The following is a 72,089-nucleotide window of genomic DNA, read 5'->3' as shown; positions in this document are numbered from 1 at the left end:
GGCATATTTCATATCCCATTGAAAGTACATCCATGTGTAGTTTGGCAAGCATTTCCATCCACAAATTCTGAGCAGTGAAGCCTTCAGAGAGAATATTGTGGCATACCAGGCCAAGAATATTCATCCTATTTAAATCTTGCCCTACAAGGTCCTCTGTGCCACTGAGGTCTCCATGGCAACGCCCAGCATTGTGACTCAGGTCTCCTACTGCACACTTGTATCCTAGAGCCTAAAGTCCAGCTCACAATGGTGCTCAGCCAATCACAGCCCAGTGTGGTTGCCTGGCAACCACAAGCTTGTGGATTTCTGTGAACTGTTTCAGCCCAACTCTGCAGCTTTCCACCTCATACAACCACAGCCATTCCAATCGTGCAATATTTGATTAGCCTCGCTATGTTGCCTCAGAATTTTTTTTACAGTTGTAGTGATCAAGAAAATTTGACATATTTTGAGAAGTGGAGGGAAGTAATTGGAAATCATTTTGGTATGTCTGAGGTCTATGGGTTCCAAATTGGACTACCCCAGTCTTTTAAATTTTCAAACCTAGAGCCTAAAATACACCACACAGTGATGTTCAGCCAATCTCAGCCCAGTGTGGTTGCCTGGCAACCACAAGCCTGTGGATTTCTGTGAACAGTTTCAGCCCAACTCTGCAGCTTTCCACCTCATACAACCAAAGCCATTCCAATCATGCAGTATTTGATTCACCTCTCTAAGTTGCCTCAGAATTTTCTTTGAAGTTGTGGTGATCAAGCAAATTTGACATATTTTGACAAGTGGAGGGAAGTAATGGGCTCTGTCTTTAGCTCTGTTGGTGGTATATGGGGTCCAAACTTGACTAGCCCAGTCTATTCAATTTTCAAACTTAGAAAGCCAAATGTTTCAGGGGAGGAAAGAAAATGCCACAATGATTTGGGTTCTGCTGAGTTTCTGGTGGCTTGGGAAGCAAACCTGCAAACCATACATGCAGTCTCTGCTGGATTACTGCCACCATGGTAGTTATCAGGTAGCACTAAATGCCAGCAACCAGAAGATGAGTCCCAAAATGAAAGTGAATCCTTGCAGTGCATGAATATTTGGAGTGCCTGCTTCAACTATCCAGCTTCCTCGGGGTTCACTTGTCTGCAATCGCTATTTCAAGGAGGTCTTCAGCCATTCCAGCACAACCCTGGACACTAAACATGAGGTACTGGCTCAATACCTAAACCAACATAATGCTAGATAGCTTATCACCAGCAGGTTTTCCCAGAATTCAAATGTAACATGGTGAAAGGGAACCCTTAGAAAAGGGATGCAAATGCCCCTTTCCCTAAAAATCCCAGGTATTTTCTCATGGCATGGAATATTTAGACTCCACAACTCATGTAGTGAACCCAGGGACCTAGACCAAGTGTGTCTAGGTTTGTGTTGTCCTCTTTTTGGAAACAGCATCTTATGTAGTTGTTGAAAGAGGCCTTGAGATAAATTCGTAGCCCAAGATGGACTGGAACTCCCAAGGATCCATCCAACTCAGCCCCCAGATTGCTGGGATTATAGGCATGAGCCACCATGCCAAGCATGTGCACAGAGATTGTTACATAATTTATGAAATCCCACTACTGGTCTATAGGTAACTTCTGTGCTTCAGGCTTTAGGAATATGACTCTCTTTGTTTTGGCTCCCCTTGTTCAGGTGTCCATTTCTATTGTGATAAGCTCGAAGGCCCCAGGCAAGGGGGTGGCTGCCCTTCCTCTGGTGTGTCCTTGGATGATTACAGCCCAGGTGAACAGGGTTCAAATATATTGGATCCTGTTCATTTGAAGAGGAAATGAGTAAAGATTCATCAGTTAATGTGCACATGCCAGGGAATTGAGGGCCCATGATAGAGACAAAACTTCAGGCCATGGGCTGAAGGCTGAGGCTTCTGTACCTCTAGCTTCTTGAATAGTGGGCCTGCTGAGCAATTGTGTGCTCTCAAATGTAATTTGATGGGTTTGGTTTAATTTATTTTGTTATTTTGCTTTGGTTTTTTACATGGAAGGAACAGTACCATGGTTTGAAGAAGTTGGAGTGTCTTACCTAAGGGAAATTTGAAAAAAGGGACAATTCAGCAGCCAAGAATTTCTCAAATGCCCTTGGCGTTTTAAAAAAAGTGACATAAAGTTGAGCGCGTCATGTCCATGTCTCTTTACAAAAGATTTTACCTCCTATTTCATAGGAATTACTGTTTCTTTGAAAGGTCAACCTGCACTGAAATAAAGATAATCCCTCCTTTCCTCATTCTGCTTGAAACCACATCCTTTGTTAGTTATATTTTCTTACCCAGAAACACTTGGAGATGACTACAGCAAGAGTTTCCCATTGGTGGAATTTCCACGGAGACACATGAAGTAATACTGCACAACTTCAAGTGAAGTGCACTGTCCCTTGACAATGGCAAGTCTGGGCAAACCTCTAGTAACTGAAAACCTTAGAAAGTCTGAAAGTGAGTGAATGAAAATGGGCCTCTCCACATTTGGACAGGGCCTCTCCTGAAGCACACATTTGTGGAAAAAGTAATTATGAGAGAGGAATGAACTCCCAAAACGGAATGGAAATTTTCTTGTTTAGGCCTGGAACGCTATGGCCTGGAGCCCTGTGGTTCTAACTGGATGAGCAAAGTGTGAGCAGAGATCAAAGTAAAACGCACACCATTTAGGGAACTCGATATTTAACCAGGCGTGCAGAGTAGTGGCAAACTGTACTTGTGTCAATTTTCTCAAATCCTGTCTTCACAAGAAGGTAAATTCCAGCACGACCAGTGACTAGAGGAGGACACATTTCAAAGGACTTGTAAAAAGTCCAACACTGAATTTAGCCCAACACTGAATTTAGATGTAAAGTAGCAGAGTCTGTTTGTATTTCAAGTTTTAATAGCAGAAACTTATAACATGTAATAGCTGTTACATGAATAACTTCAGAGCTTTTGGAGAGGTCTAAATCACTATGAGTGAGGGCTTCCCTGAGTCACAAGTTAAAAATAGTAAAAGAAACAATTTGAAAAACCAATCAACCAATAAAATACAAACACTAAGTCCAAAGGGTTTCACTGGTTTTAAAACCACTTATGGAATGCACAACTATTGAAGAGGCTTACTCTGCATTCTGCTTTACTCAGGCCCGGTACATGAGCAACTGTGAAAGCAAAATTCAAAATGTTATGTGAAGTGACCATTTCATTGTTGAAACCATGACCCAATAGACATTTTCTCTTTTGAAACTTCGTACATTATCCATATATGTTCTCAAATGGAAGGAATACACAGGATTTAGGCTGAATTTTTTTTTCACTATTTTGTGTTCCACCAGATTTATCTGAAGATCTCCTGTCATGCATCCACTGGTGAATGCAGAAGGCCACACATAGGAGAACCAACATGAGAAGTTCACTTCTACAGCCTGATTATATCATCATGAGAATATAATTTTCCTTTCATCATTAAAGATTTTTACATCAGATTAAGCAGCTCTCTTGCTTTCCCATGTTTTTCCCTGGTTTTTGTACCTTGAAATGGGTGTGCACTCTTCTCAGCCTTGATCTCCATCTTCCCCCGTATTTCCAAACATATTCATCTGGGAAACATGTAAAGATCTTATTCGGGGCTTGTTTCATTGTTTTCAATTATCTGCCCTTGAAATTCAACTTCCACCACTGTCTCTCATATCCAAAGCTATGTGCTTGCAGAGGATTTCTGCTGAGAAATTTCACAGAAAGCTCTTATACTGCAGGTGAATGATGCCAGCAAGTCTTGCCTGAATAGCTTAGGGAACAGGACTCAGCCAAATGACAGACATGACAAGGGAAAAGCGTATGCTCAAGGATAAGACATGGCAGAGATCATCTGCCAGGCCCTGGCATATTTCATATCCCATTGAAAGTACATCCATGTGTAGTTTGGCAAGCATTTCCATCCACAAATTCTGAGCAGTGAAGCCTTCAGAGAGAATATTGTGGCATACCAGGCCAAGAATATTCATCCTATTTAAATCTTGCCCTACAAGGTCCTCTGTGCCACTGAGGTCTCCATGGCAACGCCCAGCATTGTGACTCAGGTCTCCTACTGCACACTTGTATCCTAGAGCCTAAAGTCCAGCTCACAATGGTGCTCATCCAATCACAGCCCAGTGTGGTTGCCTGGCAACCACAAGCTTGTGGATTTCTGTGAACTGTTTCAGCCCAACTCTGCAGCTTTCCACCTCATACAACCACAGCCATTCCAATCGTGCAATATTTGATTAGCCTCGCTATGTTGCCTCAGAATTTTTTTTTACAGTTGTAGTGATCAAGAAAATTTGACATATTTTGAGAAGTGGAGGGAAGTAATTGGAAAACATTTTGGTATGTGTGAGGTCTATGGGTTCCAAATTTGACTACCCCAGTCTTTTAAATTTTCAAACCTAGAGCCTAAAATACACCACACAGTGATGTTCAGCCAATCTCAGCCCAGTGTGGTTGCCTGGCAACCACAAGCCTGTGGATTTCTGTGAACAGTTTCAGCCCAACTCTGCAGCTTTCCACCTCATACAACCAAAGCCATTCCAATCATGCAGTATTTGATTCACCTCTCTAAGTTGCCTCAGAATTTTCTTTGAAGTTGTGGTGATCAAGCAAATTTGACATATTTTGACAAGTGGAGGGAAGTAATGGGCTCTGTCTTTAGCTCTGTTGGTGGTATATGGGGTCCAAACTTGACTAGCCCAGTCTATTCAATTTTCAAACTTAGAAAGCCAAATGTTTCAGGGGAGGAAAGAAAATGCCACAATGATTTGGGTTCTGCCGAGTTTCTGGTGGCTTGGGAAGCAAACCTGCAAACCATACATGCAGTCTCTGCTGGATTACTGCCACCATGGTAGTTATCAGTTAGCACTAAATGCCAGCAACCAGAAGATGAGTCCCAAAATGAAAGTGAATCCTTGCAGTGCATGAATATTTGGAGTGCCTGCTTCAACTATCCAGCTTCCTCGGGGTTCACTTGTCTGCAATCGCTATTTCAAGGAGGTCTTCAGCCATTCCAGCACAACCCTGGACACTAAACATGAGGTACTGGCTCAATACCTAAACCAACATAATGCTAGATAGCTTATCACCAGCAGGTTTTCCCAGAATTCAAATGTAACATGGTGAAAGGGAACCCTTAGAAAAGGGATGCAAATGCCCCTTTCCCTAAAAATCCCAGGTATTTTCTCATGGCATGGAATATTTAGACTCCACAACTCATGTAGTGAACCCAGGGACCTAGACCAAGTGTGTCTAGGTTTGTGTTGTCCTCTTTTTGGAAACAGCATCTTATGTAGTTGTTGAAAGAGGCCTTGAGATAAATTCGTAGCCCAAGATGGACTGGAACTCCCAAGGATCCATCCAACTCAGCCCCCAGATTGCTGGGATTATAGGCATGAGCCACCATGCCAAGCATGTGCACAGAGATTGTTACATAATTTGTGAAATCCCACTACTGGTCTATAGGTAGCTTCTGTGCTTCAGGCTTTAGGAATATGACTCTCTTTGTTTTGGCTCCCCTTGTTCAGGTGTCCATTTCTATTGTGATAAGCTCCAAGGCCCCAGGCAAGGGGGTGGCTGCCCTTCCTCTGGTGTGTCCTTGGATGATTACAGCCCAGGTGAACAGGGTTCAAATATATTGGATCCTGTGCATTTGAAGAGGAAATGAGTAAAGATTCATCAGTTAATGTGCACATGCCAGGGAATTGAGGGCCCATGATAGAGACAAAACTTCAGGCCATGGGCTGAAGGCTGAGGCTTCTGTACCTCTAGCTTCTTGAATAGTGGGCCTGCTGAGCAATTGTGTGCTCTCAAATGTAATTTGATGGGTTTGGTTTAATTTATTTTGTTATTTTGCTTTGGTTTTTTACATGGAAGGAACAGTACCATGGTTTGAAGAAGTTGGAGTGTCTTACCTAAGGGAAATTTGAAAAAAGGGACAATTCAGCAGCCAAGAATTTCTCAAATGCCCTTGGCGTTTTAAAAAAAGTGACATAAAGTTGAGCGCGTCATGTCCATGTCTCTTTACAAAAGATTTTACCTCCTATTTCATAGGAATTACTGTTTCTTTGAAAGGTCAACCTGAGCTGAAATAAAGATAATCCCTCCTTTCCTCATTCTGCTTGAAACCACATCCTTTGTTAGTTATATTTTCTTACCCAGAAACACTTGGAGATGACTACAGCAAGAGTTTCCCATTGGTGGAATTTCCACGGAGACACATGAAGTAATACTGCACAACTTCAAGTGAAGTGCACTGTCCCTTGACAATGGCAAGTCTGGGCAAACCTCTAGTAACTGAAAACCTTAGAAAGTCTGAAAGTGAGTGAATGAAAATGGGCCTCTCCACATTTGGACAGGGCCTCTCCTGAAGCACACATTTGTGGAAAAAGTAATTATGAGAGAGGAATGAACTCCCAAAACGGAATGGAAATTTTCTTGTTTAGGCCTGGAACGCTATGGCCTGGAGCCCTGTGGTTCTAACTGGATGAGCAAAGTGTGAGCAGAGATCAAAGTAAAACGCACACCATTTAGGGAACTCGATATTTAACCAGGCGTGCAGAGTAGTGGCAAACTGTACTTGTGTCAATTTTCTCAAATCCTGTCTTCACAAGAAGGTAAATTCCAGCACGACCAGTGACTAGAGGAGGACACATTTCAAAGGACTTGTAAAAAGTCCAACACTGAATTTAGCCCAACACTGAATTTAGATGTAAAGTAGCAGAGTCTGTTTGTATTTCAAGTTTTAATAGCAGAAACTTATAACATGTAATAGCTGTTACATGAATAACTTCAGAGCTTTTGGAGAGGTCTAAATCACTATGAGTGAGGGCTTCCCTGAGTCACAAGTTAAAAATAGTAAAAGAAACAATTTGAAAAACCAATCAACCAATAAAATACAAACACTAAGTCCAAAGGGTTTCACTGGTTTTAAAACCACTTATGGAATGCACAACTATTGAAGAGGCTTACTCTGCATTCTGCTTTACTCAGGCCCGGTACATGAGCAACTGTGAAAGCAAAATTCAAAATGTTATGTGAAGTGACCATTTCATTGTTGAAACCATGACCCAATAGACATTTTCTCTTTTGAAACTTCGTACATTATCCATATATGTTCTCAAATGGAAGGAATACACAGGATTTAGGCTGAATTTTTTTTTCACTATTTTGTGTTCCACCAGATTTATCTGAAGATCTCCTGTCATGCATCCACTGGCGAATGCAGAAGGCCACACATAGGAGAACCAACATGAGAAGTTCACTTCTACAGCCTGATTATATCATCATGAGAATATAATTTTCCTTTCATCATTAAAGATTTTTACATCAGATTAAGCAGCTCTCTTGCTTTCCCATGTTTTTCCCTGGTTTTTGTACCTTGAAATGGGTGTGCACTCTTCTCAGCCTTGATCTCCATCTTCCCCCGTATTTCCAAACATATTCATCTGGGAAACATGTAAAGATCTTATTCGGGGCTTGTTTCATTGTTTTCAATTATCTGCCCTTGAAATTCAACTTCCACCACTGTCTCTCATATCCAAAGCTATGTGCTTGCAGAGGATTTCTGCTGAGAAATTTCACAGAAAGCTCTTATACTGCAGGTGAATGATGCCAGCAAGTCTTGCCTGAATAGCTTAGGGAACAGGACTCAGCCAAATGACAGACATGACAAGGGAAAAGCGTATGCTCAAGGATAAGACATGGCAGAGATCATCTGCCAGGCCCTGGCATATTTCATATCCCATTGAAAGTACATCCATGTGTAGTTTGGCAAGCATTTCCATCCACAAATTCTGAGCAGTGAAGCCTTCAGAGAGAATATTGTGGCATACCAGGCCAAGAATATTCATCCTATTTAAATCTTGCCCTACAAGGTCCTCTGTGCCACTGAGGTCTCCATGGCAACGCCCAGCATTGTGACTCAGGTCTCCTACTGCACACTTGTATCCTAGAGCCTAAAGTCCAGCTCACAATGGTGCTCAGCCAATCACAGCCCAGTGTGGTTGCCTGGCAACCACAAGCTTGTGGATTTCTGTGAACTGTTTCAGCCCAACTCTGCAGCTTTCCACCTCATACAACCACAGCCATTCCAATCGTGCAATATTTGATTAGCCTCGCTATGTTGCCTCAGAATTTTTTTTTACAGTTGTAGTGATCAAGAAAATTTGACATATTTTGAGAAGTGGAGGGAAGTAATTGGAAAACATTTTGGTATGTCTGAGGTCTATGGGTTCCAAATTTGACTACCCCAGTCTTTTAAATTTTCAAACCTAGAGCCTAAAATACACCACACAGTGATGTTCAGCCAATCTCAGCCCAGTGTGGTTGCCTGGCAACCACAAGCCTGTGGATTTCTGTGAACAGTTTCAGCCCAACTCTGCAGCTTTCCACCTCATACAACCAAAGCCATTCCAATCATGCAGTATTTGATTCACCTCTCTAAGTTGCCTCAGAATTTTCTTTGAAGTTGTGGTGATCAAGCAAATTTGACATATTTTGACAAGTGGAGGGAAGTAATGGGCTCTGTCTTTAGCTCTGTTGGTGGTATATGGGGTCCAAACTTGACTAGCCCAGTCTATTCAATTTTCAAACTTAGAAAGCCAAATGTTTCAGGGGAGGAAAGAAAATGCCACAATGATTTGGGTTCTGCCGAGTTTCTGGTGGCTTGGGAAGCAAACCTGCAAACCATACATGCAGTCTCTGCTGGATTACTGCCACCATGGTAGTTATCAGTTAGCACTAAATGCCAGCAACCAGAAGATGAGTCCCAAAATGAAAGTGAATCCTTGCAGTGCATGAATATTTGGAGTGCCTGCTTCAACTATCCAGCTTCCTCGGGGTTCACTTGTCTGCAATCGCTATTTCAAGGAGGTCTTCAGCCATTCCAGCACAACCCTGGACACTAAACATGAGGTACTGGCTCAATACCTAAACCAACATAATGCTAGATAGCTTATCACCAGCAGGTTTTCCCAGAATTCAAATGTAACATGGTGAAAGGGAACCCTTAGAAAAGGGATGCAAATGCCCCTTTCCCTAAAAATCCCAGGTATTTTCTCATGGCATGGAATATTTAGACTCCACAACTCATGTAGTGAACCCAGGGACCTAGACCAAGTGTGTCTAGGTTTCTGTTGTCCTCTTTTTGGAAACAGCATCTTATGTAGTTGTTGAAAGAGGCCTTGAGATAAATTCGTAGCCCAAGATGGACTGGAACTCCCAAGGATCCATCCAACTCAGCCCCCAGATTGCTGGGATTATAGGCATGAGCCACCATGCCAAGCATGTGCACAGAGATTCTTACATAATTTGTGAAATCCCACTACTGGTCTATAGGTAGCTTCTGTGCTTCAGGCTTTAGGAATATGACTCTCTTTGTTTTGGCTCCCCTTGTTCAGGTGTCCATTTCTATTGTGATAAGCTCCAAGGCCCCAGGCAAGGGGGTGGCTGCCCTTCCTCTGGTGTGTCCTTGGATGATTACAGCCCAGGTGAACAGGGTTCAAATATATTGGATCCTGTGCATTTGAAGAGGAAATGAGTAAAGATTCATCAGTTAATGTGCACATGCCAGGGAATTGAGGGCCCATGATAGAGACAAAACTTCAGGCCATGGGCTGAAGGCTGAGGCTTCTGTACCTCTAGCTTCTTGAATAGTGGGCCTGCTGAGCAATTGTGTGCTCTCAAATGTAATTTGATGGGTTTGGTTTAATTTATTTTGTTATTTTGCTTTGGTTTTTTACATGGAAGGAACAGTACCATGGTTTGAAGAAGTTGGAGTGTCTTACCTAAGGGAAATTTGAAAAAAGGGACAATTCAGCAGCCAAGAATTTCTCAAATGCCCTTGGCGTTTTAAAAAAAGTGACATAAAGTTGAGCGCGTCATGTCCATGTCTCTTTACAAAAGATTTTACCTCCTATTTCATAGGAATTACTGTTTCTTTGAAAGGTCAACCTGCACTGAAATAAAGATAATCCCTCCTTTCCTCATTCTGCTTGAAACCACATCCTTTGTTAGTTATATTTTCTTACCCAGAAACACTTGGAGATGACTACAGCAAGAGTTTCCCATTGGTGGAATTTCCACGGAGACACATGAAGTAATACTGCACAACTTCAAGTGAAGTGCACTGTCCCTTGACAATGGCAAGTCTGGGCAAACCTCTAGTAACTGAAAACCTTAGAAAGTCTGAAAGTGAGTGAATGAAAATGGGCCTCTCCACATTTGGACAGGGCCTCTCCTGAAGCACACATTTGTGGAAAAAGTAATTATGAGAGAGGAATGAACTCCCAAAACGGAATGGAAATTTTCTTGTTTAGGCCTGGAACGCTATGGCCTGGAGCCCTGTGGTTCTAACTGGATGAGCAAAGTGTGAGCAGAGATCAAAGTAAAACGCACACCATTTAGGGAACTCGATATTTAACCAGGCGTGCAGAGTAGTGGCAAACTGTACTTGTGTCAATTTTCTCAAATCCTGTCTTCACAAGAAGGTAAATTCCAGCACGACCAGTGACTAGAGGAGGACACATTTCAAAGGACTTGTAAAAAGTCCAACACTGAATTTAGCCCAACACTGAATTTAGATGTAAAGTAGCAGAGTCTGTTTGTATTTCAAGTTTTAATAGCAGAAACTTATAACATGTAATAGCTGTTACATGAATAACTTCAGAGCTTTTGGAGAGGTCTAAATCACTATGAGTGAGGGCTTCCCTGAGTCACAAGTTAAAAATAGTAAAAGAAACAATTTGAAAAACCAATCAACCAATAAAATACAAACACTAAGTCCAAAGGGTTTCACTGGTTTTAAAACCACTTATGGAATGCACAACTATTGAAGAGGCTTACTCTGCATTCTGCTTTACTCAGGCCCGGTACATGAGCAACTGTGAAAGCAAAATTCAAAATGTTATGTGAAGTGACCATTTCATTGTTGAAACCATGACCCAATAGACATTTTCTCTTTTGAAACTTCGTACATTATCCATATATGTTCTCAAATGGAAGGAATACACAGGATTTAGGCTGAATTTTTTTTTCACTATTTTGTGTTCCACCAGATTTATCTGAAGATCTCCTGTCATGCATCCACTGGCGAATGCAGAAGGCCACACATAGGAGAACCAACATGAGAAGTTCACTTCTACAGCCTGATTATATCATCATGAGAATATAATTTTCCTTTCATCATCAAAGATTTTTACATCAGATTAAGCAGCTCTCTTGCTTTCCCATGTTTTTCCCTGGTTTTTGTACCTTGAAATGGGTGTGTACTCTTCTCAGCCTTGATCTCCATCTTCCCCCGTATTTCCAAACATATTCATCTGGGAAACATGTAAAGATCTTATTCGGGGCTTGTTTCATTGTTTTCAATTATCTGCCCTTGAAATTCAACTTCCACCACTGTCTCTCATATCCAAAGCTATGTGCTTGCAGAGGATTTCTGCTGAGAAATTTCACAGAAAGCTCTTATACTGCAGGTGAATGATGCCAGCAAGTCTTGCCTGAATAGCTTAGGGAACAGGACTCAGCCAAATGACAGACATGACAAGGGAAAAGCGTATGCTCAAGGATAAGACATGGCAGAGATCATCTGCCAGGCCCTGGCATATTTCATATCCCATTGAAAGTACATCCATGTGTAGTTTGGCAAGCATTTCCATCCACAAATTCTGAGCAGTGAAGCCTTCAGAGAGAATATTGTGGCATACCAGGCCAAGAATATTCATCCTATTTAAATCTTGCCCTACAAGGTCCTCTGTGCCACTGACGTCTCCATGGCAACGCCCAGCATTGTGACTCAGGTCTCCTACTGCACACTTGTATCCTAGAGCCTAAAGTCCAGCTCACAATGGTGCTCAGCCAATCACAGCCCAGTGTGGTTGCCTGGCAACCACAAGCTTGTGGATTTCTGTGAACTGTTTCAGCCCAACTCTGCAGCTTTCCACCTCATACAACCACAGCCATTCCAATCGTGCAATATTTGATTAGCCTCGCTATGTTGCCTCAGAATTTTTTTTTACAGTTGTAGTGATCAAGAAAATTTGACATATTTTGAGAAGTGGAGGGAAGTAATTGGAAAACATTTTGGTATGTCTGAGGTCTATGGGTTCCAAATTTGACTACCCCAGTCTTTTAAATTTTCAAACCTAGAGCCTAAAATACACCACACAGTGATGTTCAGCCAATCTCAGCCCAGTGTGGTTGCCTGGCAACCACAAGCCTGTGGATTTCTGTGAACAGTTTCAGCCCAACTCTGCAGCTTTCCACCTCATACAACCAAAGCCATTCCAATCATGCAGTATTTGATTCACCTCTCTAAGTTTCCTCAGAATTTTCTTTGAAGTTGTGGTGATCAAGCAAATTTGACATATTTTGACAAGTGGAGGGAAGTAATGGGCTCTGTCTTTAGCTCTGTTGGTGGTATATGGGGTCCAAACTTGACTAGCCCAGTCTATTCAATTTTCAAACTTAGAAAGCCAAATGTTTCAGGGGAGGAAAGAAAATGCCACAATGATTTGGGTTCTGCCGAGTTTCTGGTGGCTTGGGAAGCAAACCTGCAAACCATACATGCAGTCTCTGCTGGATTACTGCCACCATGGTAGTTATCAGTTAGCACTAAATGCCAGCAACCAGAAGATGAGTCCCAAAATGAAAGTGAATCCTTGCAGTGCATGAATATTTGGAGTGCCTGCTTCAACTATCCAGCTTCCTCGGGGTTCACTTGTCTGCAATCGCTATTTCAAGGAGGTCTTCAGCCATTCCAGCACAACCCTGGACACTAAACATGAGGTACTGGCTCAATACCTAAACCAACATAATGCTAGATAGCTTATCACCAGCAGGTTTTCCCAGAATTCAAATGTAACATGGTGAAAGGGAACCCTTAGAAAAGGGATGCAAATGCCCCTTTCCCTAAAAATCCCAGGTATTTTCTCATGGCATGGAATATTTAGACTCCACAACTCATGTAGTGAACCCAGGGACCTAGACCAAGTGTGTCTAGGTTTCTGTTGTCCTCTTTTAGGAAACAGCATCTTATGTAGTTGTTGAAAGAGGCCTTGAGATAAATTCGTAGCCCAAGATGGACTGGAACTCCCAAGGATCCATCCAACTCAGCCCCCAGATTGCTGGGATTATAGGCATGAGCCACCATGCCAAGCATGTGCACAGAGATTGTTACATAATTTGTGAAATCCCACTACTGGTCTATAGGTAGCTTCTGTGCTTCAGGCTTTAGGAATATGACTCTCTTTGTTTTGGCTCCCCTTGTTCAGGTGTCCATTTCTATTGTGATAAGCTCCAAGGCCCCAGGCAAGGGGGTGGCTGCCCTTCCTCTGGTGTGTCCTTGGATGATTACAGCCCAGGTGAACAGGGTTCAAATATATTGGATCCTGTGCATTTGAAGAGGAAATGAGTAAAGATTCATCAGTTAATGTGCACATGCCAGGGAATTGAGGGCCCATGATAGAGACAAAACTTCAGGCCATGGGCTGAAGGCTGAGGCTTCTGTACCTCTAGCTTCTTGAATAGTGGGCCTGCTGAGCAATTGTGTGCTCTCAAATGTAATTTGATGGGTTTGGTTTTAATTATTTTGTTTTTTTGCTTTGGTTTTTTACATGGAAGGAACAGTACCATGGTTTGAAGAAGTTGGAGTGTCTTACCTAAGAGAAATTTGAAAAAAGGGACAATTCAGCAGCCAAGAATTTCTCAAATGCCCTTGGCGTTTTAAAAAAAGTGACATAAAGTTGAGTGTGTCATGTCCATGTCTCTTTACAAAAGATTTTACCTCCTATTTCATAGGAATTACTGTTTCTTTGAAAGGTCAACCTGCACTGAAATAAAGATAATCCCTCCTTTCCTCATTCTGCTTGAAACCACATCCTTTGTTAGTTATATTTTCTTACCCAGAAACACTTGGAGATGACTACAGCAAGAGTTTCCCATTGGTGGAATTTCCACGGAGACACATGAAGTAATACTGCACAACTTCAAGTGAAGTGCACTGTCCCTTGACAATGGCAAGTCTGGGCAAACCTCTAGTAACTGAAAACCTTAGAAAGTCTGAAAGTGAGTGAATGAAAATGGGCCTCTCCACATTTGGACAGGGCCTCTCCTGAAGCACACATTTGTGGAAAAAGTAATTATGAGAGAGGAATGAACTCCCAAAACGGAATGGAAATTTTCTTGTTTAGGCCTGGAACGCTATGGCCTGGAGCCCTGTGGTTCTAACTGGATGAGCAAAGTGTGAGCAGAGATCAAAGTAAAATGCACACCATTTAGGGAACTCGATATTTAACCAGGCGTGCAGAGTAGTGGCAAACTGTACTTGTGTCAATTTTCTCAAATCCTGTCTTCACAAGAAGGTAAATTCCAGCACGACCAGTGACTAGAGGAGGACACATTTCAAAGGACTTGTAAAAAGTCCAACACTGAATTTAGCCCAACACTGAATTTAGATGTAAAGTAGCAGAGTCTGTTTGTATTTCAAGTTTTAATAGCAGAAACTTATAACATTTAATAGCTGTTACATGAATAACTTCAGACCTTTTGGAGAGGTCTAAATCACTATGAGTGAGGGCTTCCCTGAGTCACAAGTTAAAAATAGTAAAAGAAACAATTTGAAAAACCAATCAACCAATAAAATACAAACACTAAGTCCAAAGGGTTTCACTGGTTTTAAAACAACTTATGGAATGCACAACTATTGAAGAGGCTTACTCTGCATTCTGCTTTACTCAGGCCCGGTACATGAGCAACTGTGAAAGCAAAATTCAAAATGTTATGTGAAGTGACCATTTCATTGTTGAAACCATGACCCAATAGACATTTTCTCTTTTGAAACTTCGTACATTATCCATATATGTTCTCAAATGGAAGGAATACACAGGATTTAGGCTGAATTTTTTTTTCACTATTTTGTGTTCCACCAGATTTATCTGAAGATCTCCTGTCCTGCATCCACTGGCGAATGCAGAAGGCCACACATAGGAGAACCAACATGAGAAGTTCACTTCTACAGCCTGATTATATCATCATGAGAATATAATTTTCCTTTCATCATCAAAGATTTTTACATCAGATTAAGCAGCTCTCTTGCTTTCCCATGTTTTTCCCTGGTTTTTGTATCTTGAAATGGGTGTGCACTCTTCTCAGCCTTGATCTCCATCTTCCCCCGTATTTCCAAACATATTCATCTGGGAAACATGTAAAGATCTTATTCGGGGCTTGTTTCATTGTTTTCAATTATCTGCCCTTGAAATTCAACTTCCACCACTGTCTCTCATATCCAAAGCTATGTGCTTGCAGAGGATTTCTGCTGAGAAATTTCACAGAAAGCTCTTATACTGCAGGTGAATGATGCCAGCAAGTCTTGCCTGAATAGCTTAGGGAACAGGACTCAGCCAAATGACAGACATGACAAGGGAAAAGCGTATGCTCAAGGATAAGACATGGCAGAGATCATCTGCCAGGCCCTGGCATATTTCATATCCCATTGAAAGTACATCCATGTGTAGTTTGGCAAGCATTTCCATCCACAAATTCTGAGCAGTGAAGCCTTCAGAGAGAATATTGTGGCATACCAGGCCAAGAATATTCATCCTATTTAAATCTTGCCCTACAAGGTCCTCTGTGCCACTGAGGTCTCCATGGCAACGCCCAGCATTGTGACTCAGGTCTCCTACTGCACACTTGTATCCTAGAGCCTAAAGTCCAGCTCACAATGGTGCTCAGCCAATCACAGCCCAGTGTGGTTGCCTGGCAACCACAAGCTTGTGGATTTCTGTGAACTGTTTCAGCCCAACTCTGCAGATTTGCACCTCATACAACCACAGCCATTCCAATCGTGCAATATTTGATTAGCCTCGCTATGTTGCCTCAGAATTTTTTTTACAGTTGTAGTGATCAAGAAAATTTGACATATTTTGAGAAGTGGAGGGAAGTAATTGGAAAACATTTTGGTATGTCTGAGGTCTCTGGGTTCCAAATTTGACTACCCCAGTCTTTTAAATTTTCAAACCTAGAGCCTAAAATACACCACACAGTGATGTTCAGCCAATCTCAGCCCAGTGTGGTTGCCTGGCAACCACAAGCCTGTGGATTTCTGTGAACAGTTTCAGCCCAACTCTGCAGCTTTCCACCTCATACAACCAAAGCCATTCCAATCATGCAGTATTTGATTCACCTCTCTAAGTTGCCTCAGAATTTTCTTTGAAGTTGTGGTGATCAAGCAAATTTGACATATTTTGACAAGTGGAGGGAAGTAATGGGCTCTGTCTTTAGCTCTGTTGGTGGTATATGGGGTCCAAACTTGACTAGCCCAGTCTATTCAATTTTCAAACTTAGAAAGCCAAATGTTTCAGGGGAGGAAAGAAAATGCCACAATGATTTGGGTTCTGCTGAGTTTCTGGTGGCTTGGGAAGCAAACCTGCAAACCATACATGCAGTCTCTGCTGGATTACTGCCACCATGGTAGTTATCAGTTAGCACTAAATGCCAGCAACCAGAAGATGAGTCCCAAAATGAAAGTGAATCCTTGCAGTGCATGAATATTTGGAGTGCCTGCTTCAACTATCCAGCTTCCTCGGGGTTCACTTGTCTGCAATCGCTATTTCAAGGAGGTCTTCAGCCATTCCAGCACAACCCTGGACACTAAACATGAGGTACTGGCTCAATACCTAAACCAACATAATGCTAGATAGCTTATCACCAGCAGGTTTTCCCAGAATTCAAATGTAACATGGTGAAAGGGAACCCTTAGAAAAGGGATGCAAATGCCCCTTTCCCTAAAAATCCCAGGTATTTTCTCATGGCATGGAATATTTAGACTCCACAACTCATGTAGTGAACCCAGGGACCTAGACCAAGTGTGTCTAGGTTTCTGTTGTCCTCTTTTTGGAAACAGCATCTTATGTAGTTGTTGAAAGAGGCCTTGAGATAAATTCGTAGCCCAAGATGGACTGGAACTCCCAAGGATCCATCCAACTTAGCCCCCAGATTGCTGGGATTATAGGCATGAGCCACCATGCCAAGCATGTGCACAGAGATTCTTACATAATTTGTGAAATCCCACTACTGGTCTATAGGTAGCTTCTGTGCTTCAGGCTTTAGGAATATGACTCTCTTTGTTTTGGCTCCCCTTGTTCAGGTGTCCATTTCTATTGTGATAAGCTCCAAGGCCCCAGGCAAGGGGGTGGCTGCCCTTCCTCTGGTGTGTCCTTGGATGATTACAGCCCAGGTGAACAGGGTTCAAATATATTGGATCCTGTGCATTTGAAGAGGAAATGAGTAAAGATTCATCAGTTAATGTGCACATGCCAGGGAATTGAGGGCCCATGATAGAGACAAAACTTCAGGCCATGGGCTGAAGGCTGAGGCTTCTGTACCTCTAGCTTCTTGAATAATGGGCCTGCTGAGCAATTGTGTGCTCTCAAATGTAATTTGATGGGTTTGGTTTTAATTTATTTTGTTATTTTGCTTTGGTTTTTTACATGGAAGGAACAGTACCATGGTTTGAAGAAGTTGGAGTGTCTTACCTAAGGGAAATTTGAAAAAAGGGACAATTCAGCAGCCAAGAATTTCTCAAATGCCCTTGGCGTTTTAAAAAAAGTGACATAAAGTTGAGCGCGTCATGTCCATGTCTCTTTACAAAAGATTTTACCTCCTATTTCATAGGAATTACTGTTTCTTTGAAAGGTCAACCTGCACTGAAATAAAGATAATCCCTCCTTTCCTCATTCTGCTTGAAACCACATACTTTGTTAGTTATATTTTCTTACCCAGAAACACTTGGAGATGACTACAGCAAGAGTTTCCCATTGGTGGAATTTCCATGGAGACACATGAAGTAATACTGCACAACTTCAAGTGAAGTGCACAGTCCCTTGACAATGGCAAGTCTGGGCAAACCTCTAGTAACTGAAAACCTTAGAAAGTCTGAAAGTGAGTGAATGAAAATTGGCCTCTCCACATTTGGACAGGGCCTCTCCTGAAGCACACATTTGTGGAAAAAGTAATTATGAGAGAGGAATGAACTCCCAAAACGGAATGGAAATTTTCTTGTTTAGGCCTGGAACGCTATGGCCTGGAGCCCTGTGGTTCTAACTGGATGAGCAAAGTGTGAGCAGAGATCAAAGTAAAACGCACACCATTTAGGGAACTCGATATTTAACCAGGCGTGCAGAGTAGTGGCAAACTGTACTTGTGTCAATTTTCTCAAATCCTGTCTTCACAAGAAGGTAAATTCCAGCACGACCAGTGACTAGAGGAGGACACATTTCAAAGGACTTGTAAAAAGTCCAACACTGAATTTAGCCCAACACTGAATTTAGATGTAAAGTAGCAGAGTCTGTTTGTATTTCAAGTTTTAATAGCAGAAACTTATAACATGTAATAGCTGTTACATGAATAAATTCAGAGCTTTTGGAGAGGTCTACATCACTATGAGTGAGGGCTTCCCTGAGTCACAAGTTAAAAATAGTAAAAGAAACAATTTGAAAAACCAATCAACCAATAAAATACAAACACTAAGTCCAAAGGGTTTCACTGGTTTTAAAACCACTTATGGAATGCACAACTATTGAAGAGGCTTACTCTGCATTCTGCTTTACTCAGGCCCGGTACATGAGCAACTGTGAAAGCAAAATTCAAAATATTATGTGAAGTGACCATTTCATTGTTGAAACCATGACCCAATAGACATTTTCTCTTTTGAAACTTCGTACATTATCCATGTATGTTCTCAAATGGAAGGAATACACAGGATTTAGGCTGAATTTTTTTTTCACTATTTTGTGTTCCACCAGATTTATCTGAAGATCTCCTGTCATGCATCCACTGGCGAATGCAGAAGGCCACACATAGGAGAACCAACATGAGAAGTTCACTTCTACAGCCTGATTATATCATCATGAGAATATAATTTTCCTTTCATCATTAAAGATTTTTACATCAGATTAAGCAGCTCTCTTGCTTTCCCATATTTTTCCCTGGTTTTTGTACCTTGAAATGGGTGTGCACTCTTCTCAGCCTTGATCTCCATCTTCCCCCGTATTTCCAAACATATTCATATGGGAAACATGTAAAGATCTTATTCGGGGCTTGTTTCATTGTTTTCAATTATCTGCCCTTGAAATTCAACTTCCACCACTGTCTCTCATATCCAAAGCTATGTGCTTGCAGAGGATTTCTGCTGAGAAATTTCACAGAAAGCTCTTATACTGCAGGTGAATGATGCCAGCAAGTCTTGCCTGAATAGCTTAGGGAACAGGACTCAGCCAAATGACAGACATGACAAGGGAAAAGCGTATGCTCAAGGATAAGACATGGCAGAGATCATCTGCCAGGCCCTGGCATATTTCATATCCCATTGAAAGTACATCCATGTGTAGTTTGGCAAGCATTTCCATCCACAAATTCTGAGCAGTGAAGCCTTCAGAGAGAATATTGTGGCATACCAGGCCAAGAATATTCATCCTATTTAAATCTTGCCCTACAAGGTCCTCTGTGCCACTGAGGTCTCCATGGCAACGCCCAGCATTGTGACTCAGGTCTCCTACTGCACACTTGTATCCTAGAGCCTAAAGTCCAGCTCACAATGGTGCTCAGCCAATCACAGCCCAGTGTGGTTGCCTGGCAACCACAAGCTTGTGGATTTCTGTGAACTGTTTCAGCCCAACTCTGCAGCTTTCCACCTCATACAACCACAGCCATTCCAATCCTGCAATATTTGATTAGCCTCGCTATGTTGCCTCAGAATTTTTTTTACAGTTGTAGTGATCAAGAAAATTTGACATATTTTGAGAAGTGGAGGGAAGTAATTGGAAAACACTTTGGTATGTCTGAGGTCTATGGGTTCCAAATTTGACTACCCCAGTCTTTTAAATTTTCAAACCTAGAGCCTAAAATACACCACACAGTGATGTTCAGCCAATCTCAGCCCAGTGTGGTTGCCTGGCAACCACAAGCCTGTGGATTTCTGTGAACAGTTTCAGCCCAACTCTGCAGCTTTCCACCTCATACAACCAAAGCCATTCCAATCATGCAGTATTTGATTCACCTCTCTAAGTTGCCTCAGAATTTTCTTTGAAGTTGTGGTGATCAAGCAAATTTGACATATTTTGACAAGTGGAGGGAAGTAATGGGCTCTGTCTTTAGCTCTGTTGGTGGTATATGGGGTCCAAACTTGACTAGCCCAGTCTATTCAATTTTCAAACTTAGAAAGCCAACTGTTTCAGGGGAGGAAAGAAAATGCCACAATGATTTGGGTTCTGCTGAGTTTCTGGTGGCTTGGGAAGCAAACCTGCAAACCATGCATGCAGTCTCTGCTGGATTACTGCCACCATGGTAGTTATCAGTTAGCACTAAATGCCAGCAACCAGAAGATGAGTCCCAAAATGAAAGTGAATCCTTGCAGTGCATGAATATTTGGAGTGCCTGCTTCAACTATCCAGCCTCCTCGGGGTTCACTTGTCTGCAATCGCTATTTCAAGGAGGTCTTCAGCCATTCCAGCACAACCCTGGACACTAAACATGAGGTACTGGCTCAATACCTAAACCAACATAATGCTAGATAGCTTATCACCAGCAGGTTTTCCCAGAATTCAAATGTAACATGGTGAAAGGGAACCCTTAGAAAAGGGATGCAAATGCCCCTTTCCCTAAAAATCCCAGGTATTTTCTCATGGCATGGAATATTTAGACTCCACAACTCATGTAGTGAACCCAGGGACCTAGACCAAGTGTGTCTAGGTTTCTGTTGTCCTCTTTTTGGAAACAGCATCTTATGTAGTTGTTGAAAGAGGCCTTGAGATAAATTCGTAGCCCAAGATGAACTGGAACTCCCAAGGATCCATCCAAATTAGCCCCCAGATTGCTGGGATTATAGGCATGAGCCACCATGCCAAGCATGTGCACAGAGATTCTTACATAATTTGTGAAATCCCACTACTGGTCTATAGGTAGCTTCTGTGCTTCAGGCTTTAGGAATATGACTCTCTTTGTTTTGGCTCCCCTTGTTCAGGTGTCCATTTCTATTGTGATAAGCTCGAAGGCCCTAGGCAACGGGGTGGCTGCCCTTCCTCTGGTGTGTCCTTGGATGATTACAGCCCAGGTGAACAGGGTTCAAATATATTGGATCCTGTGCATTTGAAGAGGAAATGAGTAAAGATTCATCAGTTAATGTGCACATGCCAGGGAATTGAGGGCCCATGATAGAGACAAAACTTCAGGCCATGGGCTGAAGGCTGAGGCTTCTGTACCTCTAGCTTCTTGAATAGTGGGCCTGCTGAGCAATTGTGTGCTCTCAAATGTAATTTGATGGGTTTGGTTTTAATTTATTTTGTTTTTTTGCTTTGGTTTTTTACATGGAAGGAACAGTACCATGGTTTGAAGAAGTTGGAGTGTCTTACCTAAGAGAAATTTGAAAAAAGGGACAATTCAGCAGCCAAGAATTTCTCAAATGCCCTTGGCGTTTTAAAAAAAGTGACATAAAGTTGAGTGCGTCATGTCCATGTCTCTTTACAAAAGATTTTACCTCCTATTTCATAGGAATTACTGTTTCTTTGAAAGGTCAACCTGCACTGAAATAAAGATAATCCCTCCTTTCCTCATTCTGCTTGAAACCACATCCTTTGTTAGTTATATTTTCTTACCCAGAAACACTTGGAGATGACTACAGCAAGAGTTTCCCATTGGTGGAATTTCCACGGAGACACATGAAGTAATACTGCACAACTTCAAGTGAAGTGCACTGTCCCTTGACAATGGCAAGTCTGGGCAAACCTCTAGTAACTGAAAACCTTAGAAAGTCTGAAAGTGAGTGAATGAAAATGGGCCTCTCCACATTTGGACAGGGCCTCTCCTGAAGCACACATTTGTGGAAAAAGTAATTATGAGAGAGGAATGAACTCCCAAAATGGAATGGAAATTTTCTTGTTTAGGCCTGGAACGCTATGGCCTGGAGCCCTGTGGTTCTAACTGGATGAGCAAAGTGTGAGCAGAGATCAATGTAAAATGCACACCATTTAGGGAACTCAATATTTAACCAGGCGTGCAGAGTAGTGGCAAACTGTACTTGTGTCAATTTTCTCAAATCCTGTCTTCACAAGAAGGTAAATTCCAGCAAGACCAGTGACAAGAGGAGGACACATTTCAAAGGACTTGTAAAAAGTCCAACACTGAATTTAGCCCAACACTGAATTTAGATGTAAAGTAGCAGAGTCTGTTTGTATTTCAAGTTTTAATAGCAGAAACTTATAACATGTAATAGCTGTTACATGAATAACTTCAGAGCTTTTGGAGAGGTCTAAATCACTATGAGTGAGGGCTTCCCTGAGTCACAAGTTTAAAATAGTAAAAGAAACAATTTGAAAAACCAATCAACCAATAAAATACAAACACTAAGTCCAAAGGGTTTCACTGGTTTTAAAACCACTTATGGAATGCACAACTATTGAAGAGGCTTACTCTGCATTCTGCTTTACTCAGGCCCGGTACATGAGCAACTGTGAAAGCAAAATTCAAAATGTTATGTGAAGTGACCATTTCATTGTTGAAACCATGACCCAATAGACATTTTCTCTTTTGAAACTTCGTACATTATCCATATATGTTCTCAAATGGAAGGAATACACAGGATTTAGGCTGAATTTTTTTTTCACTATTTTGTGTTCCACCAGATTTATCTGAAGATCTCCTGTCATGCATCCACTGGCGAATGCAGAAGGCCACACATAGGAGAACCAACATGAGAAGTTCACTTCTACAGCCTGATTATATCATCATGAGAATATAATTTTCCTTTCATCATCAAAGATTTTTACATCAGATTAAGCAGCTCTCTTGCTTTCCCATGTTTTTCCCTGGTTTTTGTACCTTGAAATGGGTGTGCACTCTTCTCAGCCTTGATCTCCATCTTCCCCCGTATTTCCAAACATATTCATCTGGGAAACATGTAAAGATCTTATTCGGGGCTTGTTTCATTGTTTTCAATTATCTGCCCTTGAAATTCAACTTCCACCACTGTCTCTCATATCCAAAGCTATGTGCTTGCAGAGGATTTCTGCTGAGAAATTTCACAGAAAGCTCTTATACTGCAGGTGAATGATGCCAGCAAGTCTTGCCTGAATAGCTTAGGGAACAGGACTCAGCCAAATGACAGACATGACAAGGGAAAAGCGTATGCTCAAGGATAAGACATGGCAGAGATCATCTGCCAGGCCCTGGCATATTTCATATCCCATTGAAAGTACATCCATGTGTAGTTTGGCAAGCATTTCCATCCACAAATTCTGAGCAGTGAAGCCTTCAGAGAGAATATTGTGGCATACCAGGCCAAGAATATTCATCCTATTTAAATCTTGCCCTACAAGGTCCTCTGTGCCACTGAGGTCTCCATGGCAACGCCCAGCATTGTGACTCAGGTCTCCTACTGCACACTTGTATCCTAGAGCCTAAAGTCCAGCTCACAATGGTGCTCAGCCAATCACAGCCCAGTGTGGTTGCCTGGCAACCACAAGCTTGTGGATTTCTGTGAACTGTTTCAGCCCAACTCTGCAGCTTTCCACCTCATACAACCACAGCCATTCCAATCGTGCAATATTTGATTAGCCTCGCTATGTTGCCTCAGAATTTTTTTTACAGTTGTAGTGATCAAGAAAATTTGACATATTTTGAGAAGTGGAGGGAAGTAATTGGAAAACATTTTGGTATGTCTGAGGTCTATGGGTTCCAAATTTGACTACCCCAGTCTTTTAAATTTTCAAACCTAGAGCCTAAAATACACCACACAGTGATGTTCAGCCAATCTCAGCCCAGTGTGGTTGCCTGGCAACCACAAGCCTGTGGATTTCTGTGAACAGTTTCAGCCCAACTCTGCAGCTTTCCACCTCATACAACCAAAGCCATTCCAATCATGCAGTATTTGATTCACCTCTCTAAGTTGCCTCAGAATTTTCTTTGAAGTTGTGGTGATCAAGCAAATTTGACATATTTTGACAAGTGGAGGGAAGTAATGGGCTCTGTCTTTAGCTCTGTTGGTGGTATATGGGGTCCAAACTTGACTAGCCCAGTCTATTCAATTTTCAAACTTAGAAAGCCAAATGTTTCAGGGGAGGAAAGAAAATGCCACAATGATTTGGGTTCTGCCGAGTTTCTGGTGGCTTGGGAAGCAAACCTGCAAACCATACATGCAGTCTCTGCTGGATTACTGCCACCATGGTAGTTATCAGTTAGCACTAAATGCCAGCAACCAGAAGATGAGTCCCAAAATGAAAGTGAATCCTTGCAGTGCATGAATATTTGGAGTGCCTGCTTCAACTATCCAGCTTCCTCGGGGTTCACTTGTCTACAATCGCTATTTCAAGGAGGTCTTCAGCCATTCCAGCACAACCCTGGACACTAAACATGAGGTACTGGCTCAATACCTAAACCAACATAATGCTAGATAGCTTATCACCAGCAGGTTTTCCCAGAATTCAAATGTAACATGGTGAAAGGGAACCCTTAGAAAAGGGATGCAAATGCCCCTTTCCCTAAAAATCCCAGGTATTTTCTCATGGCATGGAATATTTAGACTCCACAACTCATGTAGTGAACCCAGGGACCTAGACCAAGTGTGTCTAGGTTTCTGTTGTCCTCTTTTTGGAAACAGCATCTTATGTAGTTGTTGAAAGAGGCCTTGAGATAAATTCGTAGCCCAAGATGGACTGGAACTCCCAAGGATCCATCCAACTCAGCCCCCAGATTGCTGGGATTATAGGCATGAGCCACCATGCCAAGCATGTGCACAGAGATTCTTACATAATTTGTGAAATCCCACTACTGGTCTATAGGTAGCTTCTGTGCTTCAGGCTTTAGGAATATGACTCTCTTTGTTTTGGCTCCCCTTGTTCAGGTGTCCATTTCTATTGTGATAAGCTCCAAGGCCCCAGGCAAGGGGGTGGCTGCCCTTCCTCTGGTGTGTCCTTGGATGATTACAGCCCAGGTGAACAGGGTTCAAATATATTGGATCCTGTGCATTTGAAGAGGAAATGAGTAAAGATTCATCAGTTCATGTGCACATGCCAGGGAATTGAGGGCCCATGATAGAGACAAAACTTCAGGCCATGGGCTGAAGGCTGAGGCTTCTGTACCTCTAGCTTCTTGAATAGTGGGCCTGCTGAGCAATTGTGTGCTCTCAAATGTAATTTGATGGGTTTGGTTTTAATTGATTTTGTTTTTTTGCTTTGGTTTTTTACATGGAAGGAACAGTACCATGGTTTGAAGAAGTTGGAGTGTCTTACCTAAGAGAAATTTGAAAAAAGGGACAATTCAGCAGCCAAGAATTTCTCAAATGCCCTTGGCGTTTTAAAGAAAGTGACATAAAGTTGAGTGCGTCATGTCCATGTCTCTTTACAAAAGATTTTACCTCCTATTTCATAGGAATTACTGTTTCTTTGAAAGGTCAACCTGCACTGAAATAAAGATAATCCCTCCTTTCCTCATTGGGCTTGAAACCACATCCTTTGTTAGTTATATTTTCTTACCCAGAAACAGTTGGAGATGACTACAGCAAGAGTTTCCCATTGGTGGAATTTCCACGGAGACACATGAAGTAATACTGCACAACTTCAAGTGAAGTGCACTGTCCCTTGACAATGGCAAGTCTGGGCAAACCTCTAGTAACTGAAAACCTTAGAAAGTCTGAAAGTGAGTGAATGAAAATGGGCCTCTCCACATTTGGACAGGGCCTCTCCTGAAGCACACATTTGTGGAAAAAGTAATTATGAGAGAGGAATGAACTCCCAAAACGGAATGGAAATTTTCTTGTTTAGGCCTGGAACGCTATGGCCTGGAGCCCTGTGGTTCTAACTGGATGAGCAAAGTGTGAGCAGAGATCAACGTAAAATGCACACCATTTAGGGAACTCGATATTTAACCAGGCGTGCAGAGTAGTGGCAAACTGTACTTGTGTCAATTTTCTCAAATCCTGTCTTCACAAGAAGGTAAATTCCAGCACGACCAGTGACTAGAGGAGGACACATTTCAAAGGACTTGTAAAAAGTCCAACACTGAATTTAGCCCAACACTGAATTTAGATGTAAAGTAGCAGAGTCTGTTTGTATTTCAAGTTTTAATAGCAGAAACTTATAACATGTAATAGCTGTTACATGAATAACTTCAGAGCTTTTGGAGAGGTCTAAATCACTATGAGTGAGGGCTTCCCTGAGTCACAAGTTAAAAATAGTAAAAGAAACAATTTGAAAAACCAATCAACCAATAAAATACAAACACTAAGTCCAAAGGGTTTCACTGGTTTTAAAACCACTTATGGAATGCACAACTATTTAAGAGGCTTACTCTGCATTCTGCTTTACTCAGGCCCGGTACATGAGCAACTGTGAAAGCAAAAGTCAAAATGTTATGTGAAGTGACCATTTCATTGTTGAAACCATGACCCAATAGACATTTTCTCTTTTGAAACTTCGTACATTATCCATATATGTTCTCAAATGGAAGGAATACACAGGATTTAGACTGAATTTTTTTTCAATATTTTGTGTTCCACCAGATTTATCTGAAGATCTCCTGTCATGCATCCACTGGCGAATGCAGAAGGCCACACATAGGAGAACCAACATGAGAAGTTCACTTCTACAGCCTGATTATATCATCATGAGAATATAATTTTCCTTTCATCATCAAAGATTTTTACATCAGATTAAGCAGCTCTCTTGCTTTCCCATGTTTTTCCCTGGTTTTTGTACCTTGAAATGGGTGTGCACTCTTCTCAGCCTTGATCTCCATCTTCCCCCGTATTTCCAAACATATTCATCTGGGAAACATGTAAAGATCTTATTCGGGGCTTGTTTCATTGTTTTCAATTATCTGCCCTTGAAATTCAACTTCCACCACTGTCTCTCATATCCAAAGCTATGTGCTTGCAGAGGATTTCTGCTGAGAAATTTCACAGAAAGCTCTTATACTGCAGGTGAATGATGCCAGCAAGTCTTGCCTGAATAGCTTAGGGAACAGGACTCAGCCAAATGACAGACATGACAAGGGAAAAGCGTATGCTCAAGGATAAGACATGGCAGAGATCATCTGCCAGGCCCTGGCATATTTCATATCCCATTGAAAGTACATCCATGTGTAGTTTGGCAAGCATTTCCATCCACAAATTCTGAGCAGTGAAGCCTTCAGAGAGAATATTGTGGCATACCAGGCCAAGAATATTCATCCTATTTAAATCTTGCCCTACAAGGTCCTCTGTGCCACTGAGGTCTCCATGGCAACGCCCAGCATTGTGACTCAGGTCTCCTACTGCACACTTGTATCCTAGAGCCTAAAGTCCAGCTCACAATGGTGCTCAGCCAATCACAGCCCAGTGTGGTTGCCTGGCAACCACAAGCTTGTGGATTTCTGTGAACTGTTTCAGCCCAACTCTGCAGCTTTCCACCTCATAGAACCACAGCCATTCCAATCGTGCAATATTTGATTAGCCTCGCTATGTTGCCTCAGAATTTTTTTTACAGTTGTAGTGATCAAGAAAATTTGACATATTTTGAGAAGTGGAGGGAAGTAATTGGAAAACATTTTGGTATGTCTGAGGTCTATGGGTTCCAAATTTGACTACCCCAGTCTTTTAAATTTTCAAACCTAGAGCCTAAAATACACCACACAGTGATGTTCAGCCAATCTCAGCCCAGTGTGGTTGCCTGGCAACCACAAGCCTGTGGATTTCTGTGAACAGTTTCAGCCCAACTCTGCAGCTTTCCACCTCATACAACCAAAGCCATTCCAATCATGCAGTATTTGATTCACCTCTCTAAGTTGCCTCAGAATTTTCTTTGAAGTTGTGGTGATCAAGCAAATTTGACATATTTTGACAAGTGGAGGGAAGTAATGGGCTCTGTCTTTAGCTCTGTTGGTGGTATATGGGGTCCAAACTTGACTAGCCCAGTCTATTCAATTTTCAAACTTAGAAAGCCAAATGTTTCAGGGGAGGAAAGAAAATGCCACAATGATTTGGGTTCTGCCGAGTTTCTGGTGGCTTGGGAAGCAAACCTGCAAACCATACATGCAGTCTCTGCTGGATTACTGCCACCATGGTAGTTATCAGTTAGCACTAAATGCCAGCAACCAGAAGATGAGTCCCAAAATGAAAGTGAATCCTTGCAGTGCATGAATATTTGGAGTGCCTGCTTCAACTATCCAGCTTCCTCGGGGTTCACTTGTCTGTAATCGCTATTTCAAGGAGGTCTTCAGCCATTCCAGCACAACCCTGGACACTAAACATGAGGTACTGGCTCAATACCTAAACCAACATAATGCTAGATAGCTTATCACCAGCAGGTTTTCCCAGAATTCAAATGTAACATGGTGAAAGGGAACCCTTAGAAAAGGGATGCAAATGCCCCTTTCCCTAAAAATCCCAGGTATTTTCTCATGGCATGGAATATTTAGACTCCACAACTCATGTAGTGAACCCAGGGACCTAGACCAAGTGTGTCTAGGTTTGTGTTGTCCTCTTTTTGGAAACAGCATCTTATGTAGTTGTTGAAAGAGGCCTTGAGATAAATTCGTAGCCCAAGATGGACTGGAACTCCCAAGGATCCATCCAACTCAGCCCCCAGATTGCTGGGATTATAGGCATGAGCCACCATGCCAAGCATGTGCACAGAGATTCTTACATAATTTGTGAAATCCCACTACTGGTCTATAGGTAGCTTCTGTGCTTCAGGCTTTAGGAATATGACTCTCTTTGTTTTGGCTCCCCTTGTTCAGGTGTCCATTTCTATTGTGATAAGCTCCAAGGCCCCAGGCAAGGGGGTGGCTGCCCTTCCTCTGGTGTGTCCTTGGATGATTACAGCCCAGGTGAACAGGGTTCAAATATATTGGATCCTGTGCATTTGAAGAGGAAATGAGTAAAGATTCATCAGTTCATGTGCACATGCCAGGGAATTGAGGGCCCATGATAGAGACAAAACTTCAGGCCATGGGCTGAAGGCTGAGGCTTCTGTACCTCTAGCTTCTTGAATAGTGGGCCTGCTGAGCAATTGTGTGCTCTCAAATGTAATTTGATGGGTTTGGTTTTAATTTATTTTGTTTTTTTGCTTTGGTTTTTTACATGGAAGGAACAGTACCATGGTTTGAAGAAGTTGGAGTGTCTTACCTAAGAGAAATTTGAAAAAAGGGACAATTCAGCAGCCAAGAATTTCTCAAATGCCCTTGGCGTTTTAAAGAAAGTGACATAAAGTTGAGTGTGTCATGTCCATGTCTCTTTACAAAAGATTTTACCTCCTATTTCATAGGAATTACTGTTTCTTTGAAAGGTCAACCTGCACTGAAATAAAGATAATCCCTCCTTTCCTCATTCTGCTTGAAACCACATCCTTTGTTAGTTATATTTTCTTACCCAGAAACAGTTGGAGATGACTACAGCAAGAGTTTCCCATTGGTGGAATTTCCACGGAGACACATGAAGTAATACTGCACAACTTCAAGTGAAGTGCACTGTCCCTTGACAATGGCAAGTCTGGGCAAACCTCTAGTAACTGAAAACCTTAGAAAGTCTGAAAGTGAGTGAATGAAAATGGGCCTCTCCACATTTGGACAGGGCCTCTCCTGAAGCACACATTTGTGGAAAAAGTAATTATGAGAGAGGAATGAACTCCCAAAACGGAATGGAAATTTTCTTGTTTAGGCCTGGAACGCTATGGCCTGGAGCCCTGTGGTTCTAACTGGATGAGCAAAGTGTGAGCAGAGATCAACGTAAAATGCACACCATTTAGGGAACTCGATATTTAACCAGGCGTGCAGAGTAGTGGCAAACTGTACTTGTGTCAATTTTCTCAAATCCTGTCTTCACAAGAAGGTAAATTCCAGCACGACCAGTGACTAGAGGAGGACACATTTCAAAGGACTTGTAAAAAGTCCAACACTGAATTTAGCCCAACACTGAATTTAGATGTAAAGTAGCAGAGTCTGTTTGTATTTCAAGTTTTAATAGCAGAAACTTATAACATGTAATAGCTGTTACATGAATAACTTCAGAGCTTTTGGAGAGGTCTAAATCACTATGAGTGAGGGCTTCCCTGAGTCACAAGTTAAAAATAGTAAAAGAAACAATTTGAAAAACCAATCAACCAATAAAATACAAACACTAAGTCCAAAGGGTTTCACTGGTTTTAAAACCACTTATGGAATGCACAACTATTGAAGAGGCTTACTCTGCATTCTGCTTTACTCAGGCCCGGTACATGAGCAACTGTAAAAGCAAAATTCAAAATGTTATGTGAAGTGACCATTTCATTATTGAAACCATGACCCAATAGACATTTTCTCTTTTGAAACTTCGTACATTATCCATATATGTTCTCAAATGGAAGGAATACACAGGATTTAGGCGGAATTTTTTTTTCAGTATTTTGTGTTCCACCAGATTTATTTGAAGATCTCCTGTCCTGCATCCACCGCCCAATGCAGAAGGCCACACATAGGACAACCAACATGAGAAGTTCACTTCTACAGGCTGAATATATCATCATGAGAATATAATTTTCCTTTCATCATCAAAGATTTTTACATCAGATTAACCAGCTCTCTTGCTTTCCCATGTTTTTCCCTGGTTTTTGTACCTTGAAATGGGTGTGCACTCTTCGCAGGCTTGATCTCCCTCTTCCCCCGTATTTCCAAACATATTCATCTGGGAAACATGTAAAGATCTTATTCGGGGCTTGTTTCATTGTTTTCAAATATCTGCCCTTGAAATTCAACTTCCACCACTGTCTCTCATATCCAAAGCTATGTGCTTGCAGAGGATTTCTGCTGAGAAATTTCACAGAAAGCTCTTGTACTGCAGGTGAATGATGCCAGCAAGTCTTGACTGAATAGCTTAGGGAACAGGACTCAGCCAAATGACAGACATGACAAGGGAAAAGCGTATGCTCAAGGATAGGACATGGCAGAGATCATCTGCCAGGCGCTGGCATATTGCATATCCCATTGAAAGTACATCCATGTGTAGATTGGCAAGCATTTCCATCCACAAATTCTGAGCAGTGAAGCCTTCAGAGAGAATATTGTGGCACACCAGGCCAAGAATATTCATCCTATTTAAATCTTGCCCTACAAGGTCCTCTGTGCCACTGAGGTCTCCATGGCAACGCCCAGCATTGTGACTCAGGTCTCCTACTGCACACTTGTGTCCTAGAGCCTAAAGTCCAGCTCACAATGGTGCTCAGCCAATTGCAGCCCAGTGTGGTTTCCTGGCAACCACAAGGTTGTGGATTTCTGTGAACTGTTTCAGCCCAACTCTGCAGCTTTCCACCTCATACAACCACAGCCATTCCAATCATGCAGTATTTGATTAGCCTCTCTATGTTGCCTCAGAATTTGTTTTACAGTTGTAGTGATCAAGAAAATTTGACATATTTTGAGAAGTGGAGGGAAGTAATTGAAAGACCTTTTGGTCTGTCTGTGGTCGATGGGTTCCAAACTTGACTACCCCAGTCTTTTAAATTTTCAAACCTAGAGCCTAAAATCCACCTCACAGTGATGTTCAGCCAGTCTCAGCCCAGTGTGGTTGCCTGGCAACCACAAGCCTGTGGGTTTCTGTGAACAGTTTCAGCCCAACTCTGTAGCTTTCCACCTCCTACAACCACAGCCATTCCAATCATGCAGTATTTGATTCACCTCTCGAAGTTGCCTCAGAATTTTCTTTGAAGTTGTGGTGATCAAGCAAATTTGACATATTTTGACAAGTGGAGGGAAGTAGTTGGCTCTGTCTTTAGCTCTGTTGGTGGTACATGGGGTCCAAACTTGACTAGCCCAGTCTATTCAATTTTCAAACTTAGAAAGCCAAATGTTTCAGGGGAGGAAAGAAAATGCCACAATGATTTGGGTTCTGCCAAGTTTCTGGTGGCTTGGGAAGCAAACCTGCAAACCATACATGCAGTCTCTGCTGGATTACTGCCACCATGGTAGTATCAGTTAGCACTAAATGCCAGCAACCAGAAGATGAGTCCCAAAATGAAAGTGAATCCTTGCAGTGCATGAATATTTGGAGTGCCTGCTTCAACTATCCAGCTTCCTCGCGGTTTACTTGTCTGCAATCGCTATTTCAAGGAGGTCTGCAGCCATTCCAGCATAACCCTGAACACTAAACATGAGGTACTAGCTCAATACCTAAACCAACATAATGCTAGATAGCTTATCACCAGCAGGTTTTCCCAGAATTCAAATGTAACATGGTGAAAGGGAAACCCTTAGAAAAGGGATGCAAATGCCCCTTTCCCTAAAAATCCCAGGTATTTTCTCATGGCATGGAATATTTAGACTCCACAACTCATGTAGTGAACCCAGGGACCTAGACCAAGTTTGTCTAGTTTTCTGTTGTCCTCTTTTTGGAAACAGCATCTTATGTAGTTGTTGAAAGAGGCTTTGAGATAAATTCGTAGCCCAAGATGGACTGGAACTCCCAGGGATCCATCCACCTCAGCCCCCAGATTGCTGGGATTATAGGCATGAGCGGCCATGCCAAGCATGTGCACAGAGATTCTTACATAATTTGTGAAATCCCACTACTGGTCTATAGGTAGCTTCTGTGCTTCAGACTTTAGGAATATGCCTCTCTTTGTTTTGGCTCCCCTTGTTCAGGTGTCCATTTCTATTGTGATAAGCTCCAAGGCCCCAGGCAAGGGGGTGGTTGCCCTTCCTCTGGTGTGTCCTTCGATGATTACAGCCCAGGTGAACAGGGTTCAAATATATTGGATCCTGTGCATTTGAAGAGGAAATGAGTAAAGATTCATGAGTTAATGTGGACATGCCAGGGAATTGAGGGGCCATGATAGAGACAAAACTTCAGGCCATGGGCTGAAGGCTGAGGCTTCTGTACCTCTAGCTTCTTGAATAGTGGGCCTGCTGAGCAATTGTGGGCTCTCAAATGTAATTTGATGGGTTTTGTTTTAATTTATTTTCTTTTTTGCTTTGGTTTTTTACATGGAAGGAACAGTACCATGGTTTGACGAAGCTGGAGTGTCTTACCTAAGAGAAATTTGAAAAAAGGGACAATTCAGCAGCCAAGAATTTCTCAAATGCCCTTGGCGTTTTAAAAACAGTGACATAAACTTGAGCGGGTCATGTCCATGTCTCTTTACAAAAGATTTTACCTCCTATTTCATAGGAATTACTGTTTCTTTGAAAGGTCAACCTGCACTGAAATAAAGATAATCCCTCCTTTCCTCATTGGGCTTGAAATCACATCCTTTGTTACTTATATTTTCTTACGCAGAAACACTTGGAAGTGAATACAGCAAGAGTTTCCCATTGGTGGAAATTCCACAGAGACACATGAAGTAATACTGCACAACTTCAAGTGAAGTGCACTGTCCATTGACAATGGCAAGTCTGGGCAAACCTCTAGTAACTGAAAATCTTAGAAAGTCTGAAAGTGAGTGAATGAAAATGGGCCTCTCCACATTTGGACAGGGCCTCTCCTGAAGCCCACATTTGTGGAAAAAGTAATTATGAGAGACGAATGGATATTTTCTTGTTTAGGCCTGGAACGCTATGGCCTGGAGCCCTGTGGTTCTAACTGGATGAGCAAAGTGTGAGCAGAGATCAAAGTAAAACACACACCATTTAGGGAACTCGATATTTAACCAGGTGTCCAGAGTAGTGGCAAACTGTACTTGTGTCAATTTGCTCAAATCCTGTCTTCAAAAGAAAGTAAATTCCAGCACGACCAGTGACTAGAGGAGGACACATTTCAAAGGACTTGTAAAAAGTCCAACACTGAATTTAGCCCAACACTGAATTTAGATGTAAAGTAGCAGAGTCTGTTTGTCTTTCAAGTTTTAATAGGAGAAAGTTATAACATGTAATAGCTGTTACATGAATAACTTCAGAGCTTTTGGAGAGGTCTAAATCACTATGAGTGAGGGCTTCCCTGACTCACAAAGTTCAAAATAGTAAAAGAAACAATTTGAAAAACCAATCAACCAATTAAATACAAACACTAAGTCCAAAGGGTTTCACTGGTTTTAAAACCACTTATGGAATGCACAACTATTGAAGAGGCTTACTGTGCATTCTGCTTTACTCAGGCCCGGTACATGAGCAAGTGTGAAAGCAAAATTCAAAATGTTATGTGAAGTGACCATTTCATTGTTGAAACCATGACCCAAAAGACATTTTCTCTTTTGAAACTTTGTACATTATCCATATATGTTCTCAAAGGGAAGGAATACACAGGATTTCGGCTGAATTTTTTTTTCAATATTTTGTGTTCCACCAGATTTATTTGAAGATCTCCTGTCCTGCATCCAACGCCCAATGCAGAAGGCCACACATAGGACAACCAACATGAGAAGTTCACTTCTACAGCCTGAATATATCATCATGAGAATATAATTTTCCTTTCATCATCAAAGATTTTTACATCAGATTAACCAGCTCTCTTGCTTTCCCATGTTTTTCCCTGGTTTTTGTACCCTGAAATGGGTGTGCACTCTTCGCAGGCTTGATCTCCCTCTTCCCCCGTATTTCCAAACATATTCATCTGGGAAACATGTAAAGATCTTATTCGGGGCTTGTTTCATTGTTTTCAAATATCTGCCCTTGAAATTCAACTTCCACCACTGTCTCTCATATCCAAAGCTATGTGCTTGCAGAGGATTTCTGCTGAGAAATTTCACAGAAAGCTTTTATACTGCAGGTGAATGATGCCAGCAAGTCTTGACTGAATAGCTTAGGGAACAGGACTCAGCCAAATGACAGACATGACAAGGGAAAAGCGTATGCTCAAGGATAGGACATGGCAGAGATCATCTGCCAGGCCCTGGCATATTGCATATCCCATTGAAAGTACATCCATGTGTAGATTGGCAAGCATTTCCATCCACAAATTCTGAGCAGTGAAGCCTTCAGAGAGAATATTGTGGCACACCAGGCCAAGAATATTCATCCTATTTAAATCTTGCCCTACAAGGTCCTCTGTGCCCCTGAGGTCTCCATGGCAACGCCCAGCATTGTGACTCAGGTCTCCTACTGCACACTTGTGTCCTAGAGCCTAAAGTCCAGCTCACAATGGTGCTCAGCCAATTGCAGCCCAGTGTGGTTTCCTGGCCACCACAAGCTTGTGGATTTCTGTGAACTGTTTCAGCCCAACTCTGCAGCTTTTCAACTCATACAACCACAGCCATTCCAATCATGCAGTATTTTATTAGCCTCTCTATGTTGCCTCTGAATTTTTTTTTACAGTTGTAGTGATCAAGAAAATTTGACATATTTTGAGAAGTGGAGGGAAGTAATTGAAAGACCTTTTGGTCTGTCTGTGGTCGATGGGTTCCAAACTTGACTACCCCAGTCTTTTAAATTTTCAAACCTAGAGCCTAAAATCCACCTCACAGTGATGTTCAGCCAGTCTCAGCCCAGTGTGGTTGCCTGGCAACCACAAGCCTGTGGGTTTCTGTGAACAGATTCAGCCCAACTCTGCAGCTTTCCACCTCATACAACCACAGCCATTCCAATCATGCAGTATTTGATTCACCTCTCTAAGTTGCCTCAGAATTTTCTTTGAAGTTGTGGTGATCAAGCAAATTTGACATATTTTGACAAGTGGAGGGAAGTGGTTGGCTCTGTCTTTAGCTCTGTTGGTGGTACATGGGGTCCAAACTTGACTAGCCCAGTCTATTCAATTTTCAAACTTAGAAAGCCAAATGTTTCAGTGGAGGAAAGAAAATGCCACAATGATTTTGGTTCTGCCAAGTTTCTGGTGGCTTGGGAAGCAAACCTGCAAACCATACATGCAGTCTCTGCTGGATTACTGCCACCATGGTAGTATCAGTTAGCACTAAAAGCCAGCAACCAGAAGATGAGTCTCAAAATGAAAGTGAATCCTTGCAGTGCATGAATATTTGGAGTGCCTGCTTCAACTATCCAGCATCCTCGGGGTTCACTTGTCTGCAATCGCTATTTCAAGGAGGTCTGCAGCCATTCCAGCATAACCCTGAACACTAAACATGAGGTACTAGCTCAATACCTAAACCAACATAATGCTAGATAGCTTATCACCAGCAGGTTTTCCCAGAATTCAAATGTAACATGGTGAAAGGGAAACCCTGAGAAAAGGGATGCAAATGCCCCTTTCACTAAAAATCCCAGGTATTTTCTCATGGCATGGAATATTTAGACTCCACAACTCATGTAGTGAACCCAGGGACCTGGACCAAGTGTGTCTAGTTTTCTGTTGTCCTCTTTTTGGAAACAGCATCTTATGTAGTTGTTGAAAGAGGCCTTGAGATAAATTTGTAGCCCAAGATGGACTGGAACTCCCAGGGATCCATCCACCTCAGCCCCCAGATTGCTGGGATTATAGGCATGAGCGGCCATGCCAAGCATGTGCACAGAGATTCTTACATAATTTGTGAAATCCCACTACTGGTCTATAGGTAGCTTCTGTGCTTCAGACTTTAGGAATATGCCTCTCTTTGTTTTGGCTCCCCTTGTTCAGGTGTCAATTTCTATTGTGATAAGCTCCAAGGCCCCAGGCAAGGGGGTGGCTGCCCTTCCTCTGGTGTGTCCTTGGATGATTACAGCCCAGGTGAACAGGGTTCAAATATATAGGATCCTGTGCATTTGAAGAGGAAATGAGTAAAGATTCATGAGTTAATGTGGACATGCCAGGGAATTGAGGGGCCATGATAGAGACAAAACTTCAGGCCATGGGCTGAAGGCTGAGGCTTCTGTACCTCTAGTTTCTTGAATAGTGGGCCTGCTGAGCAATTGTGGGCTCTCAAATGTAATTTGATGGGTTTTGTTTTAATTTATTTTCTTTTTTGCTTTGGTTTTTTACATGGAAGGAACAGTACCATGGTTTGACGAAGCTGGAGTGTCTTACCTAAGAGAAATTTGAAAAAAGGGACAATTCAGCAGCCAAGAATTTCTCAAATGCCCTTGGCGTTTTAAAAACAGTGACATAAACTTGAGCGGGTCATTTCCATGTCTCTTTACAAAAGATTTTACCTCCTATTTCATAGGACTTACTGTTTCTTTGAAAGGTCAACCTGCACTGAAATAAAGATAATCCCTCCTTTCCTCATTGGGCTTGAAACCACATCCTTTGTTACTTATATTTTCTTACGCAGAAACACTTGGAAGTGAATAGAGCAAGAGTTTCCCATTGGTGGAAATTCCACAGAGACACATGAAGTAATACTGCACAACTTCAAGTGAAGTGCACTGTCCATTGACAATGGCAAGTCTGGGCAAACCTCTAGTAACTGAAAATCTTAGAAAGTCTGAAAGTGAGTGAATGAAAATGGGCCTCTCCACATTTGGACAGGGCCTCTCCTGAAGCACACATTTGTGGAAAAAGTAATTATGAGAGACGAATGAACTCCCAAAACGGAATGGAAATTTTCTTGTTTAGGCCTGGAACGCTATGGCCTGGAGCCCTGTGGTTCTAACTGGATGAGCAAAGTGTGAGCAGAGATCAAAGTAAAACACACACCATTTAGGGAACTCGATATTTAACCAGGTTTCCAGAGTAGTGGCAAACTGTACTTGTGTCAATTTGCTCAAATCCTGTCTTCACAAGAAAGTAAATTCCAGCACGACCAGTGACTAGAGGAGGACACATTTCAAAGGACTTGTAAAAAGTCCAACACTGAATTTAGCCCAACACTGAATTTAGATGCAAAGTAGCAGAGTCTGTTTGTCTTTCAAGTTTTAATAGGAGAAACTTATAACATGTAATAGCTGTTACATGAATAACTTCAGAGCTTTTGGAGAGGTCTAAATCACTATGAGTGAGGGCTTCCCTGACTCACAAAGTTCAAAATAGTAAAAGAAACAATTTGAAAAACCAATCAACCAATTAAATACAAACACTAAGTCCAAAGGGTTTCACTGGTTTTAAAACCACTTATGGAATGCACAACTATTGAAGAGGCTTACTGTGCATTCTGCTTTACTCAGGCCCGGTACATGAGCAAGTGTGAAAGCAAAATTCAAAATGTTATGTGAAGTGACCATTTCATTGTTGAAACCATGACCCAAAAGACATTTTCTCTTTTGAAACTTCGTACATTATACATATATGTTCTCAAAGGGAAGGAATACACAGGATTTAGGCTGAATTTTTTTTCAGTATTTTGTGTTCCACCAGATTTATTTGAAGATCTCCTGTCCTGCATCCACCGCCCAATGCAGAAGGCCACACATAGGACAACCAACATGAGAAGTTCACTTCTACAGCCTGAATATATCATCATGAGAATATAATTTTCCTTTCATCATCAAAGATTTTTACATCAGATTAACCAGCTCTCTTGCTTTCCCATGTTTTTCCCTGGTTTTTGTACCTTGAAATGGGTGTGCACTGTTCACAGGCTTGATCTCCCTCTTCCCCCGTATTTCCAAACATATTCATCTGGGAAACATGTAAAGATCTTATTCGGGGCTTGTTTCATTGTTTTCAAATATCTGCCCTTGAAATTCAACTTCCACCACTGTCTCTCATATCCAAAGCTATGTGCTTGCAGAGGATTTCTGCTGAGAAATTTCACAGAAAGCTCTTATACTGCAGGTGAATGATGCTAGCAAGTCTTGACTGAATAGCTTAGGGAACAGGACTCAGGCAAATGACAGACATGACAAGGGAAAAGCGTATGCTCAAGGATAGGACATGGCAGAGATCATCTGCCAGGCCCTGGCATATTGCATATCCCATTGAAAGTACATCCATGTGTAGATTGGCAAGCATTTCCATCCACAAATTCTGAGCAGTGAAGCCTTCAGAGAGAATATTGTGGCACACCAGGCCAAGAATATTCATCCTATTTAAATCTTGCCCTACAAGGTCCTCTGTGCCACTGAGGTCTCCATGGCAACGCCCAGCATTGTGACTCAGGTCTCCTACTGCACACTTGTGTCCTAGAGCCTAAAGTCCAGCTCACAAAGGTGCTCAGCCAATTGCAGCCCAGTGTGGTTTCCTGGCAACCACAAGCTTGTGGATTTCTGTGAACTGTTTCAGCCCAACTCTGCAGCTTTCCACCTCATACAACCACAGCCATTCCAATCATGCAGTATTTTATTAGCCTCTCTATGTTGCCTCAGAATTTTTTTTACAGTTGTAGTGATCAAGAAAATTTGACACACTTTGAGAAGTGGAGAGAAGTAATTGGAAGACCTTTTGGTCTGTCTGTGGTCGATGGGTTCCAAACTTGACTACACCAGTCTTAAATTTTCAAACCTAGAGCCTAAAATCCACCTCACAGTGATGTTCAGCCAGTCTCAGCCCAGTGTGGTTGCCTGGCAACCACAAGCCTGTGGGTTTCTGTGAACAGATTCAGCCCAACTCTGCAGCTTTCCACCTCATACAACCACAGCCATTCCAATCATGCAGTATTTGATTAACCTCTCTAAGTTGCCTCAGAATTTTCTTTGAAGTTGTGGTGATCAAGCAAATTTGACATATTTTGACAAGTGGAGGGAAGTAATGGGCTCTGTCTTCAGCTCTGTTGGTGGTATATGGGGTCCAAACTTGGCTAGCCCAGTCTATTCAATTTTCAAACTTAGAAAGCCAAATGTTTCAGGGGAGGAAAGAAAATGCCACAATGATTTTGGTTCTGCCAAGTTTCTGGTGGCTTGGGAAGCAAACCTGCAAACCATACATGCAGTCTCTGCTGGATTACTGCCACCATGGTAGTATCAGTTAGCACTAAAAGCCAGCAACCAGAAGATGAGTCCCAAAATGAAAGTGAATCCTTGCAGTGCATGAATATTTGGAGTGCCTGCTTCAACTATCCAGCTTCCTCGGGGTTCACTTGTCTGCAATCGCTATTTCAAGGAGGTCTGCAGCCATTCCAGCATAACCCTGAACACTAAACATGAGGTACTAGCTCAATACCTAAACCAACATAATGCTAGATAGCTTATCACCAGCAGGTTTTCCCAGAATTCAAATGTAACATGGTGAAAGGGAAACCCTGAGAAAAGGGATGCAAATGCCCCTTTCACTAAAAATCTCAGGTATTTTCTCATGGCATGGAATATTTAGACTCCACAACTCATGTAGTGAACCCAGGGACCTGGACCAAGTGTGTCTAGTTTTCTGTTGTCCTCTTTTTGGAAACAGCATCTTATGTAGTTGTTGAAAGAGGCCTTGAGATAAATTTGTAGCCCAAGATGGACTGGAACTCCCAGGGATCCATCCACCTCAGCCCCCAGATTGCTGGGATTATAGGCATGAGCGGCCATGCCAAGCATGTGCACAGAGATTCTTACATAATTTGTGAAATCCCACTACTGGTCTATAGGTAGCTTCTGTGCTTCAGACTTTAGGAATATGCCTCTCTTTGTTTTGGCTCCCCTTGTTCAGGTGTCAATTTCTATTGTGATAAGCTCCAAGGCCCCAGGCAAGGGGGTGGCTGCCCTTCCTCTGGTGTGTCCTTGGATGATTACAGCCCAGGTGAACAGGGTTCAAATATATTGGATCCTGTGCATTTGAAGAGGAAATGAGTAAAGATTCATGAGTTAATGTGGACATGCCAGGGAATTGAGGGGCCATGATAGAGACAAAACTTCAGGCCATGGGCTGAAGGCTGAGGCTTCTGTACCTCTAGCTTCTTGAATAGTGGGCCTGCTGAGCAATTGTGGGCTCTCAAATGTAATTTGATGGGTTTTGTTTTAATTTATTTTCTTTTTTGCTTTGGTTTTTTACATGGAAGGAACAGTACCATGGTTTGACGAAGCTGGAGTGTCTTACCTAAGAGAAATTTGAAAAAAGGGACAATTCAGCAGCCAAGAATTTCTCAAATGCCCTTGGCGTTTTAAAAACAGTGACATAAACTTGAGCGGGTCATGTCCATGTCTCTTTACAAAAGATTTTACCTCCTATTTCATAGGAATTACTGTTTCTTTGAAAGGTCAACCTGCACTGAAATAAAGATAATCCCTCCTTTCCTCATTGGGCTTGAAACCACATCCTTTGTTAGTTATATTTTCTTACCCAGAAACAGTTGGAGATGACTACAGCAAGAGTTTCCCATTGGTGGAATTTCCACGGAGACACATGAAGTAATACTGCACAACTTCAAGTGAAGTGCACTGTCCCTTGACAATGGCAAGTCTGGGCAAACCTCTAGTAACTGAAAACCTTAGAAAGTCTGAAAGTGAGTGAATGAAAATGGGCCTCTCCACATTTGGACAGGGCCTCTCCTGAAGCACACATTTGTGGAAAAAGTAATTATGAGAGAGGAATGAACTCCCAAAACGGAATGGAAATTTTCTTGTTTAGGCCTGGAACGCTATGGCCTGGAGCCCTGTGGTTCTAACTGGATGAGCAAAGTGTGAGCAGAGATCAACGTAAAATGCACACCATTTAGGGAACTCGATATTTAACCAGGCGTGCAGAGTAGTGGCAAACTGTACTTGTGTCAATTTTCTCAAATCCTGTCTTCACAAGAAGGTAAATTCCAGCACGACCAGTGACTAGAGGAGGACACATTTCAAAGGACTTGTAAAAAGTCCAACACTGAATTTAGCCCAACACTGAATTTAGATGTAAAGTAGCAGAGTCTGTTTGTATTTCAAGTTTTAATAGCAGAAACTTATAACATGTAATAGCTGTTACATGAATAACTTCAGAGCTTTTGGAGAGGTCTAAATCACTATGAGTGAGGGCTTCCCTGAGTCACAAGTTAAAAATAGTAAAAGAAACAATTTGAAAAACCAATCAACCAATAAAATACAAACACTAAGTCCAAAGGGTTTCACTGGTTTTAAAACCACTTATGGAATGCACAACTATTGAAGAGGCTTACTCTGCATTCTGCTTTACTCAGGCCCGGTACATGAGCAACTGTGAAAGCAAAAGTCAAAATGTTATGTGAAGTGACCATTTCATTGTTGAAACCATGACCCAATAGACATTTTCTCTTTTGAAACTTCGTACATTATCCATATATGTTCTCAAATGGAAGGAATACACAGGATTTAGACTGAATTTTTTTTCAATATTTTGTGTTCCACCAGATTTATCTGAAGATCTCCTGTCATGCATCCACTGGCGAATGCAGAAGGCCACACATAGGAGAACCAACATGAGAAGTTCACTTCTACAGCCTGATTATATCATCATGAGAATATAATTTTCCTTTCATCATCAAAGATTTTTACATCAGATTAAGCAGCTCTCTTGCTTTCCCATGTTTTTCCCTGGTTTTTGTACCTTGAAATGGGTGTGCACTCTTCTCAGCCTTGATCTCCATCTTCCCCCGTATTTCCAAACATATTCATCTGGGAAACATGTAAAGATCTTATTCGGGGCTTGTTTCATTGTTTTCAATTTTCTGCCCTTGAAATTCAACTTCCACCACTGTCTCTCATATCCAAAGCTATGTGCTTGCAGAGGATTTCTGCTGAGAAATTTCACAGAAAGCTCTTATACTGCAGGTGAATGATGCCAGCAAGTCTTGCCTGAATAGCTTAGGGAACAGGACTCAGCCAAATGACAGACATGACAAGGGAAAAGCGTATGCTCAAGGATAAGACATGGCAGAGATCATCTGCCAGGCCCTGGCATATTTCATATCCCATTGAAAGTACATCCATGTGTAGTTTGGCAAGCATTTCCATCCACAAATTCTGAGCAGTGAAGCCTTCAGAGAGAATATTGTGGCATACCAGGCCAAGAATATTCATCCTATTTAAATCTTGCCCTACAAGGTCCTCTGTGCCACTGACGTCTCCATGGCAACGCCCAGCATTGTGACTCAGGTCTCCTACTGCACACTTGTGTCCTAGAGCCTAAAGTCCAGCTCACAAAGGTGCTCAGCCAATTGCAGCCCAGTGTGGTTTCCTGGCAACCACAAGCTTGTGGATTTCTGTGAACTGTTTCAGCCCAACTCTGCAGCTTTCCACCTCATACAACCACAGCCATTCCAATCATGCAGTATTTTATTAGCCTCTCTATGTTGCCTCAGAATTTTTTTTACAGTTGTAGTGATCAAGAAAATTTGACATACTTTGAGAAGTGGAGAGAAGTAATTGGAAGACCTTTTGGTCTGTCTGTGGTCGATGGGTTCCAAACTTGACTACACCAGTCTTAAATTTTCAAACCTAGAGCCTAAAATCCACCTCACAGTGATGTTCAGCCAGTCTCAGCCCAGTGTGGTTGCCTGGCAACCACAAGCCTGTGGGTTTCTGTGAACAGATTCAGCCCAACTCTGCAGCTTTCCACCTCATACAACCACAGCCATTCCAATCATGCAGTATTTGATTAACCTCTCTAAGTTGCCTCAGAATTTTCTTTGAAGTTGTGGTGATCAAGCAAATTTGACATATTTTGACAAGTGGAGGGAAGTAATGGGCTCTGTCTTCAGCTCTGTTGGTGGTATATGGGGTCCAAACTTGGCTAGCCCAGTCTATTCAATTTTCAAACTTAGAAAGCCAAATGTTTCAGGGGAGGAAAGAAAATGCCACAATGATTTTGGTTCTGCCAAGTTTCTGGTGGCTTGGGAAGCAAACCTGCAAACCATACATGCAGTCTCTGCTGGATTACTGCCACCATGGTAGTATCAGTTAGCACTAAAAGCCAGCAACCAGAAGATGAGTCCCAAAATGAAAGTGAATCCTTGCAGTGCATGAATATTTGGAGTGCCTGCTTCAACTATCCAGCTTCCTCGGGGTTCACTTGTCTGCAATCGCTATTTCAAGGAGGTCTGCAGCCATTCCAGCATAACCCTGAACACTAAACATGAGGTACTAGCTCAATACCTAAACCAACATAATGCTAGATAGCTTATCACCAGCAGGTTTTCCCAGAATTCAAATGTAACATGGTGAAAGGGAAACCCTGAGAAAAGGGATGCAAATGCCCCTTTCACTAAAAATCTCAGGTATTTTCTCATGGCATGGAATATTTAGACTCCACAACTCATGTAGTGAACCCAGGGACCTGGACCAAGTGTGTCTAGTTTTCTGTTGTCCTCTTTTTGGAAACAGCATCTTATGTAGTTGTTGAAAGAGGCCTTGAGATAAATTTGTAGCCCAAGATGGACTGGAACTCCCAGGGATCCATCCACCTCAGCCCCCAGATTGCTGGGATTATAGGCATGAGCGGCCATGCCAAGCATGTGCACAGAGATTCTTACATAATTTGTGAAATCCCACTACTGGTCTATAGGTAGCTTCTGTGCTTCAGACTTTAGGAATATGCCTCTCTTTGTTTTGGCTCCCCTTGTTCAGGTGTCAATTTCTATTGTGATAAGCTCCAAGGCCCCAGGCAAGGGGGTGGCTGCCCTTCCTCTGGTGTGTCCTTGGATGATTACAGCCCAGGTGAACAGGGTTCAAATATATTGGATCCTGTGCATTTGAAGAGGAAATGAGTAAAGATTCATGAGTTAATGTGGACATGCCAGGGAATTGAGGGGCCATGATAGAGACAAAACTTCAGGCCATGGGCTGAAGGCTGAGGCTTCTGTACCTCTAGCTTCTTGAATAGTGGGCCTGCTGAGCAATTGTGGGCTCTCAAATGTAATTTGATGGGTTTTGTTTTAATTTATTTTCTTTTTTGCTTTGGTTTTTTACATGGAAGGAACAGTACCATGGTTTGACGAAGCTGGAGTGTCTTACCTAAGAGAAATTTGAAAAAAGGGACAATTCAGCAGCCAAGAATTTCTCAAATGCCCTTGGCGTTTTAAAAACAGTGACATAAACTTGAGCGGGTCATGTCCATGTCTCTTTACAAAAGATTTTACCTCCTATTTCATAGGAATTACTGTTTCTTTGAAAGGTCAACCTGCACTGAAATAAAGATAATCCCTCCTTTCCTCATTGGGCTTGAAACCACATCCTTTGTTAGTTATATTTTCTTACCCAGAAACAGTTGGAGATGACTACAGCAAGAGTTTCCCATTGGTGGAATTTCCACGGAGACACATGAAGTAATACTGCACAACTTCAAGTGAAGTGCACTGTCCCTTGACAATGGCAAGTCTGGGCAAACCTCTAGTAACTGAAAACCTTAGAAAGTCTGAAAGTGAGTGAATGAAAATGGGCCTCTCCACATTTGGACAGGGCCTCTCCTGAAGCACACATTTGTGGAAAAAGTAATTATGAGAGAGGAATGAACTCCCAAAACGGAATGGAAATTTTCTTGTTTAGGCCTGGAACGCTATGGCCTGGAGCCCTGTGGTTCTAACTGGATGAGCAAAGTGTGAGCAGAGATCAACGTAAAATGCACACCATTTAGGGAACTCGATATTTAACCAGGCGTGCAGAGTAGTGGCAAACTGTACTTGTGTCAATTTTCTCAAATCCTGTCTTCACAAGAAGGTAAATTCCAGCACGACCAGTGACTAGAGGAGGACACATTTCAAAGGACTTGTAAAAAGTCCAACACTGAATTTAGCCCAACACTGAATTTAGATGTAAAGTAGCAGAGTCTGTTTGTATTTCAAGTTTTAATAGCAGAAACTTATAACATGTAATAGCTGTTACATGAATAACTTCAGAGCTTTTGGAGAGGTCTAAATCACTATGAGTGAGGGCTTCCCTGAGTCACAAGTTAAAAATAGTAAAAGAAACAATTTGAAAAACCAATCAACCAATAAAATACAAACACTAAGTCCAATGGGTTTCACTGGTTTTAAAACCACTTATGGAATGCACAACTATTGAAGAGGCTTACTCTGCATTCTGCTTTACTCAGGCCCGGTACATGAGCAACTGTGAAAGCAAAAGTCAAAATGTTATGTGAAGTGACCATTTCATTGTTGAAACCATGACCCAATAGACATTTTCTCTTTTGAAACTTCGTACATTATCCATATATGTTCTCAAATGGAAGGAATACACAGGATTTAGACTGAATTTTTTTTCAATATTTTGTGTTCCACCAGATTTATCTGAAGATCTCCTGTCATGCATCCACTGGCGAATGCAGAAGGCCACACATAGGAGAACCAACATGAGAAGTTCACTTCTACAGCCTGATTATATCATCATGAGAATATAATTTTCCTTTCATCATCAAAGATTTTTACATCAGATTAAGCAGCTCTCTTGCTTTCCCATGTTTTTCCCTGGTTTTTGTACCTTGAAATGGGTGTGCACTCTTCTCAGCCTTGATCTCCATCTTCCCCCGTATTTCCAAACATATTCATCTGGGAAACATGTAAAGATCTTATTCGGGGCTTGTTTCATTGTTTTCAATTATCTGCCCTTGAAATTCAACTTCCACCACTGTCTCTCATATCCAAAGCTATGTGCTTGCAGAGGATTTCTGCTGAGAAATTTCACAGAAAGCTCTTATACTGCAGGTGAATGATGCCAGCAAGTCTTGCCTGAATAGCTTAGAGAACAGGACTCAGCCAAATGACAGACATGACAAGGGAAAAGCGTATGCTCAAGGATAAGACATGGCAGAGATCATCTGCCAGGCCCTGGCATATTTCATATCCCATTGAAAGTACATCCATGTGTAGTTTGGCAAGCATTTCCATCCACAAATTCTGAGCAGTGAAGCCTTCAGAGAGAATATTGTGGCATACCAGGCCAAGAATATTCATCCTATTTAAATCTTGCCCTACAAGGTCCTCTGTGCCACTGAGGTCTAAATGGCAACGCCCAGCATTGTGACTCAGGTCTCCTACTGCACACTTGTATCCTAGAGCCTAAAGTCCAGCTCACAATGGTGCTCATCCAATCACAGCCCAGTGTGGTTGCCTGGCAACCACAAGCTTGTGGATTTCTGTGAACTGTTTCAGCCCAACTCTGCAGCTTTCCACCTCATACAACCACAGCCATTCCAATCGTGCAATATTTGATTAGCCTCGCTATGTTGCCTCAGAGTTTTTTTTACAGTTGTAGTGATCAAGAAAATTTGACATATTTTGAGAAGTGGAGGGAAGTAATTGGAAAACACTTTGGTATGTCTGAGGTCTATGGGTTCCAAATTTGACTACCCCAGTCTTTTAAATTTTCAAACCTAGAGCCTAAAATACACCACACAGTGATGTTCAGCCAATCTCAGCCCAGTGTGGTTGCCTGGCAACCACAAGCCTGTGGATTTCTGTGAACAGTTTCAGCCCAACTCTGCAGCTTTCCACCTCATACAACCAAAGCCATTCCAATCATGCAGTATTTGATTCACCTCTCTAAGTTGCCTCAGAATTTTCTTTGAAGTTGTGGTGATCAAGCAAATTTGACATATTTTGACAAGTGGAGGGAAGTAACGGGCTCTGTCTTTAGCTCTGTTGGTGGTACATGGGGTCCAAACTTGACTAGCCCAGTCTATTCAATTTTCAAACTTAGAAAGCCAAACGTTTCGGGGAGGAAAGAAAATGCCACAATGATTTGGGTTCTGCCGAGTTTCTGGTGGCTTGGGAAGCAAACCTGCAAACCATACATGCAGTCTCTGCTGGATTACTGCCACCATGGTAGTTATCAGTTAGCACTAAATGCCAGCAACCAGAAGATGAGTCCCAAAATGAAAGTGAATCCTTGCAGTGCATGAATATTTGGAGTGCCTGCTTCAACTATCCAGCTTCCTCGGGGTTCACTTGTCTGCAATCGCTATTTCAAGGAGGTCTTCAGCCATTCCAGCACAACCCTGGGCACTAAACATGAGGTACTGGCTCAATACCTAAACCAACATAATGCTAGATAGCTTATCACCAGCAGGTTTTCCCAGAATTCAAATGTAACATGGTGAAAGGGAACCCTTAGAAAAGGGATGCAAATGCCCCTTTCCCTAAAAATCCCAGGTATTTTCTCATGGCATGGAATATTTAGACTCCACAACTCATGTAGTGAACCCAGGGACCTAGACCAAGTGTGTCTAGGTTTCTGTTGTCCTCTTTTTGGAAACAGCATCTTATGTAGTTGTTGAAAGAGGCCTTGAGATAAATTCGTAGCCCAAGATGGACTGGAACTCCCAAGGATCCATCCAACTCAGCCCCCAGATTGCTGGGATTATAGGCATGAGCCACCATGCCAAGCATGTGCACAGAGATTCTTACATAATTTGTGAAATCCCACTACTGGTCTATAGGTAGCTTCTGTGCTTCAGGCTTTAGGAATATGACTCTCTTTGTTTTGGCTCCCCTTGTTCAGGTGTCCATTTCTATTGTGATAAGCTCCAAGGCCCCAGGCAAGGGAGTGGCTGCCCTTCCTCTGGTGTGTCCTTGGATGATTACAGCCCAGGTGAACAGGGTTCAAATATATTGGATCCTGTGCATTTGAAGAGGAAATGAGTAAAGATTCATCAGTTCATGTGCACATGCCAGGGAATTGAGGGCCCATGATAGAGACAAAACTTCAGGCCATGGGCTGAAGGCTGAGGCTTCTGTACCTCTAGCTTCTTGAATAGTGGGCCTGCTGAGCAATTGTGTGCTCTCAAATGTAATTTGATGGGTTTGGTTTTAATTTATTTTGTTTTTTTGCTTTGGTTTTTTACATGGAAGGAACAGTACCATGGTTTGAAGAAGTTGGAGTGTCTTACCTAAGAGAAATTTGAAAAAAGGGACAATTCAGCAGCCAAGAATTTCTCAAATGCCCTTGGCGTTTTAAAAAAAGTGACATAAAGTTGAGTGCGTCATGTCCATGTCTCTTTACAAAAGATTTTACCTCCTATTTCATAGGAATTACTGTTTCTTTGAAAGGTCAACCTGCACTGAAATAAAGATAATCCCTCCTTTCCTCATTCTGCTTGAAACCACATCCTTTGTTAGTTATGTTTTCTTACCCAGAAACACTTGGAGATGACTACAGCAAGAGTTTCCCATTGGTGGAATTTCCACGGAGACACATGAAGTAATACTGCACAACTTCAAGTGAAGTGCACTGTCCCTTGACAATGGCAAGTCTGGGCAAACCTCTAGTAACTGAAAACCTTAGAAAGTCTGAAAGTGAGTGAATGAAAATGGGCCTCTCCACATTTGGACAGTGCCTCTCCTGAAGCACACATTTGTGGAAAAAGTAATTATGAGAGAGGAATGAACTCCCAAAACGGAATGGAAATTTTCTTGTTTAGGCCTGGAACGCTATGGCCTGGAGCCCTGTGGTTCTAACTGGATGAGCAAAGTGTGAGCAGAGATCAACGTAAAATGCACACCATTTAGGGAACTCGATATTTAACCAGGCGTGCAGAGTAGTGGCAAACTGTACTTGTGTCAATTTTCTCAAATCCTGTCTTCACAAGAAGGTAAATTCCAGCACGACCAGTGACTAGAGGAGGACACATTTCAAAGGACTTGTAAAAAGTCCAACACTGAATTTAGCCCAACACTGAATTTAGATGTAAAGTAGCAGAGTCTGTTTGTATTTCAAGTTTTAATAGCAGAAACTTATAACATGTAATAGCTGTTACATGAATAACTTCAGAGCTTTTGGAGAGGTCTAAATCACTATGAGTGAGGGCTTCCCTGAGTCACAAGTTAAAAATAGTAAAAGAAACAATTTGAAAAACCAATCAACCAATAAAATACAAACACTAAGTCCAAAGGGTTTCACTGGTTTTAAAACCACTTATGGAATGCACAACTATTGAAGAGGCTTACTCTGCATTCTGCTTTACTCAGGCCCGGTACATGAGCAACTGTAAAAGCAAAATTCAAAATGTTATGTGAAGTGACCATTTCATTATTGAAACCATGACCCAATAGACATTTTCTCTTTTGAAACTTCGTACATTATCCATATATGTTCTCAAATGGAAGGAATACACAGGATTTAGGCGGAATTTTTTTTTCAGTATTTTGTGTTCCACCAGATTTATTTGAAGATCTCCTGTCCTGCATCCACCGCCCAATGCAGAAGGCCACACATAGGAGAACCAACATGAGAAGTTCACTTCTACAGGCTGAATATATCATCATGAGAATATAATTTTCCTTTCATCATCAAAGATTTTTACATCAGATTAACCAGCTCTCTTGCTTTCCCATGTTTTTCCCTGGTTTTTGTACCTTGAAATGGGTGTGCACTCTTCGCAGGCTTGATCTCCCTCTTCCCCCGTATTTCCAAACATATTCATCTGGGAAACATGTAAAGATCTTATTCGGGGCTTGTTTCATTGTTTTCAAATATCTGCCCTTGAAATTCAACTTCCACCACTGTCTCTCATATCCAAAGCTATGTGCTTGCAGAGGATTTCTGCTGAGAAATTTCACAGAAAGCTCTTGTACTGCAGGTGAATGATGCCAGCAAGTCTTGACTGAATAGCTTAGGGAACAGGACTCAGCCAAATGACAGACATGACAAGGGAAAAGCGTATGCTCAAGGATAGGACATGGCAGAGATCATCTGCCAGGCGCTGGCATATTGCATATCCCATTGAAAGTACATCCATGTGTAGATTGGCAAGCATTTCCATCCACAAATTCTGAGCAGTGAAGCCTTCAGAGAGAATATTGTGGCACACCAGGCCAAGAATATTCATCCTATTTAAATCTTGCCCTACAAGGTCCTCTGTGCCACTGAGGTCTCCATGGCAACGCCCAGCATTGTGACTCAGGTCTCCTACTGCACACTTGTGTCCTAGAGCCTAAAGTCCAGCTCACAATGGTGCTCAGCCAATTGCAGCCAGGTGTGGTTTCCTGGCAACCACAAGGTTGTGGATTTCTGTGAACTGTTTCAGCCCAACTCTGCAGCTTTCCACCTCATACAACCACAGCCATTCCAATCATGCAGTATTTGATTAGCCTCTCTATGTTGCCTCAGAATTTGTTTTACAGTTGTAGTGATCAAGAAAATTTGACATATTTTGAGAAGTGGAGGGAAGTAATTGAAAGACCTTTTGGTCTGTCTGTGGTCGATGGGTTCCAAACTTGACTACCCCAGTCTTTTAAATTTTCAAACCTAGAGCCTAAAATCCACCTCACAGTGATGTTCAGCCAGTCTCAGCCCAGTGTGGTTGCCTGGCAACCACAAGCCTGTGGGTTTCTGTGAACAGATTCAGCCCAACTCTGCAGCTTTCCACCTCATACAACCACAGCCATTCCAATCATGCAGTATTTGATTCACCTCTCTAAGTTGCCTCAGAATTTTCTTTGAAGTTGTGGTGATCAAGCAAATTTGACATATTTTGACAAGTGGAGGGAAGTGGTTGGCTCTGTCTTTAGCTCTGTTGGTGGTACATGGGGTCCAAACTTGACTAGCCCAGTCTATTCAATTTTCAAACTTAGAAAGCCAAATGTTTCAGTGGAGGAAAGAAAATGCCACAATGATTTTGGTTCTGCCAAGTTTCTGGTGGCTTGGGAAGCAAACCTGCAAACCATACATGCAGTCTCTGCTGGATTACTGCCACCATGGTAGTATCAGTTAGCACTAAAAGCCAGCAACCAGAAGATGAGTCTCAAAATGAAAGTGAATCCTTGCAGTGCATGAATATTTGGAGTGCCTGCTTCAACTATCCAGCGTCCTCGGGGTTCACTTGTCTGCAATCGCTATTTCAAGGAGGTCTGCAGCCATTCCAGCATAACCCTGAACACTAAACATGAGGTACTAGCTCAATACCTAAACCAACATAATGCTAGATAGCTTATCACCAGCAGGTTTTCCCAGAATTCAAATGTAACATGGTGAAAGGGAAACCCTGAGAAAAGGGATGCAAATGCCCCTTTCACTAAAAATCCCAGGTATTTTCTCATGGCATGGAATATTTAGACTCCACAACTCATGTAGTGAACCCAGGGACCTGGACCAAGTGTGTCTAGTTTTCTGTTGTCCTCTTTTTGGAAACAGCATCTTATGTAGTTGTTGAAAGAGGCCTTGAAATAAATTTGTAGCCCAAGATGGACTGGAACTCCCAGGGATCCATCCACCTCAGCCCCCAGATTGCTGGGATTATAGGCATGAGCGGCCATGCCAAGCATGTGCACAGAGATTCTTACATAATTTGTGAAATCCCACTACTGGTCTATAGGTAGCTTCTGTGCTTCAGACTTTAGGAATATGCCTCTCTTTGTTTTGGCTCCCCTTGTTCAGGTGTCCATTTCTATTGTGATAAGCTCCAAGGCCCCAGGCAAGGGGGTGGCTGCCCTTCCTCTGGTGTGTCCTTGGATGATTACAGCCCAGGTGAACAGGGTTCAAATATATTGGATCCTGTGCATTTGAAGAGGAAATGAGTAAAGATTCATGAGTTAATGTGGACATGCCAGGGAATTGAGGGGCCATGATAGAGACAAAACTTCAGGCCATGGGCTGAAGGCTGAGGCTTCTGTACCTCTAGCTTCTTGAATAGTGGGCCTGCTGAGCAATTGTGGGCTCTCAAATGTAATTTGATGGGTTTTGTTTTAATTTATTTTCTTTTTTGCTTTGGTTTTTTACATGGAAGGAACAGTACCATGGTTTGACGAAGCTGGAGTGTCTTACCTAAGAGAAATTTGAAAAAAGGGACAATTCAGCAGCCAAGAATTTCTCAAATGCCCTTGGCGTTTTAAAAACAGTGACATAAACTTGAGCGGGTCATTTCCATGTCTCTTTACAAAAGATTTTACCTCCTATTTCATAGGACTTACTGTTTCTTTGAAAGGTCAACCTGCACTGAAATAAAGATAATCCCTCCTTTCCTCATTGGGCTTGAAACCACATCCTTTGTTACTTATATTTTCTTACGCAGAAACACTTGGAAGTGAATAGAGCAAGAGTTTCCCATTGGTGGAAATTCTACAGAGACACATGAAGTAATACTGCACAACTTCAAGTGAAGTGCACTGTCCATTGACAATGGCAAGTCTGGGCAAACCTCTAGTAACTGAAAATCTTAGAAAGTCTGAAAGTGAGTGAATGAAAATGGGCCTCTCCACATTTGGACAGGGCCTCTCCTGAAGCACACATTTGTGGAAAAAGTAATTATGAGAGACGAATGAACTCCCAAAACGGAATGGAAATTTTCTTGTTTAGGCCTGGAACGCTATGGCCTGGAGCCCTGTGGTTCTAACTGGATGAGCAAAGTGTGAGCAGAGATCAAAGTAAAACACACACCATTTAGGGAACTCGATATTTAACCAGGTTTCCAGAGTAGTGGCAAACTGTACTTGTGTCAATTTGCTCAAATCCTGTCTTCACAAGAAAGTAAATTCCAGCACGACCAGTGACTAGAGGAGGACACATTTCAAAGGACTTGTAAAAAGTCCAACACTGAATTTAGCCCAACACTGAATTTAGATGCAAAGTAGCAGAGTCTGTTTGTCTTTCAAGTTTTAATAGGAGAAAGTTATAACATGTAATAGCTGTTACATGAATAACTTCAGAGCTTTTGGAGAGGTCTAAATCACTATGAGTGAGGGCTTCCCTGACTCACAAAGTTCAAAATAGTAAAAGAAACAATTTGAAAAACCAATCAACCAATTAAATACAAACACTAAGTCCAAAGGGTTTCACTGGTTTTAAAACCACTTATGGAATGCACAACTATTGAAGAGGCTTACTGTGCATTCTGCTTTACTCAGGCCCGGTACATGAGCAAGTGTGAAAGCAAAATTCAAAATGTTATGTGAAGTGACCATTTCATTGTTGAAACCATGACCCAAAAGACATTTTCTCTTTTGAAACTTCGTACATTATCCATATATGTTCTCAAAGGGAAGGAATACACAGGATTTAGGCTGAATTTTTTTTCAGTATTTTGTGTTCCACAAGATTTATTTGAAGATCTCCTGTCCTGCATCCACCGCCCAATGCAGAAGGCCACACATAGGACAACCAACATGATAAGTTCACTTCTACAGCCTGAATATATCATCATGAGAATATAATTTTCCTTTCATCATCAAAGATTTTTACATCAGATTAACCAGCTCTCTTGCTTTCCCATGTTTTTCCCTGGTTTTTGTACCTTGAAATGGGTGTGCACTGTTCACAGGCTTGATCTCCCTCTTCCCCCGTATTTCCAAACATATTCATCTGGGAAACATGTAAAGATCTTATTCGGGGCTTGTTTCATTGTTTTCAAATATCTGCCCTTGAAATTCAACTTCCACCACTGTCTCTCATATCCAAAGCTATGTGCTTGCAGAGGATTTCTGCTGAGAAATTTCACAGAAAGCTCTTATACTGCAGGTGAATGATGCTAGCAAGTCTTGACTGAATAGCTTAGGGAACAGGACTCAGGCAAATGACAGACATGACAAGGGAAAAGCGTATGCTCAAGGATAGGACATGGCAGAGATCATCTGCCAGGCCCTGGCATATTGCATATCCCATTGAAAGTACATCCATGTGTAGATTGGCAAGCATTTCCATCCACAAATTCTGAGCAGTGAAGCCTTCAGAGAGAATATTGTGGCACACCAGGCCAAGAATATTCATCCTATTTAAATCTTGCCCTACAAGGTCCTCTGTGCCACTGAGGTCTCCATGGCAACGCCCAGCATTGTGACTCAGGTCTCCTACTGCACACTTGTGTCCTAGAGCCTAAAGTCCAGCTCACAAAGGTGCTCAGCCAATTGCAGCCCAGTGTGGTTTCCTGGCAACCACAAGCTTGTGGATTTCTGTGAACTGTTTCAGCCCAACTCTGCAGCTTTCCACCTCATACAACCACAGCCATTCCAATCATGCAGTATTTGATTAGCCTCTCTATGTTGCCTCAGAATTTTTTTTACAGTTGTAGTGATCAAGAAAATTTGACATATTTTGAGAAGTGGAGGGAAGTAATTGGAAGACCTTTTGGTCTGTCTGTGGTCGATGGGTTCCAAACTTGACTACACCAGTCTTAAATTTTCAAACCTAGAGCCTAAAATCCACCTCACAGTGATGTTCAGCCAGTCTCAGCCCAGTGTGGTTGCCTGGCAACCACAAGCCTGTGGGTTTCTGTGAACAGATTCAGCCCAACTCTGCAGCTTTCCACCTCATACAACCACAGCCATTCCAATCATGCAGTATTTGATTAACCTCTCTAAGTTGCCTCAGAATTTTCTTTGAAGTTGTGGTGATCAAGCAAATTTGACATATTTTGACAAGTGGAGGGAAGTAATGGGCTCTGTCTTCAGCTCTGTTGGTTGTATATGGGGTCCAAACTTGGCTAGCCCAGTCTATTCAATTTTCAAACTTAGAAAGCCAAATGTTTCAGGGGAGGAAAGAAAATGCCACAATGATTTGGGTTCTGCCAAGTTTCTGGTGGCTTGGGAAGCAAACCTGCAAACCATACATGCAGTCTCTGCTGGATTACTGCCACCATGGTAGTATCAGTTAGCACTAAAAGCCAGCAACCAGAAGATGAGTCCCAAAATGAAAGTGAATCCTTGCAGTGCATGAATATTTGGAGTGCCTGCTTCAACTATCCAGCTTCCTCGGGGTTCACTTGTCTGCAATCGCTATTTCAAGGAGGTCTGCAGCCATTCCAGCATAACCCTGAACACTAAACATGAGGTACTAGCTCAATACCTAAACCAACATAATGCTAGATAGCTTATCACCAGCAGGTTTTCCCAGAATTCAAATGTAACATGGTGAAAGGGAAACCCTGAGAAAAGGGATGCAAATGCCCCTTTCACTAAAAATCTCAGGTATTTTCTCATGGCATGGAATATTTAGACTCCACAACTCATGTAGTGAACCCAGGGACCTGGACCAAGTGTGTCTAGTTTTCTGTTGTCCTCTTTTTGGAAACAGCATCTTATGTAGTTGTTGAAAGAGGCCTTGAGATAAATTTGTAGCCCAAGATGGACTGGAACTCCCAGGGATCCATCCACCTCAGCCCCCAGATTGCTGGGATTATAGGCATGAGCGGCCATGCCAAGCATGTGCACAGAGATTCTTACATAATTTGTGAAATCCCACTACTGGTCTATAGGTAGCTTCTGTGCTTCAGACTTTAGGAATATGCCTCTCTTTGTTTTGGCTCCCCTTGTTCAGGTGTCAATTTCTATTGTGATAAGCTCCAAGGCCCCAGGCAAGGGGGTGGCTGCCCTTCCTCTGGTGTGTCCTTGGATGATTACAGCCCAGGTGAACAGGGTTCAAATATATTGGATCCTGTGCATTTGAAGAGGAAATGAGTAAAGATTCATGAGTTAATGTGGACATGCCAGGGAATTGAGGGGCCATGATAGAGACAAAACTTCAGGCCATGGGCTGAAGGCTGAGGCTTCTGTACCTCTAGCTTCTTGAATAGTGGGCCTGCTGAGCAATTGTGGGCTCTCAAATGTAATTTGATGGGTTTTGTTTTAATTTATTTTCTTTTTTGCTTTGGTTTTTTACATGGAAGGAACAGTACCATGGTTTGACGAAGCTGGAGTGTCTTACCTAAGAGAAATTTGAAAAAAGGGACAATTCAGCAGCCAAGAATTTCTCAAATGCCCTTGGCGTTTTAAAAACAGTGACATAAACTTGAGCGGGTCATGTCCATGTCTCTTTACAAAAGATTTTACCTCCTATTTCATAGGAATTACTGTTTCTTTGAAAGGTCAACCTGCACTGAAATAAAGATAATCCCTCCTTTCCTCATTGGGCTTGAAACCACATCCTTTGTTACTTATATTTTCTTACGCAGAAACACTTGGAAGTGAATACAGCAAGAGTTTCCCATTGGTGGAAATTCCACAGAGACACATGAAGTAATACTGCACAACTTCAAGTGAAGTGCACTGTCCATTGACAATGGCAAGTCTGGGCAAACCTCTAGTAACTGAAAACCTTAGAAAGTCTGAAAGTGAGTGAATGAAAATGGGCCTCTCCACATTTGGACAGGGCCTCTCCTGAAGCACACATTTGTGGAAAAAGTAATTATGAGAGACGAATGGAAATTTTCTTGTTTAGGCCTGGAACGCTATGGCCTGGAGCCCTGTGGTTCTAACTGGATGAGCAAAGTGTGAGCAGAGATCAAAGTAAAACACACACCATTTAGGGAACTCGATATTTAACCAGGTGTCCAGAGTAGTGGCAAACTGTACTTGTGTCAATTTTCTCAAATCCTGTCTTCACAAGAAAGTAAATTCCAGCACGACCAGTGACTAGAGGAGGACACATTTCAAAGGACTTGTAAAAAGTCCAACACTGAATTTAGCCCAACACTGAATTTAGATGCAAAGTAGAAGAGTCTGTTTGTCTTTCAAGTTTTAATAGGAGAAACTTATAACATGTAATAGCTGTTACATGAATAACTTCAGAGCTTTTGGAGAGGTCTAAATCACTATGAGTGAGGGCTTCCCTGACTCACAAAGTTCAAAATAGTAAAAGAAACAATTTGAAAAACCAATCAACCAATTAAATACAAACACTAAGTCCAAAGGGTTTCACTGGTTTTAAAACCACTTATGGAATGCACAACTATTGAAGAGGCTTACTGTGCATTCTGCTTTACTCAGGCCCGGTACATGAGCAAGTGTGAAAGCAAAATTCAAAATGTTATGTGAAGTGACCATTTCATTGTTGAAACCATGACCCAAAAGACATTTTCTCTTTTGAAACTTTGTACATTATCCATATATGTTCTCAAAGGGAAGGAATACACAGGATTTAGGCTGAATTTTTTTTTTCAATATTTTGTGTTCCACCAGATTTATTTGAAGATCTCCTGTCCTGCATCCAACGCCCAATGCAGAAGGCCACACATAGGACAACCAACATGAGAAGTTCACTTCTACAGCCTGAATATATCATCATGAGAATATAATTTTCCTTTCATCATCAAAGATTTTTACATCAGATTAACCAGCTCTCTTGCTTTCCCATGTTTTTCCCTGGTTTTTGTACCCTGAAATGGGTGTGCACTCTTCGCAGGCTTGATCTCCCTCTTCCCCCGTATTTCCAAACATATTCATCTGGGAAACATGTAAAGATCTTATTCGGGGCTTGTTTCATTGTTTTCAAATATCTGCCCTTGAAATTCAACTTCCACCACTGTCTCTCATATCCAAAGCTATGTGCTTGCAGAGGATTTCTGCTGAGAAATTTCACAGAAAGCTCTTATACTGCAGGTGAATGATGCCAGCAAGTCTTGACTGAATAGCTTAGGGAACAGGACTCAGCCAAATGACAGACATGACAAGGGAAAAGCGTATGCTCAAGGATAGGACATGGCAGAGATCATCTGCCAGGCCCTGGCATATTGCATATCCCATTGAAAGTACATCCATGTGTAGATTGGCAAGCATTTCCATCCACAAATTCTGAGCAGTGAAGCCTTCAGAGAGAATATTGTGGCACACCAGGCCAAGAATATTCATCCTATTTAAATCTTGCCCTACAAGGTCCTCTGTGCCCCTGAGGTCTCCATGGCAACGCCCAGCATTGTGACTCAGGTCTTTTACTGCACACTTGTGTCCTAGAGCCTAAAGTCCAGCTCACAATGGTGCTCAGCCAATTGCAGCCCAGTGTGGTTTCCTGGCCACCACAAGCTTGTGGATTTCTGTGAACTGTTTCAGCCCAACTCTGCAGCTTTCCACCTCATACAACCACAGCCATTCCAATCATGCAGTATTTTATTAGCCTCTCTATGTTGCCTCTGAATTTTTTTTTACAGTTGTAGTGATCAAGAAAATTTGACATATTTTGAGAAGTGGAGGGAAGTAATTGAAAGACCTTTTGGTCTGTCTGTGGTCGATGGGTTCCAAACTTGACTACCCCAGTCTTTTAAATTTTCAAACCTAGAGCCTAAAATCCACCTCACAGTGATGTTCAGCCAGTCTCAGCCCAGTGTGGTTGCCTGGCAACCACAAGCCTGTGGGTTTCTGTGAACAGATTCAGCCCAACTCTGCAGCTTTCCACCTCATACAACCACAGCCATTCCAATCATGCAGTATTTGATTCACCTCTCTAAGTTGCCTCAGAATTTTCTTTGAAGTTGTGGTGATCAAGCAAATTTGACATGTTTTGACAAGTGGAGGGAAGTGGTTGGCTCTGTCTTTAGCTCTGTTGGTGGTACATGGGGTCCAAACTTGACTAGCCCAGTCTATTCAATTTTCAAACTTAGAAAGCCAAATGTTTCAGGGGAGGAAAGAAAATGCCACAATGATTTGGGTTCTGCCAAGTTTCTGGTGGCTTGGGAAGCAAACCTGCAAACCATACATGCAGTCTCTGCTGGATTACTGCCACCATGGTAGTATCAGTTAGCACTAAAAGCCAGCAACCAGAAGATGAGTTTCAAAATGAAAGTGAATCCTTGCAGTGCATGAATATTTGGAGTGCCTGCTTCAACTATCCAGCTTCCTCGGGGTTCACTTGTCTGCAATCGCTATTTCAAGGAGGTCTGCAGCCATTCCAGCATAACCCTGAACACTAAACATGAGGTACTAGCTCAATACCTAAACCAACATAATGCTAGATAGCTTATCACCAGCAGGTTTTCCCAGAATTCAAATGTAACATGGTGAAAGGGAAACCCTTAGAAAAGGGATGCAAATGCCCCTTTCACTAAAAATCCCAGGTATTTTCTCATGGCATGGAATATTTAGACTCCACAACTCATGTAGTGAACCCAGGGACCTGGACCAAGTGTGTCTAGTTTTCTGTTGTCCTCTTTTTGGAAACAGCATCTTATGTAGTTGTTGAAAGAGGCCTTGAGATAAATTTGTAGCCCAAGATGGACTGGAACTCCCAGGGATCCATCCACCTCAGCCCCCAGATTGCTGGGATTATAGGCATGAGCGGCCATGCCAAGCATGTGCACAGAGATTCTTACATAATTTGTGAAATCCCACTACTGGTCTATAGGTAGCTTCTGTGCTTCAGACTTTAGGAATATGCCTCTCTTTGTTTTGGCTCCCCTTGTTCAGGTGTCAATTTCTATTGTGATAAGCTCCAAGGCCCCAGGCAAGGGGGTGGCTGCCCTTCCTCTGGTGTGTCCTTGGATGATTACAGCCCAGGTGAACAGGGTTCAAATATATAGGATCCTGTGCATTTGAAGAGGAAATGAGTAAAGATTCATGAGTTAATGTGGACATGCCAGGGAATTGAGGGGCCATGATAGAGACAAAACTTCAGGCCATGGGCTGAAGGCTGAGGCTTCTGTACCTCTAGCTTCTTGAATAGTGGGCCTGCTGAGCAATTGTGGGCTCTCAAATGTAATTTGATGGGTTTTGTTTTAATTTATTTTCTTTTTTGCTTTGGTTTTTTACATGGAAGGAACAGTACCATGGTTTGACGAAGCTGGAGTGTCTTACCTAAGAGAAATTTGAAAAAAGGGACAATTCAGCAGCCAAGAATTTCTCAAATGCCCTTGGCGTTTTAAAAACAGTGACATAAACTTGAGCGGGTCATTTCCATGTCTCTTTACAAAAGATTTTACCTCCTATTTCATAGGACTTACTGTTTCTTTGAAAGGTCAACCTGCACTGAAATAAAGATAATCCCTCCTTTCCTCATTGGGCTTGAAACCACATCCTTTGTTACTTATATTTTCTTACGCAGAAACACTTGGAAGTGAATAGAGCAAGAGTTTCCCATTGGTGGAAATTCCACAGAGACACATGAAGTAATACTGCACAACTTCAAGTGAAGTGCACTGTCCATTGACAATGGCAAGTCTGGGCAAACCTCTAGTAACTGAAAATCTTAGAAAGTCTGAAAGTGAGTGAATGAAAATGGGCCTCTCCACATTTGGACAGGGCCTCTCCTGAAGCACACATTTGTGGAAAAAGTAATTATGAGAGAGGAATGAACTCCCAAAACGGAATGGAAATTTTCTTGTTTAGGCCTGGAACGCTATGGCCTGGAGCCCTGTGGTTCTAACTGGATGAGCAAAGTGTGAGCAGAGATCAAAGTAAAACACACACCATTTAGGGAACTCGATATTTAACCAGGTGTCCAGAGTAGTGGCAAACTGTACTTGTGTCAATTTTCTCAAATCCTGTCTTCACAAGAAAGTAAATTCCAGCACGACCAGTGACTAGAGGAGGACACATTTCAAAGGACTTGTAAAAAGTCCAACACTGAATTTAGCCCAACACTGAATTTAGATGCAAAGTAGAAGAGTCTGTTTGTCTTTCAAGTTTTAATAGGAGAAACTTATAACATGTAATAGCTGTTACATGAATAACTTCAGAGCTTTTGGAGAGGTCTAAATCACTATGAGTGAGGGCTTCCCTGACTCACAAAGTTCAAAATAGTAAAAGAAACAATTTGAAAAACCAATCAACCAATTAAATACAAACACTAAGTCCAAAGGGTTTCACTGGTTTTAAAACCACTTATGGAATGCACAACTATTGAAGAGGCTTACTGTGCATTCTGCTTTACTCAGGCCCGGTACATGAGCAAGTGTGAAAGCAAAATTCAAAATGTTATGTGAAGTGACCATTTCATTGTTGAAACCATGACCCAAAAGACATTTTCTCTTTTGAAACTTTGTACATTATCCATATATGTTCTCAAAGGGAAGGAATACACAGGATTTAGGCTGAATTTTTTTTTTCAATATTTTGTGTTCCACCAGATTTATTTGAAGATCTCCTGTCCTGCATCCAACGCCCAATGCAGAAGGCCACACATAGGACAACCAACATGAGAAGTTCACTTCTACAGCCTGAATATATCATCATGAGAATATAATTTTCCTTTCATCATCAAAGATTTTTACATCAGATTAACCAGCTCTCTTGCTTTCCCATGTTTTTCCCTGGTTTTTGTACCCTGAAATGGGTGTGCACTCTTCGCAGGCTTGATCTCCCTCTTCCCCCGTATTTCCAAACATATTCATCTGGGAAACATGTAAAGATCTTATTCGGGGCTTGTTTCATTGTTTTCAAATATCTGCCCTTGAAATTCAACTTCCACCACTGTCTCTCATATCCAAAGCTATGTGCTTGCAGAGGATTTCTGCTGAGAAATTTCACAGAAAGCTCTTATACTGCAGGTGAATGATGCCAGCAAGTCTTGACTGAATAGCTTAGGGAACAGGACTCAGCCAAATGACAGACATGACAAGGGAAAAGCGTATGCTCAAGGATAGGACATGGCAGAGATCATCTGCCAGGCCCTGGCATATTGCATATCCCATTGAAAGTACATCCATGTGTAGATTGGCAAGCATTTCCATCCACAAATTCTGAGCAGTGAAGCCTTCAGAGAGAATATTGTGGCACACCAGGCCAAGAATATTCATCCTATTTAAATCTTGCCCTACAAGGTCCTCTGTGCCCCTGAGGTCTCCATGGCAACGCCCAGCATTGTGACTCAGGTCTTTTACTGCACACTTGTGTCCTAGAGCCTAAAGTCCAGCTCACAATGGTGCTCAGCCAATTGCAGCCCAGTGTGGTTTCCTGGCCACCACAAGCTTGTGGATTTCTGTGAACTGTTTCAGCCCAACTCTGCAGCTTTCCACCTCATACAACCACAGCCATTCCAATCATGCAGTATTTTATTAGCCTCTCTATGTTGCCTCTGAATTTTTTTTTACAGTTGTAGTGATCAAGAAAATTTGACATATTTTGAGAAGTGGAGGGAAGTAATTGAAAGACCTTTTGGTCTGTCTGTGGTCGATGGGTTCCAAACTTGACTACCCCAGTCTTTTAAATTTTCAAACCTAGAGCCTAAAATCCACCTCACAGTGATGTTCAGCCAGTCTCAGCCCAGTGTGGTTGCCTGGCAACCACAAGCCTGTGGGTTTCTGTGAACAGATTCAGCCCAACTCTGCAGCTTTCCACCTCATACAACCACAGCCATTCCAATCATGCAGTATTTGATTCACCTCTCTAAGTTGCCTCAGAATTTTCTTTGAAGTTGTGGTGATCAAGCAAATTTGACATGTTTTGACAAGTGGAGGGAAGTGGTTGGCTCTGTCTTTAGCTCTGTTGGTGGTACATGGGGTCCAAACTTGACTAGCCCAGTCTATTCAATTTTCAAACTTAGAAAGCCAAACGTTTCAGGGGAGGAAAGAAAATGCCACAATGATTTGGGTTCTGCCAAGTTTCTGGTGGCTTGGGAAGCAAACCTGCAAACCATACATGCAGTCTCTGCTGGATTACTGCCACCATGGTAGTATCAGTTAGCACTAAAAGCCAGCAACCAGAAGATGAGTCTCAAAATGAAAGTGAATCCTTGCAGTGCATGAATATTTGGAGTGCCTGCTTCAACTATCCAGCTTCCTCGGGGTTCACTTGTCTGCAATCGCTATTTCAAGGAGGTCTGCAGCCATTCCAGCATAACACTGAACACTAAACATGAGGTACTAGCTCAATACCTAAACCAACATAATGCTAGATAGCTTATCACCAGCAGGTTTTCCCAGAATTCAAATGTAACATGGTGAAAGGGAAACCCTTAGAAAAGGGATGAAAATGCCCCTTTCACTAAAAATCCCAGGTATTTTCTCATGGCATGGAATATTTAGACTCCACAACTCATGTAGTGAACCCAGGGACCTGGACCAAGTGTGTCTAGTTTTCTGTTGTCCTCTTTTTGGAAACAGCATCTTATGTAGTTGTTGAAAGAGGCCTTGAGATAAATTTGTAGCCCAAGATGGACTGGAACTCCCAGGGATCCATCCACCTCAGCCCCCAGATTGCTGGGATTATAGGCATGAGCGGCCATGCCAAGCATGTGCACAGAGATTCTTACATAATTTGTGAAATCCCACTACTGGTCTATAGGTAGCTTCTGTGCTTCAGACTTTAGGAATATGCCTCTCTTTGTTTTGGCTCCCCTTGTTCAGGTGTCAATTTCTATTGTGATAAGCTCCAAGGCCCCAGGCAAGGGGGTGGCTGCCCTTCCTCTGGTGTGTCCTTGGATGATTACAGCCCAGGTGAACAGGGTTCAAATATATAGGATCCTGTGCATTTGAAGAGGAAATGAGTAAAGATTCATGAGTTAATGTGGACATGCCAGGGAATTGAGGGGCCATGATAGAGACAAAACTTCAGGCCATGGGCTGAAGGCTGAGGCTTCTGTACCTCTAGCTTCTTGAATAGTGGGCCTGCTGAGCAATTGTGGGCTCTCAAATGTAATTTGATGGGTTTTGTTTTAATTTATTTTCTTTTTTGCTTTGGTTTTTTACATGGAAGGAACAGTACCATGGTTTGAGGAAGCTGGAGTGTCTTACCTAAGAGAAATTTGAAAAAAGGGACAATTCAGCAGCCAAGAATTTCTCAAATGCCCTTGGCGTTTTAAAAAAAGTGACATAAAGTTGAGTGCGTCATGTCCATGTCTCTTTACAAAAGATTTTACCTCCTATTTCATAGGAATTACTGTTTCTTTGAAAGGTCAACCTGCACTGAAATAAAGATAATCCCTCCTTTCCTCATTCTGCTTGAAACCACATCCTTTGTTAGTTATATTTTCTTACCCAGAAACACTTGGAGATGACTACAGCAAGAGTTTCCCATTGGTGGAATTTCCACGGAGACACATGAAGTAATACTGCACAACTTCAAGTGAAGTGCACTGTCCCTTGACAATGGCAAGTCTCGGCAAACCTCTAGTAACTGAAAACCTTAGAAAGTCTGAAAGTGAGTGAATGAAAATGGGCCTCTCCACATTTGGACAGGGCCTCTCCTGAAGCACACATTTGTGGCAAAAGTAATTATGAGAGAGGAATGAACTCCCAAAACGGAATGGAAATTTTCTTGTTTAGGCCTGGAACGCTATGGCCTGGAGCCCTGTGGTTCTAACTGGATGAGCAAAGTGTGAGCAGAGATCAACGTAAAATGCACACCATTTAGGGAACTCGATATTTAACCAGGCGTGCAGAGTAGTGGCAAACTGTACTTGTGTCAATTTTTTCAAATCCTGTCTTCACAAGAAGGTAAATTCCAGCACGACCAGTGACTAGAGGAGGACACATTTCAAAGGACTTGTAAAAAGTCCAACACTGAATTTAGCCCAACACTGAATTTAGATGTAAAGTAGCAGAGTCTGTTTGTATTTCAAGTTTTAATAGCAGAAACTTATAACATGTAATAGCTGTTACATGAATAACTTCAGAGCTTTTGGAGAGGTCTACATCACTATGAGTGAGGGCTTCCCTGAGTCACAAGTTAAAAATAGTAAAAGAAACAATTTGAAAAACCAATCAACCAATAAAATACAAACACTAAGTCCAAAGGGTTTCACTGGTTTTAAAACCACTTATGGAATGCACAACTATTGAAGAGGCTTACTCTGCATTCTGCTTTACTCAGGCCCGGTACATGAGCAACTGTGAAAGCAAAATTCAAAATGTTATGTGAAGTGACCATTTCATTGTTGAAACCATGACCCAATAGACATTTTCTCTTTTGAAACTTCGTACATTATCCATATATGTTCTCAAATGGAAGGAATACACAGGATTTAGACCGAATTTTTTTTCAATATTTTGTGTTCCACCAGATTTATCTGAAGATCTCCTGTCATGCATCCACTGGCGAATGCAGAAGGCCACACATAGGAGAACCAACATGAGAAGTTCACTTCTACAGCCTGATTATATCATCATGAGAATATAATTTTCCTTTCATCATCAAAGATTTTTACATCAGATTAAGCAGCTCTCTTGCTTTCCCATGTTTTTCCCTGGTTTTTGTACCTTGAAATGGGTGTGCACTCTTCTCAGACTTGATCTCCATCTTCCCCCGTATTTCCAAACATATTCATCTGGGAAACATTTAAAGATCTTATTCGGGGCTTGTTTCATTGTTTTCAATTATCTGCCCTTGAAATTCAACTTCCACCACTGTCTCTCATATCCAAAGCTATGTGCTTGCAGAGGATTTCTGCTGAGAAATTTCACAGAAAGCTCTTATACTGCAGGTGAATGATGCCAGCAAGTCTTGCCTGAATAGCTTAGGGAACAGGACTCAGCCAAATGACAGACATGACAAGGGAAAAGCGTATGCTCAAGGATAAGACATGGCAGAGATCATCTGCCAGGCCCTGGCATATTTCATATCCCATTGAAAGTACATCCAGGTGTAGTTTGGCAAGCATTTCCATCCACAAATTCTGAGCAGTGAAGCCTTCAGAGAAAATATTGTGGCATACCAGGCCAAGAATATTCATCCTATTTAAATCTTGCCCTACAAGGTCCTCTGTGCCACTGAGGGCTCTATGGCAACGCCCAGCATTGTGACTCAGGTCTCCTACTGCACACTTGTATCCTAGAGCCTAAAGTCCAGCTCACAATGGTGCTCAGCCAATCACAGCCCAGTGTGGTTGCCTGGCAACCACAAGCTTGTGGATTTCTGTGAACTGTTTCAGCCCAACTCTGCAGCTTTCCACCTCATACAACCACAGCCATTCCAATCGTGCAATATTTGATTAGCCTCGCTATGTTGCCTCAGAATTTTGTTTACAGTTGTAGTGATCAAGAAAATTTGACATATTTTGAGAAGTGGAGGGAAGTAATTGGAAAACATTTTGGTATGTCTGAGGTCTATGGGTTCCAAATTTGACTACCCCAGTCTTTTAAATTTTCAAACCTAGAGCCTAAAATACACCACACAGTGATGTTCAGCCAATCTCAGCCCAGTGTGGTTGCCTGGCAACCACAAGCCTGTGGATTTCTGTGAACAGTTTCAGCCCAACTCTGCAGCTTTCCACCTCATACAACCAAAGCCATTCCAATCATGCAGTATTTGATTCACCTCTCTAAGTTGCCTCAGAATTTTCTTTGAAGTTGTGGTGATCAAGCAAATTTGACATATTTTGACAAGTGGAGGGAAGTAACGGGCTCTGTCTTTAGCTCTGTTGGTGGTACATGGGGTCCAAACTTGACTAGCCCAGTCTATTCAATTTTCAAACTTAGAAAGCCAAACGTTTCGGGGAGGAAAGAAAATGCCACAATGATTTGGGTTCTGCCGAGTTTCTGGTGGCTTGGGAAGCAAACCTGCAAACCATACATGCAGTCTCTGCTGGATTACTGCCACCATGGTAGTTATCAGTTAGCACTAAATGCCAGCAACCAGAAGATGAGTCCCAAAATGAAAGTGAATCCTTGCAGTGCATGAATATTTGGAGTGCCTGCTTCAACTATCCAGCTTCCTCGGGGTTCACTTGTCTGCAATCGCTATTTCAAGGAGGTCTTCAGCCATTCCAGCACAACCCTGGGCACTAAACATGAGGTACTGGCTCAATACCTAAACCAACATAATGCTAGATAGCTTATCACCAGCAGGTTTTCCCAGAATTCAAATGTAACATGGTGAAAGGGAACCCTTAGAAAAGGGATGCAAATGCCCCTTTCCCTAAAAATCCCAGGTATTTTCTCATGGCATGGAATATTTAGACTCCACAACTCATGTAGTGAACCCAGGGACCTAGACCAAGTGTGTCTAGGTTTCTGTTGTCCTCTTTTTGGAAACAGCATCTTATGTAGTTGTTGAAAGAGGCCTTGAGATAAATTCGTAGCCCAAGATGGACTGGAACTCCCAAGGATCCATCCAACTCAGCCCCCAGATTGCTGGGATTATAGGCATGAGCCACCATGCCAAGCATGTGCACAGAGATTCTTACATAATTTGTGAAATCCCACTACTGGTCTATAGGTAGCTTCTGTGCTTCAGGCTTTAGGAATATGACTCTCTTTGTTTTGGCTCCCCTTGTTCAGGTGTCCATTTCTATTGTGATAAGCTCCAAGGCCCCAGGCAAGGGAGTGGCTGCCCTTCCTCTGGTGTGTCCTTGGATGATTACAGCCCAGGTGAACAGGGTTCAAATATATTGGATCCTGTGCATTTGAAGAGGAAATGAGTAAAGATTCATCAGTTCATGTGCACATGCCAGGGAATTGAGGGCCCATGATAGAGACAAAACTTCAGGCCATGGGCTGAAGGCTGAGGCTTCTGTACCTCTAGCTTCTTGAATAGTGGGCCTGCTGAGCAATTGTGTGCTCTCAAATGTAATTTGATGGGTTTGGTTTTAATTTATTTTGTTTTTTTGCTTTGGTTTTTTACATGGAAGGAACAGTACCATGGTTTGAAGAAGTTGGAGTGTCTTACCTAAGAGAAATTTGAAAAAAGGGACAATTCAGCAGCCAAGAATTTCTCAAATGCCCTTGGCGTTTTAAAAAAAGTGACATAAAGTTGAGTGCGTCATGTCCATGTCTCTTTACAAAAGATTTTACCTCCTATTTCATAGGAATTACTGTTTCTTTGAAAGGTCAACCTGCACTGAAATAAAGATAATCCCTCCTTTCCTCATTCTGCTTGAAACCACATCCTTTGTTAGTTATGTTTTCTTACCCAGAAACACTTGGAGATGACTACAGCAAGAGTTTCCCATTGGTGGAATTTCCACGGAGACACATGAAGTAATACTGCACAACTTCAAGTGAAGTGCACTGTCCCTTGACAATGGCAAGTCTGGGCAAACCTCTAGTAACTGAAAACCTTAGAAAGTCTGAAAGTGAGTGAATGAAAATGGGCCTCTCCACATTTGGACAGTGCCTCTCCTGAAGCACACATTTGTGGAAAAAGTAATTATGAGAGAGGAATGAACTCCCAAAACGGAATGGAAATTTTCTTGTTTAGGCCTGGAACGCTATGGCCTGGAGCCCTGTGGTTCTAACTGGATGAGCAAAGTGTGAGCAGAGATCAACGTAAAATGCACACCATTTAGGGAACTCGATATTTAACCAGGCGTGCAGAGTAGTGGCAAACTGTACTTGTGTCAATTTTCTCAAATCCTGTCTTCACAAGAAGGTAAATTCCAGCACGACCAGTGACTAGAGGAGGACACATTTCAAAGGACTTGTAAAAAGTCCAACACTGAATTTAGCCCAACACTGAATTTAGATGTAAAGTAGCAGAGTCTGTTTGTATTTCAAGTTTTAATAGCAGAAACTTATAACATGTAATAGCTGTTACATGAATAACTTCAGAGCTTTTGGAGAGGTCTAAATCACTATGAGTGAGGGCTTCCCTGAGTCACAAGTTAAAAATAGTAAAAGAAACAATTTGAAAAACCAATCAACCAATAAAATACAAACACTAAGTCCAAAGGGTTTCACTGGTTTTAAAACCACTTATGGAATGCACAACTATTGAAGAGGCTTACTCTGCATTCTGCTTTACTCAGGCCCGGTACATGAGCAACTGTAAAAGCAAAATTCAAAATGTTATGTGAAGTGACCATTTCATTATTGAAACCATGACCCAATAGACATTTTCTCTTTTGAAACTTCGTACATTATCCATATATGTTCTCAAATGGAAGGAATACACAGGATTTAGGCGGAATTTTTTTTTCAGTATTTTGTGTTCCACCAGATTTATTTGAAGATCTCCTGTCCTGCATCCACCGCCCAATGCAGAAGGCCACACATAGGAGAACCAACATGAGAAGTTCACTTCTACAGGCTGAATATATCATCATGAGAATATAATTTTCCTTTCATCATCAAAGATTTTTACATCAGATTAACCAGCTCTCTTGCTTTCCCATGTTTTTCCCTGGTTTTTGTACCTTGAAATGGGTGTGCACTCTTCGCAGGCTTGATCTCCCTCTTCCCCCGTATTTCCAAACATATTCATCTGGGAAACATGTAAAGATCTTATTCGGGGCTTGTTTCATTGTTTTCAAATATCTGCCCTTGAAATTCAACTTCCACCACTGTCTCTCATATCCAAAGCTATGTGCTTGCAGAGGATTTCTGCTGAGAAATTTCACAGAAAGCTCTTGTACTGCAGGTGAATGATGCCAGCAAGTCTTGACTGAATAGCTTAGGGAACAGGACTCAGCCAAATGACAGACATGACAAGGGAAAAGCGTATGCTCAAGGATAGGACATGGCAGAGATCATCTGCCAGGCGCTGGCATATTGCATATCCCATTGAAAGTACATCCATGTGTAGATTGGCAAGCATTTCCATCCACAAATTCTGAGCAGTGAAGCCTTCAGAGAGAATATTGTGGCACACCAGGCCAAGAATATTCATCCTATTTAAATCTTGCCCTACAAGGTCCTCTGTGCCACTGAGGTCTCCATGGCAACGCCCAGCATTGTGACTCAGGTCTCCTACTGCACACTTGTGTCCTAGAGCCTAAAGTCCAGCTCACAATGGTGCTCAGCCAATTGCAGCCAGGTGTGGTTTCCTGGCAACCACAAGGTTGTGGATTTCTGTGAACTGTTTCAGCCCAACTCTGCAGCTTTCCACCTCATACAACCACAGCCATTCCAATCATGCAGTATTTGATTAGCCTCTCTATGTTGCCTCAGAATTTGTTTTACAGTTGTAGTGATCAAGAAAATTTGACATATTTTGAGAAGTGGAGGGAAGTAATTGAAAGACCTTTTGGTCTGTCTGTGGTCGATGGGTTCCAAACTTGACTACCCCAGTCTTTTAAATTTTCAAACCTAGAGCCTAAAATCCACCTCACAGTGATGTTCAGCCAGTCTCAGCCCAGTGTGGTTGCCTGGCAACCACAAGCCTGTGGGTTTCTGTGAACAGATTCAGCCCAACTCTGCAGCTTTCCACCTCATACAACCACAGCCATTCCAATCATGCAGTATTTGATTCACCTCTCTAAGTTGCCTCAGAATTTTCTTTGAAGTTGTGGTGATCAAGCAAATTTGACATATTTTGACAAGTGGAGGGAAGTGGTTGGCTCTGTCTTTAGCTCTGTTGGTGGTACATGGGGTCCAAACTTGACTAGCCCAGTCTATTCAATTTTCAAACTTAGAAAGCCAAATGTTTCAGTGGAGGAAAGAAAATGCCACAATGATTTTGGTTCTGCCAAGTTTCTGGTGGCTTGGGAAGCAAACCTGCAAACCATACATGCAGTCTCTGCTGGATTACTGCCACCATGGTAGTATCAGTTAGCACTAAAAGCCAGCAACCAGAAGATGAGTCTCAAAATGAAAGTGAATCCTTGCAGTGCATGAATATTTGGAGTGCCTGCTTCAACTATCCAGCGTCCTCGGGGTTCACTTGTCTGCAATCGCTATTTCAAGGAGGTCTGCAGCCATTCCAGCATAACCCTGAACACTAAACATGAGGTACTAGCTCAATACCTAAACCAACATAATGCTAGATAGCTTATCACCAGCAGGTTTTCCCAGAATTCAAATGTAACATGGTGAAAGGGAAACCCTGAGAAAAGGGATGCAAATGCCCCTTTCACTAAAAATCCCAGGTATTTTCTCATGGCATGGAATATTTAGACTCCACAACTCATGTAGTGAACCCAGGGACCTGGACCAAGTGTGTCTAGTTTTCTGTTGTCCTCTTTTTGGAAACAGCATCTTATGTAGTTGTTGAAAGAGGCCTTGAAATAAATTTGTAGCCCAAGATGGACTGGAACTCCCAGGGATCCATCCACCTCAGCCCCCAGATTGCTGGGATTATAGGCATGAGCGGCCATGCCAAGCATGTGCACAGAGATTCTTACATAATTTGTGAAATCCCACTACTGGTCTATAGGTAGCTTCTGTGCTTCAGACTTTAGGAATATGCCTCTCTTTGTTTTGGCTCCCCTTGTTCAGGTGTCCATTTCTATTGTGATAAGCTCCAAGGCCCCAGGCAAGGGGGTGGCTGCCCTTCCTCTGGTGTGTCCTTGGATGATTACAGCCCAGGTGAACAGGGTTCAAATATATTGGATCCTGTGCATTTGAAGAGGAAATGAGTAAAGATTCATGAGTTAATGTGGACATGCCAGGGAATTGAGGGGCCATGATAGAGACAAAACTTCAGGCCATGGGCTGAAGGCTGAGGCTTCTGTACCTCTAGCTTCTTGAATAGTGGGCCTGCTGAGCAATTGTGGGCTCTCAAATGTAATTTGATGGGTTTTGTTTTAATTTATTTTCTTTTTTGCTTTGGTTTTTTACATGGAAGGAACAGTACCATGGTTTGACGAAGCTGGAGTGTCTTACCTAAGAGAAATTTGAAAAAAGGGACAATTCAGCAGCCAAGAATTTCTCAAATGCCCTTGGCGTTTTAAAAACAGTGACATAAACTTGAGCGGGTCATTTCCATGTCTCTTTACAAAAGATTTTACCTCCTATTTCATAGGACTTACTGTTTCTTTGAAAGGTCAACCTGCACTGAAATAAAGATAATCCCTCCTTTCCTCATTGGGCTTGAAACCACATCCTTTGTTACTTATATTTTCTTACGCAGAAACACTTGGAAGTGAATAGAGCAAGAGTTTCCCATTGGTGGAAATTCTACAGAGACACATGAAGTAATACTGCACAACTTCAAGTGAAGTGCACTGTCCATTGACAATGGCAAGTCTG

The sequence above is a fragment of the Cavia porcellus genome, unplaced genomic scaffold (genome assembly GCF_034190915.1).
Source record: "Cavia porcellus strain 051 isolate PalLab524CR breed Dunkin Hartley unplaced genomic scaffold, mCavPor4.1 scaffold_39, whole genome shotgun sequence".
Lineage (NCBI taxonomy): Eukaryota > Metazoa > Chordata > Mammalia > Rodentia > Caviidae > Cavia > Cavia porcellus.
Note: the sequence above shows the minus strand (reverse complement) of the source record.